This window comes from Dama dama, chromosome 9 (assembly GCF_033118175.1).
Source record: "Dama dama isolate Ldn47 chromosome 9, ASM3311817v1, whole genome shotgun sequence".
In the NCBI taxonomy this organism is placed as follows: domain Eukaryota; kingdom Metazoa; phylum Chordata; class Mammalia; order Artiodactyla; family Cervidae; genus Dama; species Dama dama.
Genome location: NC_083689.1, coordinates 12,099,633 through 12,165,079, shown reverse-complemented (window position 1 = coordinate 12,165,079; position 65,447 = coordinate 12,099,633). Strand labels below are relative to the sequence as shown.

At 47.7% G+C, this 65,447-nt stretch overlaps 1 protein-coding gene across 1 annotated transcript; it reads left to right on the top strand.

Moving 5' to 3' along the window:
• The first annotated feature begins 27,243 nt into the window (after positions 1 to 27,243).
• Positions 27,244 to 63,390, top strand: LOC133061205 (ultra-long-chain fatty acid omega-hydroxylase). The gene is made up of 13 exons (XM_061149193.1): positions 27,244 to 27,285; positions 40,368 to 40,590; positions 43,805 to 43,949; positions 49,762 to 49,815; positions 49,918 to 50,045; positions 50,640 to 50,761; positions 55,188 to 55,455; positions 57,807 to 57,873; positions 57,983 to 58,112; positions 59,650 to 59,783; positions 60,691 to 60,755; positions 62,120 to 62,202; positions 62,780 to 63,390. Exons 2-13 carry the CDS (start codon positions 40,369 to 40,371, stop codon positions 62,955 to 62,957), a joined length of 1,596 nt encoding a protein of 531 aa, XP_061005176.1. The 5' UTR covers positions 27,244 to 27,285; position 40,368; the 3' UTR covers positions 62,958 to 63,390.
• The last annotated feature ends 2,057 nt before the right edge of the window (positions 63,391 to 65,447 follow it).

The window sequence follows — 65,447 nt, the reverse complement described above, 5'->3', positions numbered from 1 at the left end:
ATAAATACATGTATAATTTTGCCAGATACTTACTAATTTCCCCCCTCCAGGGCTCATATCACTTTGCATTCTCCCTAGTAATGTGAGTGTGTAAAATACTCACAAGCTTTTTCATTTGACCTGATGGACTCCTATGCATGTGTGTGTGCTAAGTCACCTGTCATGTCTGACTCTTTGTGACCCTATGGACCACAGCCTGCCGGGTTCCTCTGTTAATGGGATTCTCCAGGCAAGAATACTGGAGTGGGCTGCCATTTCCTTCTCCAGGGTATCTTCTCAGCCCAAGGATTGAACCCATGTCTCTTGTCTCCTGCACTGGCAGGGGGGTTCTTTACCGCTAGTGCCACCTGGGGAGCCCTGATGGACTCCTATACATACTTCAAAACCCACCCCCAACATCCAGGAAGACTTCCCTTCTCCTCAGGCTTTTCCTTCTTTTCTTTCCCAGCTCCAGAGTCCTTCCTCTGGTTCAGTCCTGACATCGAGAGGCTGAGAGTGTCTCAAGCTCCATATTCTCCAGACTGGGAGCTCCTTGAGTGTTGGCTCCAGCACTGAATATTCTTGGGGCATTCAGCACAGCACTGGGAACAGAAAGGTGACAATAACAGAAGGTTTTCTGCCTGAGCAAAGGACAGTCCCTTAGCTCTGGGCCTCCCCGGCTGAGTCCTCCTGGGCCAGAGGAAAAGAACCAGGTCAAGCTAGCCAGTATTCTGGATTCTCCTGTTTGCCCTCTTGCTAAGTCACCTGTGCTCTAAGGCTGATGAGTTCACTGTGAGTCTGTCACCTGCTTGGCTTCCAGGCAGAGGAGTGGAACATGATTGAGGGCGGAGAGACCCCAGGTCCAATTCAGGCCTCCCTGCTCCCTGGGTGGAGCCCCCTTCTTTCTTTGTGCCTTAACTTTTCCATCTCTAAATGTGAATAATAATCTTATGCTTATAGCAAAGGTATGAGTGATATGAAATCACATCGACTTACTTACGATTTATATCTAATTTATTTATTACTGAGGTAAAATCCATGTTCCATACAGTTAATCATTTCAAAGTGAACAATCCAGTAGCATTTAGTACATTCACAATGTTGGGCAACTATTATCTCTATCTAGTTCCAAAACATTTTCATCACCCTAGATGGAAACCACATACTGATTAAGTAATCACTCCCCATTTCCTCCTTCTGCTCTCCCTCCCCAGCCTCTGGCAACCACCAATCTGCTTCCTGTCTCTAAGAATTACCTATTCTGTGCATTTCATAAAAATGGAATTGTCAGACGAGTGTATGCTCCTCGGTTCTCTGTCTCGTCACAACAAAGATTTGGAGTGACAGACATTAAAGCCCCCTTCGCGGGTCACAGCTCTCGGACAGACCGTGTTATAGCTCTCAGGTCTCAAACAGACCGTGTTATAGCTCTTAAATAAATCAGTGTTACAGCTCTATTTTATTTAGATAATAGCAGGAAAATCCATCTTCGAGGCGTGAGGGCACATCGACCCAAAGACGCGAAGAGAAGAGCACCCCATCGCACTGGAGAGGGAGAGAGAAGAGGGCTTTGGCTCCTCTTTTTATATGTTTCTCCATCCCTGGGCCTGTCTTATGTAAATTGGGCCAGCCAGGAGTGCTGTTTGTTTTACCTGAGGTTCTCACTCCTGTCCTCGGACCTTCCTTTGTTCTATTTTCTCGGGCTTTTCCCTTCCAGGTCTTTTAGCCACCGCCATTCTGGACTCCTTTTTCCCTATTCTAACTACTTAACATTCCCCCCTCAAGAGATGGGAGGCCCAATTCTTTGGGAATAGGGGCGTCGAGGTCTTTCTGCCTACTTCCTGCCGAATTGGGACGGCGAGGGGTATTGGGCCTCCCCCTCTTGCTAGTCTCAGGCCTCAAAGTCCTCGTAGCGGTGTCCACCTAAGGGTGAGTGATATTTTCCATGGTCAGCTGTAGTTTTATATCTTTGTTGAACTGGCGCTGCATGTTGCAGCTTGACCTGGGCAGAGACAAGACAGGTTACACAATTGACAGTGCATGGAACAATCATTAGCAGCGTCAGTATGGCATAACAAGGACTAGTAGGGGCATTAGCCAATTTTACATTTACATCGCCAGGATGGCTCAAGTCCCTCCTTGTTCAGAGATCAGAAGATCTCTCTCCTGTCTGTTTTGGAGCACAATCTCTGCCAAGCTGTGTTGGCTCTTTAGAGCTGTCTTGAGAAATCTTATCCCCAGAGGCCAGATTTTGGGGTTGTTTATTAGAAGGGCACTCATTTGTAGTTCTGAATAGGTATCTGAGATCTCCCAGGGGCTCACAGGTGTACTGAGTGTCCTTTTCTGTTTTCTCCCATGGTGACTCGTGAGTAGTGAATCCAGGAGTCATGTCCTGGCACTTTCACCGCTGTGGAAGTAGAAAGTATTACAGGGTAGGGGCCCTTCCATGTGGGCTGGAGTTGAGCCTTTGGGAACCCATCTTTCCAGACTTTAATTAGGACTTGAGTCCCTGAAGCATATAGTGGTGACTCCTTAGAGTCTTTTGGGTCCTGGTTCATACCCCACAAGCGTATATCTTGTTGGAATTGCCCAATGGCCATGGTATAAGACTGGAGGGTCTGAACCTCTGGATCTAGGAAGAGATCATTGCCATAAAAAAAAAAGGTCTCCCGTATAGTATCTCATAAGGACTAAAAGCAGCCTGTTCCTTAGGGCCAATATGGGTGCGGAGGAGAGCAATTGGTAAAGCCTCCTTCCAACCCAGGGAGGTCTCTTGGGTTATCTTTTTTATCGCTGATTTTAAGAATTGGTTGGCTCTTTCTACTTTTCCTGAAGACTGAGGCCTCCAGGCACAATGGAGATAATAAGTAACACCCAATGCTTTAGAGACTCCTTGGGTGATCTTAGAAGTAAATGATGTCCCATTGTTGCTTTGTAATGACCTGGGCAGACCAAATCTTGGAATGATTTCATGGAATAATTTTTTTTACTACCTCCTCAGCCTTCTCAGTCTGGGTGGGAAAGCCTTCAATCCATCATGTGAGTGTATCTATCATGACTAATAGGTATTTATACCCTTGAGAAACTGGCAGCTGGGTGAAGTACATCTGCCAGCCCTCTCCTGGATAGGCCCCACGTCACTGGACGGGCTGGGCCAGCTGGGGTCTTTGAGCTCCTTGGGGGTTGTTTAATTGGCAAGTGGGACAAGAGGAGACCACTTGTCTTATAGTTGTTTGGAAGCCTGTTCCTCTGAAAGACCTTTCTAGTAATTTTTGGAGGGCCTTTTCTCCTAAATGAGTGGTGGCATGTAAGGAGTTAACCAACTTCCATTGGAGGGTCCCAGGCAGAAAAAGGAGCCCCTCCTTTTGGAACCACCCCATACGATCTTCTTGAAAGCCCTCACTCTTAGCTTTAAGAGTCTCACCTTCAGTATATGAAGGAGTTTCTGGCAAGTTAGTCTGTGGAACTAGGGTGGCAACCCCTATTAAATCATGGTTCTGTAACGCTGCTCTCTTAGCTGCCTGATCGGCTGCTTGGTTCCCTCGTGACACTTCCATGCTCCCTTTCTGGTGTCCTTTACGGTGGGAGACTGAAGCCTCAGTGGGCAGATGGACTGCCTCCATGAGCCTAAGGATTTGATCACCATATTTGATTGGGGACCCTTGGGTGATCAAATGGCCCCTTTCTTTCCAAATAGCTGCATGTGCATGTAGCACCAGAAAGGCATACTTGGAGTCAGTGTAAATGGCTCTTCTTTTTCCTTTTCCCAGCTCTAAAGCTCGAGTCAGGGCTATGAGTTCAGTTAATTGGGCTGAAGTACCTGGTGGCAGAGGCTTAGCCTCTATGGCCTCAAAATTGGAGACTACTGCATATCCAGCTCTTCTTTTTCCATCCAAGACAAAACTGCTTCTGTCAGTGTACCAGATTTCCTCAGGATTGGTCAGAGGATCTTCCGACAATCCCTCTCGGGGTTTTGTCCAGTGGTCCAAGGTTTCTAGACAGGAGTGAAAGGGGAGAGAGCCCTCGGGGGTAGGCAGGAGGGTGGCTGGGTTAAGAACCTCACAAGGGGATATAGTGAGGCCTGGATTTTCCATCAGTATTACTTGATATCTGAGGATTCCTTGATCAGACATCCACAAATGGCCTCTCCCATTTAGGAGTTGTTTTACTTGGTGGCTGGTAAAAATAGTTAGTTTGCCCCCAAAGGAGAGTTTTAAAGCATCTTCTATCATGATTGCAATAGCCACAAGATTTCAAAGGCAGAGGGGCCAGCCTTGGGTGGTTGGATCAAGTCTCTTGGATAAGTAGGCTACAGGCTGGGGCTCAGATCCCAAACTTTGAGTTAACACTCCCAAGGCTATTCCCTTCTTTCATGGACATAAAGTTGGAGTGCTTTTTTTGGATCTGGCAACCTCAAGGCAGGTGCCTGAGTTAAGGCCTGTTTTAGTGTAGCCTCTGCCTCCTTTTGAGGAGTTCCCCACATCAGTGGGATTGAATCATCTTGTCCCTTTAAGCTTTTATGTAAGGGCTGGGCAATTAGACCGTAGATGGGTATCCAGATTCTACAATACCCAGTTGGCCCCAGGAAAACTCGCAATTGTTTTTGAGTCGTGGGGGAGGGCAACTGGAGGATTCCTTGTACCTGATCAGAGGACAGCCTCCTGGACCCATGTGTAATCTGAACTCCCAGGTAAGTGACCTTTGTCTCGACCATCTGTGCCTTAGCATGGGAGACTTTATATCCCCTTTCTGCCAAAAAGTTTAGAACCTGAATTGCATGTTGTTGGGCATTTTTCCCATCTGGAGAGCAGATTAGTAGGTCATCTACATATTGTAATATTTTCCCATTAGGTCCCAGGTCCAGATCTAGGAGATCCCGGCTAAGGGCCTGTCCAAACAAGTGGGGGCTATCTCTGAACCCCTGAGGTAATACTGTCCAAGTCATCTGTTGGTGTTTTTCTCCTGGGGCCTCCCACTCAAAGGCAAAAAGATATTGAGATTCTTTAGCCAGTGGCATGCAAAAAAATGCATATTTGAGATCCAAGACTGTAAACCACATGGCACTGGGTGGGATTTCTCCCAAGATTACATAGGGATTGGGTACTGTGGGATGGAGGGGGACTACAGCTTCATTTATGATCCAGAGATCTTGAACCATTCGCCAGATTCCATCCTTTTTCTTTACTAAAAGGATTGGGGTGTTACATGGCGAACTGGTGGGGACCAATAGCCCACAAGCAAGGAATTTATTTATTAAAGGCTGTAGTCCCTCCTGAGCCTCTCTGTTGAGAGGATATTGTTCCCAGTTAGGAAACCGAGTGGGATCTCGGAGGACAATGATGACCGGTTCAGCTTGGTGGGCTCGTCTAGGAATCCTCTGGTCCCACACCTGGGGGTTAATTTTGTCCTCCCATAGTCTTTGTTTTTTCTCTGTTGGAGAAGGTGTAATGGATTCCTCAGTAGTAACCAGAAGCTGTAGGGCCCTAGGGGCTGAAAAGCTTCCCATCACAAGGGTGGTCCCCAGTTTAGTGAGTATGTCTCTTCCCAATAAGGAAGTAGGACACTCAGGGACCACAGGAACTGATGGGAAAATATCTGTCCATCCCAGCATCAAAGAAGTGCTTGGGTGAATCTTTTAGTAGTTGTTTTTCCTGTAGCACCCAAAATGGTGCAGATTTAGGAGGAGAAGGCCCCGGAGTAGGAAGTCAGGACAGAGTAGGTAACCCCTGTGTCAACCAAGAAATTCTCGGACCTACTTGCCACATCCAGTTGCACCCTTGGCTCCAGCCCCGTGATGGTATCTGTGACAGGCGGGCTGGCTGGAGTGGGCCGCTTCAGTCCTGTTGAACCATCATGATGGAAGGCTTGGCGCTTGACCTTGAGGCTCTTGGGTCCCCAGGGCAGAGTGCCGCCCAATGTCCCAGTTGATGGCATTTGTGGCAAGCCATTTTAGGAGACTTGCTATGGTTAGGACACTCTTTGGCCCAATGCCCCGCCTGTCTACAGATTAGGCATTTGCCTTGTGCCTTGTCATTCAAGGACTCGGGGTGTGCCATAGGGCTACCCTGGAGGGGGCCAGCATCTGGGCATGCCTTGTCGCTTTCCTTCTCTCCCTCTCCTGGGCCTTGGCCTCCTTCTCCTGTTGTGTTATAAAAGGTATTGGGGGCTGTCTGGATCATCTCATCTAAAGAGGCAGCAGAGTCCTGCTGCTGTAGCTGTTGTAACTTAATTCTGATATCTGATGCACATTGGGACAGGAATTTGTCCTTTAAAATCACCTGTCCTTCATAAGAGTCTAAGTCCAAGTTGGTAAACTTTTGGAGGGCCTCTTTTAACCTTTCCAGAAAGGCACTGGGGTTCTCATTAGACTCCTGAGTTATTGCTGAGACCCGGGCATAGCTGACTACTTTTTGCTGGGCTGCTTTCAGTCCTGCCTTTACACAGATTAGAAAATGATCCCTTTCCCAGATGTGCTCAGGGTCATTATAATTCCAGTTAGGATTTAGGGAATTAGGGAACTGCAGTTTCCCCTACTGGGTATCTATCACTTGATATGTGAAGCCCTGTTGTATACCTCCGGGCTTCCTTTAAGACCCTAGTATGTTCAGGGTCAGATAAAGTTTGACTAAATATGACCATGATGTCCTTTCACGTTAAGTCGAAGGCCAAGGTAATACGTTGGAACGTATCTATATATTAGCCTGGGTCATCTGTATAGCTTCCCAGGTCTTGTTTGATCTGTCTTAGTTCTAAGAGGGAGAATTTATGGACTCGGTTTGGTCCAAATTCTCCTCCAGTTTCAACTAAGAAACATACTCAAGCTGGCTTTTGTGGAGGGGGTGCTCCCGGATATGGGGGCACGCTTGGATACAAGGAAGAAGCACCAGGCAACTCGGGAACTGTGGGAGGTGAGCCTTCACGGGGGGGTTCCTTCTCTTGGTTGCCTGTGCCTAACACCATTTGCCTAGTGGGCTCCCTTTTAGGGCGTACAACAATCCCATACTTAAGACAGAGTTCCTTCATATCTCTCAGTCTGAAGAAAATTTGGACATAGGGGATCTCTGTCCATTTCCCTGTCTTTTGCAGAATAATTCTAATTGCAGGATGGTATTGTAATTTAAAGTCCCATCCTCAGGCCAGTGTTCCTCGTTCCCCAGTGGATACCGTGGCCACGCAGTGGCACAAAAGAATTTTAAACGACTCCTCCTCAGAGTTAGAGGATTGAACAGCTTCCAGTTATCAAGGATGCATCTCAAGGGCGTCTGCTGGGAAGTGGATTGGTTATTTCCCATCTGAAGAACAGTCATGACAGGGAGGAAAAGGAAAAGAAAAAAACTAATAGGCTTTTCGAAACTTATCCTACCCAGTACTGTTGCAACCTGAGAGCCAGGCGTCCCCGGGTCAGGATGCAGATCTCCAGGCAGGCTGAGGTATGACAGCCTCCTAGAGATCGAATCCCCAGGCAGGTCGAGGCATGATGGCCTCCTGAGAATTGAGTCTCTGGGCAGGTCGATGCGTGATTACCTCCTGGGACCCGTGGGACTGGCGGATCCCCGAGCAGGTTGAGGCGTGACAACCTTTCGAGGACCAGAGCCCTAGGCAGGTCAAGGCGTGATGACCTCCTGGGACTCCCGGGCTGGAGTTTGGGCATCCCCAAGGTCTCCAGTGTGACCAGTGCTGGGTAGAATTAAGGGGTTGTAATCTTAACTCATTGCTGGTTTGCCCACCATGGATGGGAATAGATACCATGATGTAAGCTCATCCTACCTAGTACTGTCGCAACCTGAGAGCCAGGCATCCCCGGGTCAGGATGTAGATCCCCAGGCAGGCTGAGGTGTGACAGCCTCCCGAGAATTGGGCCCCTGGGCAGGTCGAGGCTTGATGACCTCCTGGGACCCTTGGGACTAGCGGATCCCCGAGCAGGTTGAGGCGTGACAACATTTTGAGGACCAGATCCCTAGGCAGGTCAAGGGGTGATGACCTCCTGGGACCCCCGGACTTGAGTTTGGGCGTCCCCAAGATCTCCAGTGTGACCAGTGCTAGGTAGGACTAAGGGGTTGGATATTATACAGTACTTCCCTCCCAAGGCCAACTATTTTTTGGTTATCCCTCTAGAAGATTGTAGAGGCAACATTGTGGGCCCAGATGGGGCTGAGGAAAGGAGCCTGAAACAGGAGGGAAAGGAGGGCAGAGCACAACCTTTGAAAGAATGACATAGCACAAGGGCATAACATAAACCGATTAAAATCAATTGGGTCCAAGATGACAAGTCAAATTCGAGCAAACTTTAATCCCCAATCTGTAAGCCAAAAGACGCACCCAGAGGTGGCAGAACAGCTCCAAGGCACGGTCAAAAGACAGAGGAGTGGGTGGTTCCCCAATGGCCGGGATGACCCTCCCGCTCATTAGCATATGAATTCACCCTGCTCGCAAAACCTAGCCAGGCCTCATTCCAAGGCCGGTACCCTGTAGAATGGGTTCTTCTCTCTGAATCCTAGCAAATCCACCCCCCACTTATCGCTTTGTCTCTCACTGAATTTTTGCAATAAGACCTCAGAGCCTGAGCTAGACATCCTGGATTTTGATCGGGCTCGAGTCCCAGGAGAAAGAGCTGAAGGAAAGGAGGAAAAAGCAGTGGGAAGAACATGCCAAGGAATCCCCTTCATAGCCTGCCAGAAAACCTGCTAAATTCCTAACCTGTGCTCAGTTTTCATTGGTCTGATTTTTGGCACAGAGAAGAGTAAGGACAGAAGAACTCCCACCGGCTTGGGTAACCGCTGCTGGGGCCCAGCAGAGAGTGCCTTTGGGACATACTGAAGAGTAGCCTCTCCAGAGTCCCTCAGTTGCGCCCACTGCCGCACGCTTGTTCGTGAGGGGTTCAAGGAAACGAGAAACAAGAGGTTGTAAAGGAGTTAAGATTTTGTTAGGCATGTCACTCCAGCCATAGGAACGAGGACCCCTTACCTGAACCGGAGGTCTTCTGGAATCTGAGGCTGAGCCGCGTGGGCTTTCTGCTGAGTCTGGTTTTCGCTGCCCCGGTTTCCAGCACGACGGGCCTTCCCCTGCGCTGGGTTTTCTTCACGTTCTGCTTCTACCATGGGAGCTTCGCTGAGTTGGGCTCCTGCTGCGCTTGGCCTCTTCCGTGCGGAGGTAGTTTCAGCCAGGTTAAACCCGAGTCACAGCACCATAGATGTCAGGCGAGTGTATGCTCCTCGGTTCTTTGTCTCGTCACAGCAAAGATTTGGAGTGATGGACATTAAAGCCCCCTTGGCGGGTCACAGCTCTCAGAGGACAGACCGTGTTTTAGATCTCAGGTCTCAAACAGACCGTGTTATAGCTCTTAAATAAATCAGTGTTACAGCTCTATTTTATTTAGATGATAGCAGGAAAATCCATCTTCGAGGCGTGAGGGCACATCGACCCAAAGACGCGAAGAGAAGAGCACCCCATCGCACTGGAGAGGGAGAGAGAAGAGGGCTTTGGCTCCTCTTTTTATTTGTTTCTCTGTCCCTGGGCCTGTCTTATGTAAATTGGGCCAGCCAGGAGTGCTGTTTGTTTTACCTGAGGTTCTCACTCCTGTCCTCGGACCTTCCTTTGTTCTATTTTCTCGGGCTTTTCCCTTCCAGGTCTTTTAGCCACCGCCATTCTGGACTCCTTTTCCCTACTCTAACTACCTAACAGAATCATACCTTATGGAACATTTTGTGTCTGTCTGGCTTCTTTCACTCAACATAATGCCTTTGAGGTTCATCTACATTGTAGCTTATGTCAGAGCTTCGTTCCTTTTTATGGATGAATAATTGTCTTTTCTGTAGATATTTGACATTTTGTTTCTCCAGTCATCATTTGACGGGCATCTGGGTTGCTTCCACTTTTGGCTGCTTTGAATAGTGCAGCTGTGAACATGGGTATGTGCTTGCACTTGAGTACAGTTTTCAGTTCTTCTGTGTTTCCATCTAGGAGTGGAATTGCTGGGATGTTTGATCTTTTGAGAGATCATGAAACTCCACCGTTTATTTTTACACACTTGGTATCGCTGATGCCTCCCAAGGCCAGTGAGGAGAGAATTCTAAGTCCCCATTTGGCAGCCAAAAAACTGAGGCTGGGAGAGGTACCACACCACCCTGAGTTTAGTAACCATAGAATAGCTCCCATCTGCTTAGTGACCATTGGGTGCCAGACACTTGCTAAGGAGGGTCTTAGGGTTGGACTCCCATAGCCTCACCATCCCCGGACTCTGACAGATCTGGGTTTAACTCCCAACTTGGGCAAGTTATACTCTGAATCTCCATCTCCTTCTTTCATCTGCATGCATGCTCAGTTGCTTTAGTAGTGTTTGACTCTGTGCAACTCTGCAGGCTGTAGCCAGCCAGGGTCCTCTGTCTGTGGAATTCTCCAGGCAAGAATACTGGAGTGGGTTGCTGTGCCCTCCTTGAGGGGATCTTTCCCGGCCCAGGGATTGAACCAGCATCTCTCATGTCCACCTGCATTTGCAGGCGGGTTCTTTACCACTGGCGCCACTTGGGAAGCCCCTCTATCATCTGAGTCCCTATCTTAACGCGGAGAATGAATGTGGAGAATGTAGGCAGATGATGGGGCTTGTGTTAAATAAACCTTTGAGGGAATTCCCTGGCGGTCCAGTGGTTAGGACTCTACACTTTCACTGCTGAAGGCCTGGGTTCGATCACTGCTCAGGGAACAGATCCCACAAGCCATGCAGCATGGCCAAAAAATAAAGCAGGCCTTTGATTTAAAGATGAATCAAACAAAAAAGTGATCCACTCAGGCTCAAAGAGGTGAGTAACTTGCCAAAAGTCACATAGCAATTGGTGGTTAGATCCAGCCTGCAGGCATTTTTGAGGTTTCCTGAACCCCTTTGGGGAAGCTAGTGAGGTGAGATCCTTAAGGCAGGTTCTCTTGTGTAGGGGGCTGGGGTGGGGGGCGGTTGCTGCTCTGTTGCTTTGTTCTTTGGGGAGCTGAAATTTGATAACAGAGAATCTTGCTGAATCAGCCTGGGGTGGCCTGTGGTCATGAATGACAGTCAGTTCCTGGTGGAGGTTACCTTTGCCCCAAACTGTTGACTCCTCTTTCCTGTTCTACACTTTGTATCAGCACATCCAAAGGCAGGATGACTTCCGGTGCCCCAAACAGGCCTGGCCCAGGCGCCTCCTTGCCGCTAGGCATTGGAACCCGCTGGCCTCTCTGCCTTGAGGCACCCATCACCTTTCATTTCTGCCCTGCATACTCTAGAATCTTCGCAATCAACTTCTTCCCCCACCTCTGGTCTCCTCTCCCCGTGGGTTCCCCACTGCAGCCCACTGACATCTTGCTCCTTGAGGATCCTCCCCTTATTCAGCCCCAGGGCCTTTGCACTTGTTCCCTTTGCTCAGAATGCTCTTCTTCCTGTCTTCCTATCATTCCGGGATCATTCAAACATCACTTCCCCTTAGAGGCCTCGCTCTGACCACCTTATCTGAATTAGGTTCCTTGTCCTTCCTGTGAGCACATCCTACTCACCAAGGTCCTTACCAGACATTATCGTATTCATTTGTTTATTCAAAAAATTTTCTTCATTTATTTTTTGGCCGCATGGCACACCACGTGGGATCTTCAGCTCCTGACCAGGAATGGGACTCATGTCCCCTGAAGTAGAAGCACGAAGTCTTAGCCACTGGACCACCAGGGAAGTCCCCTATTTGTTCATTTCCTGTTGCCTCCCAGACTTGAATGTAAACTCCAGCAGGGCAGGAACCGGTGTGTTCAGTGCTGTATCTCCAGGCTGAGACCAGTGCCTTGCACACAGTATACAGGTGTTCAAAAATGTCTGTCAACTGAGTGACCACAAGGTTCTTTATCATAAATACAAATTCTTTTTCCTCCTAAATTGGATGACGAACGTGAAGACCTTTTTCATGCTTGGCATTCAAGTCCCGGAACTCTCAACTGGCTCTCAGGAATTAAAATACGGATTGTGTTCTCACCACCAGATGTGTCACCTTGGGCAAGTCACTGGCCCTCTGTGGGCCTCCAATTTGTCAAATAAAGTCCTTAACTCTTAACTACCCCTCCCCCTCCACTTGTTTTTCCAAAAGCTGGCGGAAGCTGTGGCTCCCAGTTTTCCCTGCTAATCTGAACTCATAATTTGGTACACGATTTTAAGGGATATACTGATGCCCTGCCCAGAGTCCAATTCTGAGTTTTCCCTCTCCAGATAATCAGTATCAAAACTGATTTGTTTGTGGACTCATTGGTCAGCAGCTATTCAAATGACAGCAATAGTCTGTGTCTAGCCTCATGCTGGGAGATTCTGGGGTCCCGAAAGACCTAGTCACAAGCTAGGTGAGCGAGCTCGCAGGGGGAGCTTAGTACAGCCTGGAGATGAAGCTTAGAAAGCCTCCTGGAGGAGGGGCTGCTGCAGCTGGGCTTTGACGGATGAATAGGAGTTAGTTTGCCAGAAATGGGTATTCCAGCAGAGGCAAGCTAGCTTCTGGGGATTTGAGGGAGGGAGGAGAAATAATAATAACACATATTTATGCAGCATATAAGGGGGAGTCCACTTTTGGGACTGGAGTCTCAGGTCCACCCTAACAGGAAAGGAGATGATTGCCCTCCTTTTACAGCTGAGAATGAGGCACAGAGCTAAGAAGGGCACACCAGGTCACAGACCTGGTAATTGTCAGAGCCGGGATTACTGCTGGCGTCTCTTAAAGAGGTATTCTTATTGGTTGAGGGACAAGATGGTTGTTTCTGATAGGCTGAAGTGGGAAGGTGGAGTCTCGTTGTGTGAGATGCAGGAGAGTGTCTGATTGGCTGAATGGAAGGAGGGTAGAGTCTGATTTGCTGAGGGCTAGGAGTGAGGGAGGGGGTGGGGAGGAGGGGGTGGAGTCTAATTGGATAAGAAACAGGAGATTGGAATTTGTTCAGCTGAAGGACAGGAGAGCATTTAATTGGCTAAGGTGTAGAAGGATAGAGTCTGATTAGCTTAGGGGAGGTCAAAATGAAGTATTAGCAGTATCATTTACCCTCTATTTCATAAGTCCTTTATCCCTAGGCCCTGGTGTGGGGAGGTGGAGAGTAATTCCTCCTGAACTGTGGGGAAATGGAGACAGGTGTGTGTGGAGGAAGGGAGGGGGCTGGGTCACTCTAGGCAAAGGCCAGGGAAGATACCTTGTTCCCTGCTGCTCATCTTGCCTTCTCCAGAGTGACTGGATTACTAGGATCCTGTCCAGGCAGGAGAGGAGTGAAGCTACCCTCCACCCACAGAAGGTGAAGTCCTTGATCCTCTGAGCTTCCCACACTCCCTGGCAGCACCCCTAGTTTTAGGGAAACATGCTGTCCACCTCTCTAGTTTCTGAGGACCAAGGCTTGTCCTCCCTCCACCCACCTCAAAGCAACTGTTGTTGTTCAGTCACTAAGCTGTGTGTGACTCTTTGTGGCCTTGTGGACTGCAGCCAGGGTCCTCTGTCCTCCACTATCTCCTGGGGTTTGCTCAAGTTCATGTCCATTGAGTTAGTGGTGTTATCCAACCATCTCATCCTCTGCCACCTCCTTCTCCTTTTGCCTGCAGTCTTTCCCAGCATCGGGGTCTTTTCCAATGAGTTGGCTGCCCAAATCAGGTGGCCAAAGTATTGGAGCTTCAGCTTCAGCATCAGTCCTTTCAATGAATATTCAGGGTTGATTTCCATTAGGATGGACTAGTTTGATCTCCTTGCAGTCTAAGAGATGCTTAAGAGTCTTCTCCAGAATCACAATTTGAAGGCATCAATTCTTCGGCACCCGTTCATCCTTCTTTATGGAGAAGGCAATGGCAACCCACTCTAGTACTCTTGCCTAGAATATCCCATGGATGGAGGAGCCTGGTAGGCTGCAGTCCATGGGGTCGCTATGAGTTGGACACAACTGAGCGACTTCACTTTTGCTTTTCACTTTCATGCATTGGAGAAGGAAATGGCAACGCACTCCAGTGTTCTTGCCTGGAGAATCCCAAGGATGGGGGAGCCTGGTGGGTTGCCATCTATGGGGTTACACAGAGTCAGACACGACTGAAGCGACTTAGCAGCAGCAGCAGCATCCTTCTTTATGGTCTAACTTTCATATCCAGACGTGACTACTGGAAAAACCATAGCTTTGACTAGATGGACCTTTGCCGGCAAGTATCTCCACCTGGGTCTATATTGCTATAGTCCTTGTCTTCCCTGAAGTTCTCTCCCTTTCATTCATCCCTCTCTTTCTGAAACATACACCTTATCAAGACTGAATTAAAAAAAACAGATAATTTGAACAGACTGATCACCAGAAATGAAATTGAACCTGAAATTGAAAAAAAAAAAAAAAAAAGAACAAACTCCCAGCAAACAACAGTCTAGGACTAGACAATCCCACAGGGGAATTCTACCAAACATATAAAGAAGAACTAATACCTATCCTTCTCAAACTACTGCAAAAAATTGACGAGGAGGGTACACTCCCAAACTCATTCTCAGAGGCCACCATTTCCCTGATACCAAAAACCAGACAAAGACAACAAAAAAAGACACAAAACGGAAAATTACAGGCCAGTGTCTCTTTTGTTATTGTTTTTATCAATATTTTAAAATTGAAGTATAGTTGATTTACAATGTTGTGTTAATTTCTACTGTACAGTGAAATGATTTAGTTATGCATACATATACATTCTTTTAAAAAAGTGTTCTTTTCTAGTATGTTTTATAATAAGATATTGAATATAGTTCCTGTGCTATACAGTAGGGCCTTGTTGTTTATGTAATCTATATATAAAAGCTGATGCAACTTTAAATTGGATTTTTTTTTTACTTTCTATTTCTGATATTTCATTATTAGTGTATAGAAACATAGCAGATTTCTGTTTATTAATCATGTACCCTGCAACCTTGATGAATTGATTAGTTCTAAAAGTTTTGGAGTGAAGACTCTAGGGCTCTCTCTATAGAGTATCATGCCATCTGCAAATAGTGACAGTTTTACCTCTTCCCTTTCAACTTGGATACCTTTTATTTCTTTTTCTTGTTTCTGATTGCCATGGCTAGGACTTCCAGTACTATGTTAAACAGAAGCAAAAGTGGACATCCTTGTCTTATTCCTGAATATAGTGTGTAGGCTTTCAGTTTTCACCATTGAACATTATGTGGGCTGTTAGACCTTATTATGTTGATGTATGTCTGCTCTAAACCCACTTCAATGAGAGCTTTCATCATGAATGGATGCTGAATTCTGTCAAATGCTTTTTCTTCAGCTGTTGAGATGATTGTACAATTTTTATCTTTCCTTTTTTTTAATATGGTATATCACATTGACTGATTTCCATATGCTGAACCATTCTTGTGACCCTGGAATAAATCCAGCTTGATCATGCTGTATGATCCTTTGTATAAATTGTTGGACTCAGTTTGCTAATATTTTGTTGAGGATTTTTGAATCTTATATTCAGCAAAGACATTGGCCTGTAATTATTAGAGAAAGGCAAATAAAAACTACAGTGAGGTACCACCTCATACAGGTCACACAGGTCAGAATGGCCATCATTAAAACGTCTACAAACAACAAGTGCTAGAGAGGGTATGGAGAAAAGGGAATACTCCTACACCATTGGTGGGAATGTTAGCTGGTGTAGGCACTGTGGAAAACAGCATGGAGTTTCCTCAGAAAGCTAAAAATAGAATTATCATATGATCCAGCAATCATATAGGCATGAGTAGATGGCATACATGCCCATATACTCCTGGGCATGTATCTGGACAAAAAGGTGCATACATCCCGATGTTCATAGCAGCACTATTCACAATAGTGTAAAAGCTTCACGATAGTGAAGACATGGAAACAACGTGAACAAAATAATGCCACTTGCAGCAACATGGATGCAACTAGACATTATCATACTAAGTGAAATACAAATATCATAGGATATCACTTATATGTGAAATCTAAAATATGACACAAATGAACCCATGTATGAAACATAAACAGAATCACAGACACAGAGAACAGACTAGTGGTTGCCAAGAGGGTTGGATTAATATTGTTAAAATGTCCACAGTACTGAAAGCAATCTATAGATTAAGTACATGTATGCATGCTCAGTCACTGTCCAACTCTTTGTGACCCCATGGAGTCTACCAGGTTCCTGTGTTTGTGGGATTTTTCAGGCGAGAATACTGGAGTGGGTTGCCATTTCGTCTTCCAGGGGATATTCCCAATCCAGGGATTGAACCCATGTCTCCTGTGCCTCCAGCACTGCAGGCAGATTCTTTACCATTGAGTCATTGGGGAAGCCCAAAACCCCTATAAAAATACCCATGACATTTTTCACAGAACTAGAACAAATAATCCTAAAATTTATATGGAACTAGAAAAGACCTGGAATTGCCAAAGCAATCCTGAGAAAAAAGGGAAAAGAACAAAGCTGGAGGTATAACCCTCCCAGACTTCAGAGTATACCACAAAGCTACAGTAATCAAAACAGCATGGTAGAACAGACACATAGATCAATGGAACAGAATAAAAAGCCCAGAAATAAACCAACATGCCAATGGCCAATTAGTCTATAACAAAGGAGGCAAGAATATACAATGGAGAAGACCATCTCTTCAACAAGTGGTGCTGGGAAAACTGGACAGCTATATGTAAGAGAATGAGGTTAGAACATTCCCTCACACCATATACAGAAATAAACTCAAAATTGTTTAAAGACCTAAATGCAAGACCTGAAACTGTAAAAACCTTCTTTTTCATTCTCCATTGAAAATTCCAGTCTAAATGGGCCCAGGCCAAAAACTCTGGAGTTACCCATGACTTTTCTTTCTCTCACACTGCATTCAATCTGTCAGCAAATCGTTTTAGTGGCCCATCAGGATGTGCACAATCTGTGCTGTCACCTCCAAACCCTCTTCTCCTCCAACTCTCTTCCACACTCAACTTGCTCCAGACTCATGGGTCTCTTGGATGTCCCTTAAGACACAGTCCACCCTCAGGACCTTTGCACAGACTGTGCCCTCTGCCTGGTAAGCTCTTTCTCCAAATATCTGCCTTCTTCCCTTCCGAATGAACGTTCATGCATGTCAGTCATGTCTGACTCTTTTCAACCCCATGGACTGTAGCCCGCCAGTCTCCTCTGCCCATGGGATTTTCCCAGCAAGAATACTGGAGTGGGTTGCCATTTCCTTCTCCAGGGAATCTTTCTGACCCGGGGGTTGAACCCATGTGTTTGGCATTTCCTGCACTGGTGGGCAGATTCTTTACCACCTGGGATTCCCCCTTTCCTTCTGGTCTCTGCTTAAATGTCACTTCCTCAGAGAAGCCTGGTGGCTCAGATGGTAAAGAATCTGCCTGCAATGCGAGATATCTTGGTTTGATCCCTGGGTTGGGAAGATCCCCCCCAGAGAAGGAAATGGCAACCTACTCCAGTATTCTTGACTGGAAAATCTATGGACAGAGGAGCCTGGTGGGTTACAGTTCATGGGATCGCAAAGAGTCGGCCACAACCAAGCAACTAACAATTTCACTTTCAGAGAGGGCTTTCTCCTTTCCTTATCTCACTAGATTGTTTCTCCATAGGAAACATATATCACATAAAAAGCCCCCTTAAATTATGGGCTGCAGGCTTCCCTGGTAGCTCAGTAGTGAAGAATCCCACCTGCCAATGCAGGAGATATGAGTTTGACCTCTGTTCTAGAAGATCCCGCATGCCATGGCGTACCTAAGCCCTTGCACCACAACTATTGAGCCTGTGCTCTGGAGCCTGGGAACTGCAACTGAAGCCTGTGTGCCCTACAGCCTGTGCTCTGTAACAAGAGAAGCCACTGCAAAGATAAGCTCATGCTCTAGAGAGTAACCCCCCGCTCCCTGCACCTAGAGGAAAAGTCTGCACAGAAACGAAGACCCAGCATAGACAAAATAAATAAATAAATAAAATTATATAAAAATTATATATATTATATATATAATAAATATATATTAATATATGTATTAAAAGCTGCTAATCACCTCCTTTTTTTTTTTTTTTTTTTTAAATAATACCCAGAGATCAGGAATGTGCTCTGTTTTAGTCACTGTAGAACAACACCTGGTACTCTCTGGGGACTTTTAAAAGTATTTCTTTACTTTTAAAAATTTATTATATTATTCTTATTTTATTTATTTTTATGTTTTGGTTGTGCTTCACAGGATATGGGATCTTAGTTCCCTGACCATCGATCAAACCTGCTCCCCTTGCATTGGAAGTGCAGAGTCTTAACCACTGGACTGCTAGGGAAATCCCGAACTTGTTTGTTGAATAAACGTATGCTCTCTGCCAGCTGGGACTGGGAAAGAGGCATGGAATGAATAAGAATGTCTCCTTGCTTGGGGTTCAGTCCTGTCCAGAGGGAGATAGTCACTAAACAGACCATTTCAAGAATAATTTTGCTGTGACTGAAGATGCAGAGGAGCTATGGCTGCCTTGAGTATGACTTTGAACTGAAGACAGAAGCTGGGGAAGTCCTCAGAGCTGAGACCTAAAGGATAAATAGTAGTTGGCTGAGCAGGTGAGAAGGAGCAGAATTCTAGGCGTAAGGAACAGCATGTGTACCGGCTTTGAACGGAAGATGGCCTTGGTGAGTTTGGTGAAAAACAGTCTCAAGTGACTGGTGTGTGGACTATGAGCAAGAAAGTGGTGAGTGATGAGTTGCAAAGGGTGGTTTGCTCCCTTATTCACCCAGAACGCCTGAACTGCTCTCATCTTGGCTTCAGATCTCCCCAGGTCTCTGTCCCCTATGTTGTGTCCTGGGAGGCTGACTGCTAAGGACCACTCAATCAGCTCTTTTGCCTTGTGACTTGCAGATGGATTCAACCAATGGGGAGCCACAGCAGGCATGTGGCGGGGTGGGGGGGAGGAGAGCGAGGTCAGTGTATTTGTACCTCATCCCCTTTCCCGTGTAGTTTGTGCAGGCAGGCGGTGGCTCTTGGCCAAAGGTTCATGACTCCTGCCAAGCAGTCCTTTCCACATAGCCTGATCTGGTCCAAGTTGTAGTCACCACTTACTCCTTGGCTCCAGTCTCAGGGGTGGTAATGGTTCCTGGCTGTCACCAGGAACCATTCTGGGGTGCTGTATTATCCATTTGAAAATAGTGCTTTTATTAAACCCTTTTCAAATTACCCCATTTGAGTGCTCTGTTTCGGAACTCTCTCTTTTTTTTAAGACTGAGGTTAAATTCACACAATATAAAGTTAACCTCAATCAAATCCCTTATGATTATATAGTGGCAGTGACGAATAGATTCAAGGGATTAGGTCTGGTAGTCACAGTGCCTGAAGAACTATGGACAGAGGTTTGTAACACTGTACAGGAGACAGTGACCAAAGCCATGCCCCAAAAAAGAGAAATGGAAGAAGGCAAAGTGGTTGTCAGAGGAGGCCTAACAAACAGCTGAGAAAGGAAGAGAACTGAAGGCAAAGGAGAAAGGGAAGATATAGTCAACTGAACAGAGAGTTCCAGAGAACAGCAAGCAGAGATAAGAAGGCCTCCTTAAGTGAACAATGCAAATAAATAGAAGAAAAGAAGAGAGTTGGAAGGCCTAGAGATCTCTTCAAGAAAATTGGAGTTAGCAAGGGAACATATGATGCAAGGATGGGCACGATAAAGGACTGAAATGGTAAGGACCTAACAGAAGCAGATAAGATTAGAAGAGGTGGCAAGAACACCCAGAAGAATTGTACAAAAAAGATCTTAATGACCCGGAAAACCAGGATGGTGTGGTGACTCACCTAGAACTGGACATCATGGAGTGTGAAGTCAAGTGGGCCACAAGAAGCACTGCTACAAAGAAAGCTAGTGGAAATGATGGAATTCCGGTTGAGCTATTTAACATCCTGAATGATGATGCTGTTAAAGTGCTGCAGTCAATATGCCAGCAAATTTGGAAAACCCAGCAGTGGCCACAGGACTGGAAAAGGTCAGTCTTCATTCCAATCCCAAAGAAGGGCAATGCCAAAGAATGTTCATACCATCCACAATTATACTCATTTCACATGCCTGTAAGGTTATGCTCAAAATCCTTCAAGTTAAGCTTCAGCAGTACGTAAACCAAGAACTTCCAGAGGTACAAACTGGGTTTAGAAAAGGCAGAGGAAACACAAATCAAATTGCTAACATTCATTAGATCACAGAGAAAGCAAGGGAATTCCAGAAAAACCATCTACTTCTGCTTTATTGACTACACTAAAGCCTCTGACTCTTAAAGAGATGGCAATATCAGACCATCTTACCTGTGTCCTGAGAAACCTGTATGCAGGTCAAGAAGTAACTTACAACTGGACATGAAACAGCAGCATGGTTCAAGATTGGGAAAGGAGTATTTCAAGGCTGTATATTGTCACCCTGCTTATTTAACTTATATGCAGAGTACATCGTGGGAAATGCCAGGCTCAATGAATCACAAGCTGGAATCAAGATTTCCAGGAGAAATATCAACAACCTCAGATATGTGGATGATACCACTCTAATGGCAGAAAGTGAAGAGGAACTAAAGAGCCTCTTAATGAGGGTGAAAGAGGACCGTGAAAAAGCTGGCTTAAAACTCAACATTCAAAAACCTAAGATCATGGCATCTGGTCCCATCACTTCATGGCAAATAGAAGGGGAAAAAGTGGAAACAGTGACAGATTTTATTTTCTTGGGCTCCAAAACCACTTCAAATGGTGACTGCAGCCATGAAATTAAAAGACACTGCTCCTTGGAAGGAAAGCTATGACAAAGCTAGACAGTATATTAAAAAGCAGAGATATCACTTTGCCAACAAAGGTCTGTCTAGTCAAAGCTATGGTTTTTCCAGTAGTCATGTACAGATGTGAGAGTTGGACCATAAAGAAAGCTGAGTGTCAAAGAATAGATGCTTTAAACTGTGTTGCTGGAGAAGACTCTTGAGAGTCTCTTGGATAGCAAGGAGATCAAAACCAGTCAGTCCTAAAGGAAATCAACCCTTCATTGGAAGGACTGATGCTGAAGCTGCAGCTCCAATACTTTGGCCACCTGATGCGAAGAACTGACTCACTGGAAAAGACCCTGATGTTGGGAAAGATTGAGGGCAGGAGGAGAAGGGGGAGGAGGAGGATGAGGTGGTGAGACATCATCACTGACTCAATGAACATGAGTTTGAGCAAATTCCAGGAGATAATGCAGGAGAGGAAAGCCTGGCATGCTGTAGCCTATGGGTTCACAAGGAGTCCGACATGACTTAGCTAGTAAACAATAACAATAAAAATTAATCATTTAAAAATGTACAATTCAGTGGCCATAGCATGTTCACAAATATTGTGAATCTAGTTCCAAAATTTCTCATCACCCCAAAAGGAGGTCTTATATCCATCCCCTCCTTGGTATTGGCTCTTTCTTGCTGCTCCACCAAGCCCCCAGTAACCACTAATCAACTTTCTGTCTATATGGATTTACCTATTCTTGGACATTTCATATAAGTGGAATCATACAGCGTATGGCCTTTCCTGTCTGACTCCTTTCATTTGGCATAATTGTCTCAAGGTTCATCACACTGTCAATGAATCAATGTTTTAAAATTTTATTTATTTTTAATTGGAGAATAATCATAATATGGTGTTGGTTTCTGCCATATAACAGCATAAGTCTACATATGTCTCCTCCCTCTGGAGCCTCCTTCCTTCTTCCCACCCCATCCCACCCATCTAGGTTGTCACAGAGCCCTTGTTTGTTCCCTGAGTCATAGAGCAAGTTCCCACTGGCTATCTATTTTACATATATTAGTGTACATGTTCCATGCTACTCTCTCCATTTGTCCCACTCTCTCCTTCCTAGCTGAGTGATGCTCCATTGTACAAATACTCCATAATTGTTTATCCATTCACCCATTGATGGACACGTGGATTGTTGCCACCTCTTGGCTACTGTAAATAATGCTGCTATAAACATATATATTCATATGTCTGTTTGAGTCCCTGTTTTCAGTTCTTTTGCGCATATACTTAGGAGTGGAACTTAGTTCATATGGTAATTTTATTCCTGTAAAAAGGAATGACCAAACTTTTTCCGTGGTGGCTGCATCATCTTACCGCAGTCCATGAGGAGAGCTCTCTTCTTTTCATCTCTGCCCCTTAAAGTCTGCTGTGGGCTTCTGGAGCCCCTAGGAAAAGCCCTTCCCCATACCAAGCCACGCTCCACCTTTACTCACTTCCCGGTGTCTTTCTGGTACCATCTCCCTAGTCCGATCATCGCCTCCACTTCCTCCCCTCCTACTCTGACCTCAGCCTGTTGAGCCCGGCTGAGGACTCTGGTGACTTGGTAACCACACGGTCCTGACTCTTGTTAGTGCCTGGGCTTCTTGACCTCTGGCACAGATGCTGCTGCTTCTTACCTGGCTTCCTCCACCTTCCCGATGTGACCTATCTCCACCTCCAGCTCCATGCCTCTGCCTGTCCTCTTTCTAAACACAGCTGTGATCAACACTTCTTCCCATCCTCTTCTCAGTCCAACTGCTGGAATAACATCACTGACACATTGCGTTGGCATCTGTTGTCGTCCCAATACAGGTGAGTCACAGACACACTGCTCATGGTAGTTCTAGCTGCCTCCTGGGTGTCTGTATGCACGACCAACAGGTCTTTTTTAGACTCAAGGTAAGTCAGGGTGTCTCAACCTTGGCACTGCTGACATTTGGGGCCACATCGTTCTCTGCTGTGGGGGACATCCTTAGCATCATAGGATGCTGAACAGTGTCCCTGGTGTCCACCCACTAGATTTATCCCTGCAGCGCTTCTCACTCTGCAGTCTGACAACCCAAAGTGTCTTCAGACATTGCCAAGTGTTCTCTGGGGGAACAGTATGTCCCAGTTGAGAACTGCTAGGATAGCCCAAATCAAACCTTGAAACTTGTGCTGACATTTGTCCAGCCCATGCTCTGTACCAAGTATGGGGCTGAGGACCCCACAAACACTGTCTAATCTCCTGGTCATTGCCTCTATTTTATCTGTCCAGGGATGGAGGACCACAGGGATCATGTGACTTGCCTGAGGTCACACAGCCGGGAAGCCTCCTCTCAGTGATTCCGCATCCCCAGGCCTCTCAGCTTGCTCCTCCTTCCTTGTCTCCACTCTCAGGACAGAAAAGCTGGGCTGACACCCTCTCCTCCTCACTTCCCTAGAAACTCACACCCAGCGAGGCCCCAAGGAGGACATCCACCAGTGATGGCCTTGAGAGGTGGGATGGGGTGGGAATTGGGAGGGAGGCTCAGGAGTGAGGGCACATACATATACCTATGACTGATTCATGTTGGCTTATGGTAGAAACCAACACAATACTGTAAAGTGATTATCCTCCAATTAAAAGTAAAATTAAATAGAAAAAGAAAAAGCTCCAGTGTGCTTTAAAACAAACCAAGTGGGAATTTCCTGATGGTCCAGTGGTTAGGACTCCACACTGTCACTGCCAAGGGCTGAGGTTCAATCCCTGGTCAGGGAGCTAAAATCACACAAGCCACACAGCCTAGCCAAAAAAAAAAAAAAAAAAAATTAAGATTAAAAACAATAGCAACAATGACCAGGGCTTCCTTGGTGGCCCCCTGACAAAGAATCTGCCTGCCAATGCAGTAGACAAGTGTTTGATTCCTGATCCGGGAACACCCCACATGGCACGGAGCAACTAAGCCTGTGCCACACAATTGCTGGACCACGCTCTAGAACTCGGGAGCCATAACTGCTGAAGCCGGAGTGCCTAGAGCCTGGGCTCCACAACGGGAGAAGACACCACACTGAGAAGCCCGTGTCAAATAGTGAGAGAGTAGCACCCCTGGACTGCAACTAGAGAAAAACCTGTGCAGCAATGAAGACCAGCACAGCCAAAATAAGTAAATAAACATTAACAAAACGAGACAAAACAACCAATGGGCTTCTTCCCTGGTCCAGTACCATCTACGGCTCCCCACTGCTCACCAGGTCAACCCTCAGGCACTCGGACTGGATGCCTCCAGCCTCCCTGTCTCACATCCCAAGGCCAGGGAAAGCCACGTCCCCAGCCACCTCCTCTGGTGTCTCTGTCCTGGAGCCCCACCCCCTCTCCTGCTGAAATCCAACCTCTCCCTGAAGTCCTAGCTCAGATGTCACATCCCTCACGTTGCCTCCTCTGGCCTCCCTTCTGCCTCCTCCTAGCAGCAAAGCTTCAATTATTTGTATGTCCTCTCCTTCACCTCGAAACACTACCCCCTCCCACTCTCGCCACCTACTGAGAACTTCATGAAATTGACAGAGAAAGAAATCAGCCATGATTACCACCCGCTGGGGCAAGTGGGGGCATCTTACATTTGTTCTAGAATTCTCTCCTTCAACTTTTGAGCCCTCCGCCTCTTTCTGGAATTTGGGAAAGACCAGTGCCCTCATTTTTCCAAAACTCAAATTCAGGGATTTTCAGCCTCCTCCTCTGTCCTTATCTTAATCCAGACAGATGGTTTTGGATTCTGAAATTTCAGCCATTCACAATCACCTGTCACGTTTTTGCCCTGACTAGGTCTTACCTTTCTGTTACTTAATAGTTTTCTCTCAGTGCTCTTCCTTTTAAGCCTTATTTATTTTAAGCAAAATTCATATTGCTGTTATTACACCCATGAGACTGGGGATTTAATGTTCAGGCCAAGTGTATTTTTTCTTCTACATATGAAAACAAATCTCTCATTTAATATAAATATATAAAACAGAAAATGAATAGAAAATGTTCCTCTGTGTGACATATAAAATTACCAGGCTTGAGTTCAGGTTCTTTTTCAGCATAAGCCACCTGTTCTTCTTGCTTGGCCCTGCAACAAACCTTTCTCTGCCCAAAATAAAACAAAATAAATAAAATTAAGACTAGTACACTGAATAGCTAAGGATACTTGTATCATGCTTTGGAAACCAGTCAGAGTATTTTCTGTAAGGTTCAGACTTGTAAAAATGCATTCATTCATTCACTGAAAATGTATTCTTTTCCTAGCTTGATTTAGGTATAATTGACAAAACTTGTGTATATTCAGGATGTTCAATGTGATTTAACATTTATTCTCATTATTCAGATTGTAGCTGGAAAACTGATACCTAACCTCATATAGTAGAGCCCTTTTGCCTCATGGCAAAACCCTGTGTTACATCCCTTTACTGGTGGAAATGTCTGTGTCTACTTTCCCCACGTGAATCTCAGTTCCATGAGGACAGATATTTGGTCTGTTTTTATTCTCTGCTGTATTCCCAGCTCTAAAACAATGTTTAGGGCACAGTGGGAGCTTCACCATTGTATGGACTAATTCTGAGCCAATGGCTGCTCCCCTCAGCACTGGCTAGTCTTGGGAGGGCACTCTTAGGAAGACCCCAATCTCAAGGAGAGACAGAGCCAGGCTAAAGCAGGACTTGCCCATGGACCGGGTAGGGAAGTCTTGGCTTTCTCTGAACCAGGATGTGGAATTAGCAATCAGGATTTGCTGGTGAGGGAGAAGGCTGGAAGCTTCCCCGTGGTTAATAATAGCAGACAGCGCTTACGTAGTACTTACTGTAGCTAAAAAACAAAAGTGCTCCTTACACCTTGAAACAGGGTTTCTCAACCTGGGCCTTGTTGACTTTCTCTGCTGTGAGAGGCTCTCCTGTGTGGGCATCATAGGGTGTTTAGCAGCATCCCTAGCCTCGCACAAGATGCCAATAGTACCCCAGCCCCCAGATGTGATGATCAAACGTATCTCCAGACATTTCCAGAGGTGTCTAGGGAGCAGGGGTGGGGGGTATGGTGGCAGAATCGCCTTGGGTGAGAACAGCTTCCCTAAGGCATTCTGACAACTCCTGAGGTGGACACATAGTAAGTGAAGAAGCCATTTGAACTCTCTGCCTTCAGAGTCCACACCCTAACCACTGTGCTACACAGCTTTGCATTTGACCTTGACCCCTGGCTCTGTCTTCTGAGAGTCCAGCACTGCTCTGGGCCTGCTCCATCTCTTGGCCCTTCTACCAGGCTAACCAGACCTCCTGCCTCATCAGCCCCCTGAGCTCACCTGCCCCTCACTAAATCTGTAACTGCATCCAGAACTTATTATTATTATTTTTTTTGATAAATCAAAAGGCTTCAGAATGGTGGTCCTCCGGGGGAAGAAATCTGAAAGTCTTTGCCCTTTCTTCAATTTCTTTATGGTTTACTATAGTTTTAACTCTGGAGCTCATTAAGAGGGGACCATTATTTTCTCATAGCTTCAGGCTTCTCTGTTTGACCTGGCCCTTGCCTGAATCTGGACAGTCTTGAGGGGAGATGTCTCCCCTCAAGCCTGCAGCCTGTGCCTCAGGTTTCCTAGATGGCCCTGAAATAAAGGCTTGGGCCTTTGTTCTCCAGGGTTTTTTTCTCCCTCCTTTGACAGACAGTTTTGGGCATCCGGTATGTGCAAGGTCATTTGCTTTGCCCTGGGAAGACCATGGGGAGCTGGAGGCCAGCTGTGAGTCCTCCTACCTGCCTGCCCTCTTGCTGAGGTCAGGCAATGGTATCTGCCTCATGTCTGGAGACTGGCTGACTCTGCCGGGCACATCTGGAGCAGGCGGGCTGGCCAAGGACAGCATCCTAGCTGGAGGGGTCAGGGTGGCTGGCAGGAGATGGCTGAAGTGGGAGGAGCAGAAAAAGAGTCTGTGGTGCTTGTTGAATTTGGAAATCCTCCTGGTTGCAGAGCCCCAGGTGGGTGGATTGGACCTGAGATCCAGAGGGAGCATGAGAGCTGGCTCCCAAGGGCTGTTGGAGTTTGAGAATTTCTGGGGATCCCAGAGGAGGCTCCTGGGGGCCTGCGGGTGCTGGTTAGGGACCCCTGTTCCAGCTTGGGAGCAGGCCTGGGATTGGGGGCCATTAGGGGTGCTGGTGTGGGAGATGGGTCCTAGAGAGTGGTCCAGAGGGGGATAAAGGCGCCAAAGGCAGTCAGGGTGGCAGGAAGCCTGATGGTTTGGGGCCTCTGGGTATCTTAAGTCTGTCTCTTCACCTGTCTCTGTCTCTATCTCAGCATCTTGTTCTCCATCTTTCCACCTGTCACTGTCTCTCGCTGGGGCCTCTGGGGTCTTTCCCTTTCTGCTCCTGTCCACGCCTCCACGTCTCCACGTCTCTCATTTTCTCCGGTCTCCGGGGGCCGCGCCTCGGTCCCCGCCCAGAGGCTGTTGAGATCGGGGGCGTGCCCGGGGCGGGCCTCCCGTCGCGGCCGGCCGGCGGGGCGGGTTAAAGGGCTGGGTTGCCTGACTGCGCGGTCAGAGCCCGAGGTTGCGGTTCAGGCAGATCCGGATCGAGGGCGGGAGGCCGAGATCCGCAGGGTGAGTGCGTGTGGGGAGGGGCGGGCTGTAACCTAAGAGCGGCGGCAGCCCAGCGCGGTAACCCGAGGGGCACCAGCTCCCGGGCTGGTACCGCGGGTGCGAGGGGCTGCGCGCGGCGGCTGGCGGGGCACCGCGGGCCCCAGGGATCCCCAGGACCCAAGAGGGGACTGCCTGTAAGGGATTCGTGTGTGTGTGTATCCCCGACCGTATCCCCGACCGTCTCTGCATCTGTGCGAGGTTTCTCCTGTTGTGAGCCTAGGAGTCCTGGATACATGCTTCTCTCTGGGAGTCCATGCAGACCCAGGTCTTAAGAAGGCACTCCTCATCGGGTCATGGTAGACGGGTCCAAGTCCAGCCCTATGATGCCTCCTTAAGACTGATTGGGGTCACTGGGATTTCACTTCACCTAGTCTTAAAGGGAAGGCTGCATGCCGCTGATGAACTTTAGGCTTGTGGTCCCGCCTGGGTCACACACCTCGCAGGCATAGAGCCTCCAAGAGCCCCTCTATGAAAAGAGGATGCCTGCCTGGGTCCCCACAGTTGGCTGTGAGGATTGTGTGAGGTCCTGCCATTGTTCCCAGCTGATGTCTGTTGTATGATGAAGAGATAATGTTCCGTTGTGTCCCAGGGGTCTGAACCGGCCCACTTGGACCAGGGGATGGTTAGCCAGCTGGCAGCACTGCAAGGCAACTGAAGCCCATCAGCTGATAAGTCTCGGGCTGGAGGTAGGAGGGAAACAGTTGGGGAGCTGGGATTTGAACAAACCAGCCCTGGCTGACCCCAAAATCCTGGGTACTTTCCGATGGTTGCAGCCTCTCAGTATAGCCCAGCTTGGGTTTCCGAGCAGTAACGTTAGATCCAGAAGAGTGTCCAGCCGTGACCTGAGTTTGTATCTGAGGAGGTGCTTGGATGACTCTGGGGACATTCAGAGAATGGGACCCCATTTCTCCTCCCTGTTAAGACTCGGGCATGGTTCTCTAAATCCTCGAATGGCAGGATAACAATAATGAATGTGATGGCAGTACCAACAGCCATGAGAGATACCTTTGATCAAGGACTTTTTGTCCTTGATCAAGCACTGAGCTGAGCAGATTAAAAATTGCGGAAATGTCATCTCAGCTCTAGGAGGTGGGTAATACGGTTCCTGTCTTTTGGATGAGGAAACCGAGGCTCCACGAGGTGTATGGACACTCCTGAGGTCACACAGCTAAGAGGCAGAGCGTCATGGAGTCCTTTTCAAGGTGCATATCCAAGTGTGGTTACTCTGGATGGGCAGAGACAATTGCAGCCCTGGAATGCTCTAGATTACTGGTGTCTTTTAAGCTCCTTTTTCTGTCAAGATTTCCTTTGGGCCAAAGTAACTGCAGGCAAACACCTACAATATGCCCAAAGCTGTGTTGAGATGCCCCGACTTCACACCCTGAACTTCCAACTTGGCTCTGCCCTTGTAATTGCCCCCCTGAATCTCTTTCTCTGAACCCCAGAAATTTGGGGGTAGGCCACCTTCCAGCTCATACCATCTGGGGCTTGGCACTTTAGAAAAATGAGTTGTGCCTGGGACAGCCCTTTGGCGTCAAGGGGGGTCACAGGGGCAGACTGTTTTGACTAAAGGCTGCGAGACGGGATAGAGAGCAGGGCTGGAATGTGAGGTATTGGGGCCAGTCAGTGTTGGGTGCTTGTCAGGCCACTTTGTGGGTGGGGTCAGAGGTAGGATGTGTAGTACCTGTAGGTCAAGGAGAGGCAGACATATGGTTTCTGGTGGGTCGGGGTCCACATTACTGCATTCCTTCTCAGGAGTCCACAGGCCTTGTATGACGAGTCCCCATTTGCAGGCTGGGCTAACCTGACAAACCAGCGCTCCATGGGCGTGGGCTGGCTTTGGAGCCAGTCACTGGCATCTTCATCTTCAGATAATGACTGCACAAGTAGGGTGGGTGGGGTCACCTCTGTCAGGGCAGGTCTGCTGAAGGGCCTTTCTTGGCTTCTGGAATGAGATTGGGGGCTGGTGCAGAGAGGGACAGGTGTACCAGCTTCCCACATGGTCTTGAGAGTGTCAGCTTTGAATTTCTCTCACTTCCATAAAATGCTAATAGAAAAAGGAATAATGGCTGAAATTTTGCATGCTGTGTGTCAAGCCTTATCTCACTGAAGTGTTCCAAACATCCTTAAGGGGTAGATCCTGTTATTATTAACCCATTTTACAGATTGGAAAATGGAAGCTGAGGATGGGGACTGGGCTCACTCCAGGCTGCTTACTTGGGGAGGGGCAGAGCTGTGATTTGAATCCAAAATGCATTTTGAAGGATAATGCAACCCCCTAACACCTCTTCATTTTATTTTTAATTTTTTTTAGTTGAAGTACAATATATATGCTGGAAAGGGCACATTCTAGAACTGGTGTGTCCTCACAGTGAACCCACACGTGTCACCAGCGCCCATATTAAGAAAACGAGTAGCTGCCTGCATTCCCAAATATGCTTCTCTGTTCTTTTTTGTATTCATTTTGATTATGGTTTATCATAGGATATTGAATATAGTTCACTGTGCTATCAATTAATTGTTCTTAAAAAATAGAGTTATATTTTTATTTATTTTTTTAAAATTTAACTTTATTTCTTTTTAAATGGAAGATAATTGCTTTACAATGTTGTGTTGGTTTCTGTGATACATCATCATGAATCAGCCAAAGGGATACTTATGTCCCCTCCCTCCTGAACCTCCCTCCCACCTCCCACCCCATCCCTACGCTCTAGGTTGTCACAGAGCACCAGGTTGAACACCCTGTTATATAGTAACTTCCCATTAGCTCTCTGTTTTACATTTGGTAGCATATATATTTCAATGCTCCCCTCCCAGTTCTAGACTTTACCTTTTAGAGCAGTGTTAGGTTTAAAGAAAAACTACCCAGAAAGTACAGAGCTCCCACACCTGCCCCCCCACCCTCCCCTGCCACCACCCAACTCCTTGTTATTAACATCTCCCATCAGCCTGGTGCATTTGTTACAGTTGATGAACCAATATAGAACATTATTACTAACCAAAGTCCAAAGTTTAAAGTAGAGTTCATTCTTTGGGTTGTACAACTCACTAATTTTCACAGTTAAATCATTTTTGAGTGGTCAGTGTGTGCTCAGTTCAGTTCAGTTCAGCCGCTCAGTCATCTCTGACTCTTTGCGACCCCATGGACTGTAGCACGCCAGGCTTCCCCGTCCATCACCAGCTCCTGGAGTCCACCCAAACTCATGTCCATTGATTCGGTCATGCCACCCAACCATCTCATCCTCTGTCATCCCCTTCTCCTTCTGACTTCAACCTTTCCCAGCATCAGGGTCTTTTCAAATGAGTCAGCTCTTCACATCAGGTGCCAAAGTATTGGAGTTTCAACTTCAGCATCAGTCCTTCCAATGAATATTCATGACTGATTTCCTTTAAGATGGACTGGTTGGATCTCCTTGTAGTCCAAGGGACTCTCAAGAGTCTGCTCCAACACCACAGTTCAAAAGTGTCCATTCTTTGGTGCTCAGCTTTCTTTATATTCCAACTCTCACATGCATACATGACTACTGGAAAAATCATAGCTTTGACTAGATGGACCTTTTTTGGCAAAGTAATGTCTCTGCTTTTTAATATGCTGTCTAGTTTGGTCATAACTTTTCTTCCAAGGAGCAACTGTCTTAATTTCATGGCTGCAGTCACCATCTACAGTGATTTTGAAGCCCCAAAAGATAAAGTCTGTCACTGTTTCCATTGTTTCCCCATCTATTTGCCATGAAGTGATGGGACCAGATGCCATGATCTTAGCTTTCTGAAAGTTGAGTTTTAAGCTAACTTTTTTACTCTCCTCTTTCACTTTCATCAAGAGGCTCTTTAGTTCTTCTTTGCTTTTGGCCATAAGGGTGGTGTCATCTGCATATCTGAGGTTATTGATATTTCTCCCGGCAATCTTGATTCCAGCTTGTACTTCTTCCAGCCCAGCGTTTCTCATGATGTACTCTGCATATAAGTTAAATAAGCAGGGTGGCAATATACAGCCTTGACATACTCCTTTCCCTATTTGGAACCAGTCTGTTGTTCCATGTCCAGTTCTAACTGTTGCTTCCTGACCTGCATACAGATTTCTCAGGAGGCAGGTCAGGTGGTCTGGTATTCCCATCTCTTTCAGAATTTTCCAGTTTGTTGGAAAGTCAAAGGCTTTGGCATAAAGCCTCTCAATAAGGCAGAAGTAGATGTTTACTTCTACTACTGCTACTTCAATATGTGCTCAGGGTGTAGAAAATCAAAAAGTCCCCCAAAGTTGGAGAGGGAAAGGTAAGTCTCTCTTCCAGTCCTACTCCCAGTTCTTCCAGTTTCCTTCCACAGGGGGCCACCATGACAAATTTCTCATGGGCCCTCAAACTTTTTATTGCACTTAAAAAATTGAGGCAAAATGCATCTAATGTAAAACAACTAAAAATATTTTTGTTTTTAGTTATTTATTTATTTGACTGTGCTGGGTCTTAGTTGCTGGATGCAGGATGTTCGATCTTCTTTGCAACATGCAGGACCTTGTAGCTGCAGCATATGAAATCTAGTTCCCCAGCTGGGGATCGAACCTGGGCCCCTCAGCTTTGGGAGCTGGGAGTCTTAGCCACTGGACCACCAAGGGAAGTCCCTAAAATAGCTATTTTAAAGGGAACAATTCAGTGGCATTTAGTATCAAAACATTCACAATGTTGTACAATCATTGCAGGTATCTATTTCCAAAACATTTTTGTCAGCCTGAAAGGAGACCCCATGCCCATTAGCAGTCACTTCCCCTTCCCCACCCCCAGGCCCTGGCAACCATGAATCTGCTTTCTGTCTCTATGGATTTACCTACTCTGGATATCTCATATGAATCAGATTATACAGTACATGCGCTTTTGTGTCTTGCTTCTTTCACTCAACATGATGTTTCTGAGGTTCATCCACGATGTAGCATGTGTCAGGGCTTCATTCCTTTTTGTGGCTGAGTGATATTCCATTGTGTAGATACACTATATGATATTTATCTGCCATCAATTGATGGACCTTTGGGTTGCTCCCATCTTTTGATGATTGTGAACAGTGCTGCTATGAATATTTGTACACAAGTATCTAAGTCACTATTATACCCCTCAGGCTTCCCTGATAGCTCAGTTGGTAAAGGATCTGCCTGCAATGCCAGAGACCCTGGTTCAATTCCTGGGTTGGGAAGCTCTACTGGAGAAGGGAAAGGCTACCCACTCCAGTATTCTGGCCTGGAGAATTACATGTATTCTATAGTCCATGGGGTCACAAAGAGTCAGACACAACTGAGTGACTTTCACTTTACTAGGAGTGGAATTGCTGGGTTATCAGGTGATTCTGTATTTAACTTTTTGTGAGATCACCAAACTGTTTCCCACAGCAGCTGCAGCACCTCAAAACCTTCTTTTGGGGGAGGGGCATTGGACAGACGTCCTCTTGTTTGAGGAACCCAGCTGAGAGAAGTAGAGGACTTCCTCAATGCACCCATTTATTTAGCCCTTCCCATTAGCATCAGATGGACCTCTTTCTTTTATTCCCATTATGTGGATGGGAAGGTCAAGGCTCCCAGGGTGGAGAACCAATTGGGGACCCCCAGCATGTTTGTTTTTTTCTGCTAGGAGTAGAGCTGATGTCTGCCCTGGGAAAGACTGCAGCCTGTACCTGGCCTGGGGGGTCATGAGGTGGGGACAGGGTTTCTCTGGGCCTCCCCATCCAGCAACCCACTTGGAGCAGGGACCCCTTTTCCATGGATCATGCTTTATCTTGTTCCAATTTCTTCACATTCCAATTCAGGAAGACATTTCATGGGTTGGGATGTCAGCTGGGATTTTCCTGGGTGGAGGAGGGGGCTTTTGCTGCAACTCCACTGAAGAACCCCTCAGTTTCCTCTGGGGGTTACTAGAAAGATGAAAGACAAGCCTGACTGTGAAAGCCACCGCATACAGCAGGTACTCAACAATTCTGTCAAGAACAAAGGATGGGAGGTGGAGGATTGCAGTAAAATGAACTGTTAGGGGGGCAGGGCTGGGCCTGGAGGATGAGGGGAAGCCAGCATGGGCAGAGCTGGGGGAAAGACATGCCAGGTGGAGGGAACAGCACGTGCAAAGGCTCAGAGGTAGGAATGGACTTGGCCTGTGGCTGCAGTGGCCAGAGTTGAGTGAGTCGGGGGGAGGTGGGGGGAGACACAATTGGAAGGGGGTCAGTAGTGGCAGGCTATACAGGGCACTGGGGTCCATGGAAAGGAGCCTGAATTGTTTTCAGAGTAAAATAGGGGCAGCATAAGAGGAAGGGGGGAATTATGTCTGATTTGACTTTAGAAAGAGCCTTCTGGCTCCTGTGTGGAGAATAGACTGCTGGCAGCCAAAGATGGAGCTCAGGGGACGAATGCGAGGAGGCTACCACAGTGGTGACAGAGGTTGGAAAGATGGGGATGGAGAAAAATGAATGGAAGCGAAGGATGTTTAGGATGGAGCTGATGAGATTGGATGGAGGAAGAAGGAGGGAGGTAGGAGGTGAGGTGCATCTGAGGGTCTGGGGGTACCTTTGGGGGACTATCCAGGAGTTGGCTGGAACTATTGGGGGGAGCACTGAGGCACGGCAGGTACCTCAGAGATGGGTCTTCGTGGCCAGGGGAGGCGTTGAGAGTCTCAGGAGGTGTGCGCAGAAGGCGAGGAGAGGACCACCCAGGCTCAAGCTCTAAGGAACACCAGCATTTACAAACCGAGTGAGAAAAACAGGGGCCAGGTCCAAAACAGACTGAGAAGAGACATCTTTGTGGCTGAGGTGGAGGGTGGGCAGGGTTCCCCTCCCAATGGGCTTTGGATGCCAGGGTTGGGGAGTGGGGAGCCATGGAGGGAGTTTGACCAAGGGCATGACAAGCCTTTAGAAAGGTTGTGTGTGTGGTGGCTGGGATGGGAGGCAGACTGCAACCAGGGTTAGATGTGACCCAATATATATATATAAAACATTTTATTGAAATATAGTTACTTTAAGGCTTCCTAGGTGGCACAGCGGTAAAGAATCTGCATGCCAAGCAGAAGATGCAAGAGATGAGGGTTTGATCCCTGGTTGGGGAAGATTACGCTGGAGAAGGAACTGGAAACCCACCCCAATATTCTTGCCTGGAAAATCCTATGGACAGAGGAGTCTGGTGGGCTACAGTCCATGGTGTTGCAGAGAGTTGGACATGACTTAGTGACTAAACCACCACCATAGTTACTTTACAATGTTGGGTTAGCTTCTGCTGTACAGCAAAGTAAATCAGCTATATTGATACATACATGTAGATCCACTCTTTTTAGAATTCTCTTCCCACATAGGTCATTACAGAGCATTGAGTAGATTTTCCTGTGATATACAGTAGGTCCTTCTAAGTTACCTATTTTATATGTAGTAGTGTGTTTATGTCAATTCCAATCTTTCAATTTATCCCATCCCCGTTCCCTCTTTGGTGTTCATCATTGTTCTTGTTCAAACACGATATCCTATCTGACTCTTTGTGACCTCATAGACTGTGGCATGCCAGGCTTCCCTGTCCTTCACTATCTCCTGGAGTTTGCTCAAACTCATGTCCATCGAGTCGGTCATTCCATCCAACCATCTCATCCTCTGTCGCTCCCTTCTCCTCCTGCCCTCAATCTTTCTCAGCATCAGAGTTTTTTTTTTTTTTCCAATGAGTTGGCTCTTCACACCAGGTTGCCAAAGTATTGAAGTATAGTACTGGAGCTTCAGCTAATGTCCATAGCTGAATATATTGAATCCAACCCACCCCCAGCAGTCTTGGACCTGCCAGGATGGTGACCTTGACCCCAGCATTCCACTCCAGACTACACACTGGCGTGGTCAAACCTGATGGACTCAGAGATCACCTCTTACAGCCACCCCCATTTCCAGATGGGGGAACTCGGGGTGCCAGTTAAAGCCAGGCAGTGGAAGAGTCAGGATTAGAACCCAGCTGCTTACAGTGTATGTGTGTGTGTGTGCGCGCATGCACATACTTAGTAAAAAAAGCCCCCTTTGCCTCCCTAGGTTCCTCTTTACAACCTGGCCTTTGTGAAGGCCTCTCAGATATTCCTCCCCTGAAAGGCCTTCCTGGACCACTGCTGGACGTGACTGAAGCAACTTAGCTTGCATGTACTTACCCACTAGCTGGCTTCCTGGTATAACTGGGAAAAATCATTACCCAGTGAAATCAGTAAAGAAATAACTATCCATGGCTACTTACTGTGGAGCATGTCACCTCGAGTCATCCATGGGAGAGGTGGCCCACATTCAGTTCAGTTCAGTTCAGTTGCTCAGTCGTGTCCGACTCTTTGCGACCCCATGAATCCCAGCATGCCAGGCCTCCCTGTCCATCACCAACTCCCGGAGTTTACTCAAACTCATGCCCTTTGAGTCGGTGATGTCATCCAGCCATCTCATCCTCTGTCGTCCCCTTCTCCTCCTGCCCCCAATCCCTCCCAGCATCAAGGTCTTTTCCAATGAGTCAACTCTTCGCATGAGGTGGCCAAAGTACTGGAGTTTCAGCTTCAGCATCAGTACTTCCAATGAACATTCAGGGCTGATCGCCTTTAGAATGGACTGGTTGGGTCTCCTTGCAGTCCAAGGGACTCTCAAGAGTCTTCTCCAACACCGCAGTTCAAAAGCATCAATTTTTCAGCGCTCAGCTTTCCTCACAGTCCAACTTTCACATCCATACATGACCACTGGAAAAACCATAGCCTTGACCAGATGGACCTTTGTTCGCAAAGTAATGTCTCTGCTTTTTAATATGCTATCTAGGTTGGTCATAACTTTCCTTCCAAGGAATAAGCATCTTTTAATTTCATGGTTGCAGTCACCATCTGCAGTGATTTTGGAGCCCAAAAAATAAGTCTGACACTGTTTCCATTGTTTCCCCATCTATTTGCCATGAAGTGATGGGACCAGACGCCATGATCTTAGTTTTCTGAATGTTGAGCTTTAAGCCAACTTTTTCACTCTCCTCTTTCACTTTCCTCAAGAGGATTTTTAGTTCCTGTTCACTTTCTGCCATAAGGGTGGTATCATCTGCATATCTGAGGTTACTGATATTTCTCCTGGCAATCTTGATTCCAGCTTGTGCTTCCTCCAGCCCAGCGTTTCTCATGATGTACTCTGCATATAAGTTAAATAAGCAGGGTGACAATATACAGCCTTGACGTACTCCTTTTCCTATTTGGAACCAGTCTGTTGTTCCATGTCTAGTTCTAACTATTGCTTCCTGACCTGCATACAGGTTTCTCAAGAGGCAGGTCAGGTGGTCTGGTATTCCCATCTCTTTCAGAATTTTCCACAGTTTATTGTGATCCACACAGTCGAAGGCTTTGGTGTAGTCAATAAAGCAGAAATAGATGTTTTTCTGGAACTCTCTTGCTTTTTTGATGATCCAACAGATGTTGGCAATTTGATCTCTGGTTCCTCTACCTTTTCTAAAACCAGCTTGAACATCTGGAAGTTCATGGTTCATGTATTGCTGAAGCCTGGCTTGGAGAATTTTGAGTACTACTTTACTAGGACGTGAGATGAGTGCAGTTGTGCGGTAGTTTGAGAATGTGGCCCTAATTTAGAGCTTGTGCCTGGGACTTGTGACTTGGAGCTCTCCGTGTTTCGTTAGGGAGGGTTGCTTATCCCCCACCCCTCCCTCTTTCCCTTCTTCACCTCCTCGGCCTTCCAGAGGACATATTGCCTACATCAGTCTGTCTGTATTTTTAAAACAAAAATTTTTTGATGCTGACCATTTTTAGTCTTTATTGAATTTGTTACAAAATTGCATGTGTATGTGGGGGGGCTCAATTGTGTCTGACTCTTTGCAACCCTTTGGACTGTAGCCCACCAGGCTCCTCTGTCCATGGGATTTTCCAGGCAAAAATATTGGAGCAGGTTGCCATGTCCTCCTCCAGGGGATCTTCCCAAGACAGGGATCAAACCCGCATCTCCTGTGTCTCCTGCATTACAGGTGGATTCTTTACCTACTGAGCCATTGGGGAAGCCCCTGTTACAACGTTGCTTCTGCTTCATCTTTTGGTTTTTTGACTATGAGGCATGTGAGATCTTAGGCCCCTGACCAGGGGTTGAACCCACACCCCCTGTGTTGGAAGACAAAGTCTTAACCACTGGACTGCCAGGGAAGTCCTTGTCTGTATTTTTGAAAGGAATTTTAATTGTGGTTAAAAAAAACCAAAACATTTACCATCTTAATCATTTTAAGTGTATAGTTCAGTGGTATTAAGTACATTCACAGCATGGTGCAATCATCACCACCAACCATCTCCTGAACTTTTACATCTTCCCTAGTTAAAACCCTGGATCTGTTACACACTAACTTCCTGTTCCCTCCCCCAGGCTCTGGCAACTATCATCCTACTTTCTGTGTCTATGAATTTGACCCGTCCAGGGACCTCATTTGAGGATATCATACATTATTTCCCCCCTGTGTCTGGCTTATTTACTTTAGCATAATGTCATCAAGGTTCATTGATGTTATAGCACGTGTGACAATCTCCTTCTAAAGGCTGCATAATATTCTACTCTGAGGTTTCCAGGTGGTGCTAGAGGTAAAGAACCTGCCTGCCAATGCAGGAGACATAAGTGATGAAGGTTCGATCCCTGGGTTGGGAAGCTCCTCTGGAGAAGGGCATGGCAACCCACTCCAGTATTCTTGCCTGGAGAATTCCATGGACAGAGGTGGGCTACAGTCCATGGAGTCACAAAGAGTGGGACATGACTAAAGAGACAGCACACACATATGCAATATTCTGATGTATGAATGGACCACATTAAAAAAAAAAAGCAGTTTATTGTGTGTTTGGGTGTAGCCAATTAACAATGTTGTGACAGTTTCAGGTGGACAGGGAAGGGATTCAGTCAAACACATGATGTATCCATTCTCTCCCAACTCCCCTCCCATCCAGAGTACCACATAACATTATGAGCAGAGTTCCATGTACTACACAGTAGGTCCCTGTTGGTTGTCCATTTTAAATACAGCACAGTGTACATGTGAATGGACCACATTTTATTTATCCATTCTTTCATCGACAGATGCTTGGGTTGCTTCCAATTTTTGGCTATTGGCAATTTTGGCTCCTCCATGAACATGAGTGTACACATATCTATTTGAGTCTCTACTTTCACTTCTTTTGAGGATCTACCCAGAAGTGGGATTGCTAGAACATATGGTAATTTTATGTTTAATTTTTTTGAATAACAACCATAATGTTCTCCATTTTCCATTCCCTCTGGCAATGCATAGGTTTCCAATTCCTTCACATGCTTGCAAACACCTGGAAGTTGGACTTTGGCTGGTGGAAGAGCCAGTGAGTCAGAGCCCCTAGTGGGGGGCACCCCTGGCAGAGGTGGGGGAGGTTGAGGACACAAGCGAGAACTTGCTCTGCAGGGTTCCTTTAGCTGTGTTGTCCAAGGAGGTAGGGGCACAGAGGGAACCCTTGGCTCATAGGATGGAGTGGAAGAGATTGATGAGAGCAGGACTTGAGCATTTTCAGCAATCTCCTTGATGTTGTCTGAGATCCATGGGCCCTCAAACGTGATTGAAGTTGGCCTTGGTTGGGGGGGGGGGGGTTCAGGGGACCCACCTGCTCCCTGTCTCCCTTGAATTAGAGGCACTGAGCTTGAATTGTCTTGACAATGGAAAGAATGACAGGACCTGCCTCCAAGGATTGCGTTAAGGTTCCAAGAAATGAGGCACCACCCAGACCGCACATAGTAAGTGCTCCATGCCTGCTCACTGTGTTCCTAATATTATTGCTACCCACCCAGTCTGTTTTGGTTTCTTCAGGGCAAGGATTTGAGTGCAAGTAGTTTATTTGAGAAGTGATCACAGAAAAGACCAGTAAGCGGGGAGGAAGTGAACCCTAATGAACTGCAAACAGGGACTCAAACAAATACATACACATGCCTGGTCATAGTAGCACACATCACGGGTAGCCAAAAAGGTGGAAACAGAGACTTCCCTGGTGGTCCAGTGGTTAGGACTCTGCTTCCATCGTAGGGGACAAGGGTTTGATCCCTGGTGGGGAACTAAGATGTTACATGTGTGGCCAAGCCAAAATGAAACAAAATAAAACAAAAGCCATCCTAAATGTCCAACAGATGAATGGATAAACAAAATGTGCTACATTCTTACAAAGAACTATTACTAGCAGTACAAGAAATGAAGCACTGATACATGTTACAAGGTGATGAACTTTGAAAGCATTGTGCTGAGTGAAGGCAGGTACAAAAGAGGTAAAAGGTTGCAGTGTTTGATTCCATTTATATGAAATGTCCAGAACAGACAAATCCGTAGAGACAAAAAAAGAAAAGAAAAAGAAAAAGATTAGTGATTGCCAGGGGTGGGCAGAGAGGAGAGTGGACTGCTGATGGGGTCGGGGTCTCCTTTTGGGGTGATGGAAATGTTTCGAAACTAGGTTAGAAGTGGTGGTTGCATAGCGCTGTGAATGCCAGTGATTTCCTCACTTTAAAATGGTTCATTTTATATCATGTGGATTTCACCTCAATTAAAAGATGAAGAGGGAAGTAAGACAGGGGAAAGGAGGCAGCTTATAGAGAAAGTTTCTCTCGTGGGCGGCTGGAGTCCTGCTGAAGAACCTTAGTAACACGTGTAGAACCACATATCGGTCATTGAACCAGAAAGAAAGAGCTGGAACTCATCAGTCACTGGTTGAGACTCATCAGCAAATCTCATCAGTCATTGGTTGAGAGCTCCGTCAGAAGGGAGGAGGGAAGGGAGTTTGTTTTAATTTTCTAACACTCTGGCCAGCTGTGCACTGGCGGAGACGTTAGGAAGGGTGCTCTGCAAAGTCAAGGCTGAGGGCATATGGAGGGGCCAGCTGGGTGGAGCGCCTCTTCCTTGGGCGGGGGAGAGGGGGAAGCGTCCTTGGCGCCTGGGACCTACATGTATTAATGTGCCAGGCATGTCATGCTTGGCTTCACAGGTCATTGTGTGTACGGCACACCCATGGCCGGAGGGTGGTTCCCACCTTCACTGACCCCCATCCCATGTGTCTCCCCCCCAGGATGCTGCCCATCACAGAGCAACTGCTGCACCTCCTGGGGTTGGAGAAGACGGCGTTCCGTTTGTATGCTGTGTCCGGGCTCCTGCTCACCCTGCTCTTCTTCCTTTTCCGTCTGCTGCTGAAGTTCCTGAGGCTCTGCTGGGGTTTCTATATCACCTGCCGCCGACTACGCTGCTTCCCCCAGCCACCCCGGCGCAACTGGCTGCTGGGCCATCTGGGCATGGTGGGTATGGCTGGGCTGGTGGGCCGGGCGGGGCAGGGCAGGGACTGGTATTCAGTAAGGATGATGGCCCTCTGGCTTCCCTTATCCCCTCAAGAGTCTGGTTGGAGCCATGAACAGACCCATTTTACAGGATCTGAGTGAGACCGAGGTTCAGAGAGGGCAAGCAGTTTACCCAAGGTCACACAGCTTTGACGATGCAGCGCTGACTCTAAAGTTCTCTCTATAATTCCCGGCTATTGCTATAGCAACAGGCACCAGTGCTTATGAAATCCGGGTGGGAGAGTGGGAGGTATCCTTGTAGATTTCATTGCTTCACCTGTCCGCCAGTGTGGTTTCACAAGCTCTCCCATTCTCTTTAATGCTGTGGTCCCAGGTGAGGATTTCAGCCCTTTTCTTTAATTTCTTTTCTTATTTCACATATATATTCTGAGTATTAGTTCTGGCACTTTATAAATATTAACTCATTCAGTCCTCTTGACAATCCTAGAAGGTAGGCCCAGCAACTATCTCCCTTTTTTTTTTTTTCCTTCTGGAGAATACTGAGACACAGAGAGGTTAAGTAGCTGGCCCTAGGCCACACAGCTCATAGCTGGCAGAGTCTGGGTTCACACACCTGCTGTCTGGTCCCAGCACTCCTGATCTTAGCTCTCTACCCTTGCCCCTCGGGCTTCTGGATGAGGAAGGCTGGACTTTTCTAAATGGGCTTCAGAGGTTGTAAGAGAGAAATTCAGACTCCCGAGGGTGCCGAGACTGTGGGGGCCCCAGAGCCCAGCCCCTATTTCCCTGCTGGACTCACCTGGTTCCCCTTCCAGCCCTAAATGAAGCAGAGACAGTTGTGGAGATCTTCCCAGTTAATGTCTTATGCTGAACTTGGAGGGCTTTGGGGAGGCAGTTTGGGGCAGTGGTCATCAGCGTGGACTTGCCGGTCTGGACCATGAGCTGCCTGTGTGACCTTGAGAATCTTCTTCACCTGCCCATACTTCATCTGCATTGTGGGAATAGGATCGTTCCTGATAGCCTCGTGAGAGTGTTCCAATGGTTCTTGAAGTCGTGTCTGTGGCATGCCTGGTGCTGGGCCTGTTACACAGGGCTGGGTGTCTGTGCTTCCCTCCTGGGTCCTGCAGAGACTGGAAGGGGTGAGTGATTCTAGATGTCTTTTAGATACTGCTTGGAGTGAGTGTCTCAGAAAAAGGAAGGCGGAAACACATGTCCATTCAATAGGGCAAAATGCATTCATTTTTCTTAGTTTTGGAAATTATCTTCCTGGAGCCAGACTCACCAAGTCTTGCCTGTTTGTGCCTGAATCATCTCCTTCTCTTCTGTTCTCCGAGCCCTGCTCAGGCCTCCTTTCTCATGGTCCAGCCTCCTTCCTGGGCTCCTGCCTTCATTCTCATCCCTCTGGTTCATCCCTCATCCAGGCTCCAGAAAGATTCTGGAATCCCACCATGTTCCTTCCCTGCTCACACACCCTCCAAGGCTGTCCTGAGAAACTCCTAACTCCTCAGCTGGAGGTCAAGTCCCTTTAGACCCTAACCCTCACCCTCCTCACCTGTTCCACTGTCTCCGTCTAGTTTCATAGAATGACTTCCTGCTCCATGAACAAGCTCTGACTTTCCACCTCCGTGGCCTTTGCCAAAACTGCCCTCTGCCCAGAATATCTTCTCCTGTCAGGTAAACTTCTACTCATTTGCCATGCCCCATATCCAGCCTTACTCCAGGAAGCCCTCTGGCATGATGGTGGTCCTGAAAGTGGTGGCCAGGCCCTGCTGCCATGGGTGGTAGGCCAGGGCCAGCTCTGAAGTTCAACCTTGACCCCATGGGCCCATCCTGGGGTGGAGAGATCTAGATGATGCCATAGTCTCCCTTGGCTGTGGACAGGCTCAGGGCTGAACTTGATCCAGACGGAGGGGCAGAAACCAGAGAAGAGTCATTCATTCATTCATTCTGCAATTGCTGGACCCTGCCATTCACCAGGCACTGGGTTAGGTCTTTTGTATTTGAGCTCTCCCAGTTCTCATAGCTTATGAAATAGGCATCGACCTGCCCTATAATTTGGATTTGATCTCTGGGGCTCAAAGAGGTCAAGTGATTTGCCCAAGATCACACAGCTGCTGAGGATGGGTTTGAGCTCAGATCCACCTGATGCTGAACCTGAAGAGCTCTGCCTCATAGAGCATGTTGTTTAAGAGCAGGTGTTTTGGGGGGCCTGGGTTCAAATCCTGGCTTCACCACTGTGGCAGGTGACGCCACTGTCTGTTCACATCCTCTCGGCCCATTTTTGGCTGCAAGGGGCTGACTGGCCTGTGTTCCAGGGCTTTCTCTAGCAGCTGTAGCCCACTCTGCCTGGGTGGATTGTTAGCTTGTGAATTAATGCCCCAGGATAGCCCTTGGTCAGTGACTATGGGACTAAAGGAGCTGGTATAAAAACACCCCTGCCCCCTCACCCTCAAATGGGTTGACCCTGAGATGGATGTCCCCCCAGAGATCCCCAGTGGGAATCAGCCCCTGTTGCCCATGGGGATAATTCCCTGGACGACTCTTTACTGGCTGCCTTTTCTGTCTTATCTCACTTCCCCTCTCCTCACCTATGTTTTGGGGGATTAGTGCTCCCAAGTAAACTGCTTGCCCTAGAACTCTTGTTTTGGTTTCTGCTTCTAGGGAAGCCCAAACAAAGACAGTCCCTTACTCATCTGTAACTTAACACAAGTCATTTGACCCTACTGAGTAAAGTAAAATGGGGAAAATAGTAGCAACTACGTCATAGGGTTTTTGTGTGGGTTGAACATATGAATATACGAAAAGTGCCCATGGCAGTGCCCAACACTGCAAGCACGTGTATGTGTTAAAGAGAACAATACCAGTAATATTTTATTACAAACAGAAATACTCGATAAATGACAATCATTATCATTATTGTGTTTACTGTTATTGGTTTTATTTCTTGAGCACCAGCCGTGTGTCAAGCCCTGTGCTAGGACTCTTTCATTTTGCTGTTTCATAAATCATCTCAATTGTCCTCAGAAGGGGAGATGATTTCCACCCCACCCCCAGTTTTCAGATGAGGGAATGGAGGCTCATCGATGTGCAGCTGACTGCCTACAATCACACAGCCCTTCCTGGCTTCTTTTGAGGGCAGAGGAAGTGGTAGGAGGGAAGGGCCAGGGGAAACAGGGCTGGGTACCATCTCACTACCTTTCTCTACCACCACCTGCAGTATCTCCCAAATGAGAGAGGCCTCCAAGATGAGAAGAAGGTGTTGGACGACATGCACCACGTGGTCCTGGTGTGGCTAGGACCTGTCCTGCCACTAGTGGTTCTGGTGCACCCTGACTACATCAAGCCCCTGGTGGGTGCCTCAGGTAGGTGGGCTGGGCCTCTGATTGATGAGTAAACCCTCAACTCCCAGAGCCTACCTGGGTTTCTAGGCAGGTGGGCTATCTAGAGGAAAGGCCATTTGAGTAAGGCTTTGAAGTATGAATAGCAGTTTACCAGAGCCGACTCAGCAATACAGATAATGAGAACAGCAAGAGAAAAGAGGTGACAATGTCTAAAAGTCCCAGGAACTTTGACAGGATGTTCACTTCTCAAAGTCAGAGCAAAGATGTTCAGATAGGCAGTTGTTTGCCCAAGCTTTTGTTAAATGGTTGTTGCTTAATTTTAAGCCACGACACTCCCATCACTTGGGTTCTGACACTCCCACTGAGGCTATCCAAATCTTCAGCCTGTTCTGTTAACCTTGGCTGACTGGTGGAGAGGGAAAAGTAGAAAGATTGCCTCTCCCTTCTGCATTCCACGTCTATCCCAGGGTGTATGATTCCCAAGTGTTCCTGGGGAGCTCTTGCTCAGCCTTCATCATGCAGTGACCGCCTCCTCCTGGAAACCTCTCTTGATTCCCCACACAGACCATAGCTCTTTCCTCTGAACTCTCCCATTCTCACTCCTACCCATTTAGGGCTGAATTATCAGTGTCCAGCCTTGTATCTTCCTCATAAGTGAGTCTCTAGGCCCTCAGGGTGGCCTCACATGTACCCGGGCATCTCCAGAGGCATCAGGGGATGTTTGAGAGAGGAGGGATGGGGAATAAAGAGCTCCAGGAATTTTAGGACCTCTGGCTTCAGCTTCGGCCTCTGCAAACACACTTCTGGAGACCGCCTTCAAGGTGGCCCCCTGGAGCCATGAAGGCGAAAGGGGCTGTCATTCTTCTCTTCTCAGCTCTGCCCTTCTGCTGCCTCAGTGTTTACCACTGTTGCATGCGAAGGGAATGTGCTCAGTCGCTCAGTCGTGTCAGACTCTTTGCAACTCAATGGACTGTAGCCCACCAGGGTCCTCTGTCCATGGGGTTTCCCAGGTAAGAATACTGGAGTGGGTTGCCATTTCCTCTTCCAGGGGATCAAACCCACATCTCCTGCATTGGCAGGTGGGTTATTTACCCCTGTGCCACCTGAGAAGCCTCTTATAGGGGAATAACCATCCTCATAGAACAAAGAGGGAAACCCAGATCCTGGGCGGCGGTGACACTTCCAAGGGATGGACACCAGGTTGTGGAAAAGAGGTCTGGACCAGGACTTGGGTGGGTTGGGTTTGAATCCAGGCTGGAGCACATTCGTGCTGTGTGACCCAGCGATTTATTTAGCTTCTCAGGGCTTCAGCTTCTGATCTATTAAATGGGGCAGCTGTGAAGACTCACTGAGATAGTGTTGGATAGGTGCTAAATGAGGCTTTCTTCTCTTCTGACTTTAAAAATTTTTTATTTTAATTGGAGGATAATTGCTGTACAATATTGTGTTGGTTTCTGCCATAGATCAACATGAATTTGCCTTTTAAATCTTTTTTTCCCCCTTTCTTTCCCACTCCCCCTCCCTATCACCTCAGAGCATCTGTTTTCTGAATGTCATCCTGCATGGTCGTGAGACCCCCACCCTGCAAGTAGACCAGGAAGCAGAACCCCCATCATAAGCTTAGCACTTTATGGGACTTTCCCAGAGGTCCAGTGGTTAAGATTTCACCTTTTGATGCAGGGGGTGTGGTTTCAATCCCTAGTCAGGGAACTAAGGTTCCACATGCAGTGGAGAGCAGCCAAAAATAAACAAAGGAAAAATTCAGCTTAGCATTTTACTGGATGATCAGGTCTCTTCCCTTCCTCTCCCTTCTCGCCTCTCAGGACTGGCAGGAAATCCATTGCCTCCCATACAGGAGGAGCCAGATGGGAGACTGCAGCTCAGGCAGGGCAGGGCTGTGAGTCAGAAGAAGCAGCCTGGAGTCAGGTCTCCTCGCCCCAGGGTGTCCGGGCCCCCCTGTGCCTGCCTATCTCATATTAGACAGGCCTGGCCCCAAGTCTCAGATTCCAATGTCTAGGGACCACTTCTGGGGAGGTGGTGGTGGAGCGGGACCACATCTGGGGGATTGGAGAGGGGCTTACTCTTCTGGGCTTAAACCCGCACAGTTGATGGACTCTGGGGAAGGCATGGCTCCTCCTTGAAACTCTGTTTCTTTATCTTCCAAGAGATGTTTGTGACAGAGAGAGAAGGTAGGTAAAAATGCTTCCTAGAATGACAAAGCAGGATATATAGCCATATAATTGTAGGTTTGTTTTTATATACTCATTTTAAAAATTGAGCTGAAATCACATACTGGATAATTACTTATTTTAAAGTGGAAGGTATTTAGTGTGTTCATAGTTGTGCAACCATCTTCCCTCCCTAGTTTCAAAACCTTTTCATCACCCCATAAAACACTCCATAGCCATGAAGTTGTCATCTCTCATTCCTTTCTCTTTTTGACCACTGGTAAATACTTTCTGTCCCCATGGACTTTCTTTTCCGGATATATCATAAGGAAGGAGTTATACAACATGTGGTCTTTTGCAACTGACTTCTTTTATGCCGAATAATGTTTTTGAGGTGCAGCCACACTGTAGCAATGACCAGGACTTCATCCCTTTTTTAAGGCTGAGTAATATTTCATTTATGGGTATATGGATATACCACATTTGTTTATCCATTCATCTGCTGATAAACATTTGGGTTGTTTCTGCCTTTTGACTGTTATGAATAAGAGTGCTGTGAACATGTGTGTACGAGTTTTGGACATATATTTTCATTTCTCTTGGGCAGATACCTAGTTGTAGAAGTGTGAGGTCATGTGGGGTTGCCCAAGTGGCTTAATGGAGAATTCATCTGCCAGTGCAGGAGACACAGGAGACATGAGTTTAATCCCTGGGTCAGGGAGATCCCCTGAAGAAGGAAGTGGCAACCCACTCCAGTCTTCTTGTCTGGAAATCCCACGGACAGAGGAGCCTGAGGGGTTACAGACCATGGGGTCACAAAGAGTCAGGCACAACTGAGCACACAGGTATGCCTATGGGAATTCTATGTTTAACTTTTCAGGGAGCCACCAAACTGTTTTCCATGGTTTCTATGTGTTCATTTTCCCCTATTAGGGTCCTCCTATGAGCTGGGGACTGAGATTTTTCATCTCACAAATTCTTGATACCACTGAACAATAGTTATAGTCACAGTAGTAACCCAGGTGGCTCAATGGTAAAGGATCCACCTGCCGATGCAGGAGACACAGGAGACGTGGGTTCAAACCCTGGATCAGGAAGATACCCTGAGGGAGAAAATGGCAACCCACTCTAGTATTCTTGCCTGGGAAATCTCATGGACAGAGGAGCCTGGTGGTCTATGTCCATGGAGTTACAAACAGTCGGACAAAACTGAGCAACTGAGCATACACACACAGTAAAAATAGCCATGCATGCTAAATTGCTTCAGTCATATCCAACTCTTTAAGACCCCATAGACTGTAGCCCATCAGGCTCCTCTGTCCATGGGGTTTCCCAGGCAAGAATACTGGAGTGGGTTGCCGTTTCCTTCTCCATGAAAAGTAGCCAACAGTTGGTTAATTCATTTATATGCAGAAATATTTAATGAGCACCTACTGATTGCCAGGAGCGCTAATTCACTGAGTTTTTGTAGGATTGCCATAAGGCAGGCAGGACTGATCTATTTTCTTGCCCAGGTTTACACAGCCAGTCAGTGGTAGGCCTGGGATTTGAACCTGGCCATCCCAGAGGCTGAAGTCTCAGCCATAGTAACATGCAGCTTCCTACTGGGCACCTTGTGGGAGCTTTTCTTATATGACCTCCTCCAGGGTAGACATTACCATCTCCTTGAAAAAAGTGAGGGAAAAGTGATGGGAGAGGCAGACTGGACTCAGCCCCTCTGGCATCAACTGGTCAGGGTTGGGTTTGGGGAAGGATCTGAGGATGGCAGAGCAAAGGTTCAGGGGGTAGAAGATCTGAAGAAGGTTTCCTGGAGGAGGCATCAGTGAAAGTGGGCTTTGAAGGATGTGTAGGAGTTTGCCTGATGAGAGGTCCCAGGTAGAGGGTCCCAAGTGCAGAAGTGTGAAAGTGTCAGGGAAACTCAGGTGACTTGGGGGTGTCTGGAGTGAAGATGATATGTGGGGAGAAGGAGGAAATGAGACAGGAGCTGGACTCAGAGCACCAGTGTACAAAGTGAAGGAACTTGTGTTTTATCCTGGGGGTGTTACGAAGCCATGGGAGGTGTTTGAGCAGGACAGCCATTATACAGGTTCATGTGTCAGAAAGAGCCCTAAAGGGCCTAGCCTGGAGTCCAGAGCCCAGAGAGGAGAGACTAGACGCCCACCTCCCCCTCCAAAGCTGCCTCTTCCCAGAAGTCTGCCTTGACTTCTAGCAGCCCTTTTTTGTGCCTCCCTCTGCTCTTGGCATACATTCTACCTGCTTGCTAATTACATGGCATGCCTCTGCTTCCCTTTTCTACCACACCCAGAGCTCCACCAGGCAGGGCGTGGAGCTGAGCCATCTCTGGGTCCTCAGCATCGCTCATCATGGGTTGGGCACAAAAGGGTGGTGGAAGAGGTGTGTTGAATGGGAGAATGAGTGGACAGGTGGTTGTGCATACAATTGACCAATTCCTAGGGAGTGTGTGTGTAGGTGGCTGAGTAATATCTCAGGTAAAAGTGACATCACTTGAGTTTCAGGTACTTCCTTCCTGCACCCTGCCCATTCTGTCCCAATTCTATTCAGCACATAGAAAGGGAATTCACTCACTCCATCCACCCATCCATCCACCCATCCTTCCACCCATCCATCCAGTGATCCATCCACCCATCCATCCACCCATCCATCCAATGATCCATCCATTCATCCATCCAACCATTGATAGTTTTCATTCATTCATTCTTTGATTGGCTAATTCATTCATACAATAAAAGTTTATTTAGCACCAATATACTAGTGATCAACAAGGTCCCTCCCCTCAAGGAACTTGTAACTGATAGATACAAACCAGAGTGACTGATGGGAGAGGGAATGGCATCCAAGTGGAGACAAGAAGAATGAGGAAAGAGTTTCTGAGGCAGAGAGGGTGCCTGGTGGAAAGACTCAGAACCAAGACAGAACACAGGTTTTCAAGAAGCTGACAAAAGTTCTGTGATGTTAGCAAGTGGAGTGTGTGTGGGGCAAGGGATGGTTGAGGTGGAGGGCAGAGGTATTCTGAGACTGGTGTGGACTGGGACAGGTCATTCAGAGCTTTGAAAATGGGCTGAGCAGCTGTGTTTGAGACTGATGGGTGTGTGGGCAGGAAGGGACATGGTCAGATCTAGAGTCAGATAAGATCCCCCTGGATCTAGGGTGCAGGACAGACTGGACAGGGAGAGGCTGGAGGCTGGGAGCACAGGAGGTATAATTCAGATGGGCTGAGTTGGCAGAAAAGAAGGGGTGAATTAGGGGAAGAATCAGGTGAAGAAAGCCATTCTGGAGAGAGTGCACAGTCTGGGCAAAGGTTTGGAAGTGAGGGTCAGCATGTGAGGTTATTTGGCATTTGCTGAAGAATGAGAGGGAGAGGAATATGGTAGCCAGATAGGGCTGGGCCTTCAGTGCTAGCCTGAGTTTGAAATGTTTTACAAGGGCAATAGGGAGCCATGGGAGGTGTTTGAGCAGGGGGGGGGGGCAGTGCTCATGTTCAGATCAGGGTGTTATAAGAATCTCCCTGGGGCTGGTGTGGAGGGTTGGCCTGGAGGGGTGAGGTGGGAGGTGAGAGCCCAGAGTGGAGGCCCAAGCAGGTCATAAGCAGAGGTCAAGGGTCAGAACCTTGTTTTGAGGCGTCGTCACCTCTTTTCTCCCCATAGCTGCTGTTGCCCCCAAGGATGACCTTTTCTATGGCTTCCTGAGACCTTGGCTGGGTGAGCTCGGGACTGGGTAGGCTGGAGCTGGGGCTTCAGGGAAGAGGGGGCGGGGCCTGAGGTTTCCCGGGGAGGTCCTTAGCCTCAATCTCCTGGGCATAGGGGATGGGTTGCTGATCAGCCGAGGTGAGAAGTGGAGCCGGCACCGACGCCTGCTGACACCTGCCTTCCACTTCGACATCCTGAAGCCTTACATGAAGATCTTCAACCAGTGCACGGATACCATGCATGTGAGTCCCGAGGTTTCTTGGGAAGAGGATATCTGGAAGTGGGGCTGGTCCGGACTCCAGCTCGTGGACAAGTCATGAGACGTCAGGAAGCCTTACTTCCTTTTTTTTTTTTTTAAAAAAAAAAAACAAACAAAAAACAAAAAACCTATTTCCTTATTTTTGGCTGTGTTGGGTCTTCATTGCTGCTTCATTGGGCTTTTCTCTGGGTGTGGAGAGCAGGGGCTACTCTCTAGTTGCAGTGCGTGGGCTCCTCATTGGGGGGGCTTCTCTTGTTTCTGAGGACAGGCTCTGTGGGCTTCGGTGATCGTGGCACGTGGGCTCAGTCGTTGCGTGTCCCGGCCTCTAGAGCACAGGCTCAGTAGCTGTGGTGCACAGGCTTAGCTTCTCTGAGGCATGTGGGATCTTCCTGGACCGGAGATTGAACCCACATCTTCTGCAACGGCAGGTGGATTCTTTACCACTGAGCCACCAGGGAAGCCCTCACTTCCTTTACTTATGAAGTGGGCTTGTGGTGAGCTTGCAACTGGGTTATTATCAGCCGGGCTGAAAGGCTGTGGTCTCCATGACCATTTGTCATGTGTCTTTGTCTTCCAGGCTAAATGGCGGCGCCTGGCAGAGGGCTCGGAGGTCTCCCTTGACATGTTTGAGCATGTCAGCCTCATGACCCTGGACAGTCTTCAGAAATGTGTCTTCAGCTACAATAGTAACTGCCAGGAGTGAGTATGGCCTCCCTAGGGAAGAGAGAGCCAGCTGCTTCAGGGGCAAGGTGACGAGAGGAGAAAGAAAACTCTTAGCTTTTGGGCATTCCTAGGCTGTTGGTGCTCTGCCAATGACAGGCTGTGTGGTTCTGGGAAACTGACATCACCTCTCTGAGCCTGCTTCCTTATCCCCAAAATGCACATCTCCATCTGGTCCTCATAGTCATCGTAGGGGAATTAAATGAGATAATATGAGTCAATGGCTTGACACACAGTAGATGCTCAGTGAGGGCTAAGTTTCATTCATTCTTCCATGAAAAGTATGCAGTCTTTGGAAAGAGTCCCTCCCCACACTTTCTGAGCCTCAGTTTTCTGTTTGTAAAATAAGAATGACAGTCCCTGACCTGAGAGATGCTTAAAGGTTAAAATGATGTAGCACTGCCCTGGCACCCAGTAGATGATGAGTGGATATTTGTTGAGTGAATAAGTAAAATGACTATTGCCCTGGTTCATTCATTCATTCACCAAATATTTGTTGTGCCCCCTACTACGTGCCTGGCACTATGCTAGCTATGGGGGATATGGTGATGAGCACTAACTCTCAGTTCCTTGGAGCTTCTAGTCCAAGTAGGGATATAAGGAATAAGGGACATAATGACTGTCAAGTTTATAACACATAGTAGGTCCTCAACAACAAGCTGCTGACTCTGTTACTCTGGGCCTTGTAGTGGTATTGTTTCAGTTAGGTAAGGTGGAGATGGCCTTCATAATTAATTCATTACTTGATCCAAAAAATATATATTGAGTGCCTGCTATGTCCCAGCTCTAGAGCAGAACACAGTGGTCAACAACACAGACAAGGAACTTACATGTTAGTGGGAAGAGGGGCAGTAACCATGAACAAATAAACAAGAAAACGGCAGTTGGTGATAAATGCATGAAAACAACAAGCACGCTTAAGAACTGAGGACAGCTCTTGGCAGCTCTGCCCTTTGCAATTTAGTTTTTCTTTTTTTCAAAATAGCAACTCTACCGAGATGTAGTTGATAGACCATACAATTTACCCGTTTAAATTATACAACCAATGGCTTTTAGTCTACTGACAGAATTGTGCACCCATCACCATAATTGATTTTAGAATATTCTCACTGAGAAGAAACCCTGTATCATTGTATTATTCTTTCATCCCCCACTTCCCACCTGCCCTCCAGACCATAGGCAATTACTAATCTTCCCTATGTCTCTGTAGATTTGTCTTTTATGGAAATTTCATGTAGATTTCCATAAAATTCATGTAGACACATAATTTCATGTCTGGTTTCTTTCAGTAAATATATTGTTTCCAGATTCACCCGTGTTGTAGTTGAATTATCAATAATTAATTTAAAAAATTGTTGAATAACATTCCATTTACCATATAATGTGGCTCAGCGGTAAAGAATCCATCTTCAGTGCAGGAAATACAGAAGATGTGGGTTCGATTCCTGGGTCAGGAAGATCCTCTGGAGAAGGAAATGGCAACCCACTCTAATATTCTTGCCTGGAAAATCCCAAGGACAGAGAAGCCTGGCGGGGTGTAGTCCATGGGGTTGCAAAGAGTCAGATACGACTGAGCAGTTAAATGGCAGTACCATATAACACCAAGTTTTGCTTATCAAAGCATCTGTTGAAAGACATTAGGGTTATTTCCATTTGGGGGCTATTATGAACAATGCTGCTATAAATATTTGTGTACAAGTTTCTGTGTGAATATTTTAAATTCTCTTGGGTACATACCTAATCACAGAATTACTGGTCTTTATGATAATTCTTTGTTTAATCTTTTTTGGAACTGCCTAACTTTCCCCCAAAATTGGTTGCGGCATTTTACATTCCTACCAGCAGTATGTGCAGGCTCCAGTCTCTCTACACCCTCAGCAACACTTGTTATTATCTATCTTTTTAATTATTGCCATCCGAGTTGGGGTTAAGTGGTATTTCATTGTAGTTTTTATTTGCATTTTCCTAATGGATAATGTGTTGGAGAAGACTCTTGAGAGTCCCCTGGTCTGCAAGGAGATCCAACAAGTCCATCCTAAAGGCGATCAGTCCTGGGTGTTCATTGGAAGGACTGATGCTGAGGCTGAAACTCCAATACTTTGGCCACCTCATGCGAAGAGCTGACTCATTTGAAAGGACCCTGATGCTGGGAAAGATTGAGGGCAGGAGGAGAAGGGGACGACAGAGGATGAGATGGTTGGATGGCATCACTGACTCGATGGACATGGGTTTGGGTGGACTCTGGGAGTTGGTGATGGACAGGGAGGCCTGGTGGGCTGTGGTTCATGGTGTCACAAAGAGCTGGACACAACTGAGCAAATGAACTGAACTGAACTGAATGGATGATGGTTAATTTTCCTAATGGTTAGATAGCATCACCAACTCAATGGACGTGAATCTGAGTAAACTCCAGGAGACAGCGAAGCCTGGCGTGCTGCAGTCCACAGGGTCACAAAGAGTCAGACACAACTTATCGCCTGAAAACAACAGTAATGGCTAATACACTTAAGCATCTTTTCATGTGCTTATGGGCCAGCTGAATGTCTTCTTTGGAGAAATGTCTTTTCATACTCCTTGCCCATTTTAAAGTTAGGTTATTTGTCTTTTTTTATTACTGAGTTTTTATTTATCTATTTGGCTGTGCCAGGTCTAAGTCACAGCACACAGGATCTTTGGTCTTCATTGTGGCATGCAGAATCTTTTAGTCGTGACATGTGAACTCTTAGTCATGGCATGTGGGAGCCAGTTCCCCAACCAGAAATCAAACCTGAGCCTCCTGCAATGGGAGGGCAGAGTCTTAGCCATGGGACCACAGGGAAGTTCTTATTATTGACTTTTTAAGAGTGCTCTGCATATTTTAGATACAAGCTCCTCATCAGATACATGATTTGCAAACATTTTCTCCCACACTGTGGATTGTAGACATTTAATTTTAGTGATGCTTCATTTATATGGAAGTCCTCATCTCTCTTTGGGCCTGTTTTAAAATGTGCCTAGAATTTAGTTTTATTCAGGTTATGGTGAGGACTACAGATGAGGAAGCAATTGCCATTGAAAAGATGGTTTGCTACTTACCATTTCCAAGAGGGGGGTGGTGGTGTGCCACAAGACACAAGGCTACCTGGAGAAGCACCAGGAGGGAGCATGGCAGAAACATTGTCAGGGGGCCTTCTATGGGAAGGAATGGGAAAGGCAGGGTATGCAGGCTTAGGACTGGGTAGTTTTTTTTTTTCTTCTAAGTTTTTTAAAAAGTTTGTTTATCAATGAGACGAGTCTTTGATGTGGGCTCTTGGTTACCGCGTGTGGGCTTGCTTTAGTTGCCGTGAGCAGAAGCCACTCTCTTCTGAGTTGCTGCGGTGTGTGGGCTTCTCATTGAGGTGTGTTTTCTTGTTGCAGCTCACAGGCTCTAGACAGCAGGCTTCAGGAGTTGTGGCGCAGGCCCTTAGTTGCCCTGAGACATGTAGGATCTTAGTTCCTGGGCCAGGGATCCAACCTGTGTCCCCTGCATTGGCAGGCAAATTCTTAACCACTGAACCACCAGGGAAGTCCTAGGGTTGGATAGTTTGAATAATTTAACCTGGCTCTGGGGCAGAGAGGTGCCCCAAGCTATCCAGTGCCTGGCCCTGGGATAATTAAGGTAGGGGTATAGTGGTTCAGCCCAATAATGTTTGGAGTATGGACTCTGGATTGGTTGGTTTGCAAAAGAAGGGCATGCTCCTGGGTGAGTCATTTGCTGCCTCTGAGGAACAGCTAGTCCTGGGAGGGGTGGTATCTGTCCAGTCAGTGAGGTTCCAGGTGGAAGGACATCCAGAATACAAGGAAACGGACTTTCCTGGTGGTCCAGAGGTTAAGAGTCCACCTGCCAATGCAGAGGTTCAATCTCTGGCCTGGAAATTAAGAGCCCCACAGGCCTTGGAGCAACAAAGCTTCTGTGCTACAACTACTGAACTGGTGGGCCTAGAGCCTGTTCTCTGCAACAAGAGAAGCCACCACAGTGAGAAGCCTGTGCACTTCAATGAAGAGTAGCTCCCTGCTTGTCACAATTAGACAAAGTCGGCATGCAGCACTTAAGACCTAGTGCAAACAAACAAGGAAATAAGAAAATAAAATTAATTCAGGGCTGCTCTTTGTCACCTGGGAGCTTCCCAGGTGACTCAGTGGTAAAGAACCCATCTGCCAATGCAGGAGATATGGGTTCGATCCCTGAGTTGGGAAGATCTCCCAGAGAAGGAAATGGCAACCCACTCCAGTACTCTTGCCTGGAGAAGCACATGGACAGATGAGCCCATGGGGTCACAAAAAGCCGGACACGACTTAGCAACTGAACAACAACTCTGTCACCTGCCCATTGAGAGAGGGAGCTTGTCTGAGGGCCGATGCTCAGGTCCCTTTCTCTCCCTGGCAGGAAGATGAGTGACTACATCTCGGCCATCATTGAGCTGAGTGCCCTGGTGGTCCGGCGCCAGTACCGCCTGCATCACTACCTCGATTTCATCTACTACCGCACGGCTGACGGGCGGCGCTTCCGGCAGGCCTGCGACATCGTGCACAGCTTCACCACAGAGGTCATCCAGGAGCGGCGGCGGGCGCTACGCCAGCAGGGGGCTGAGGCCTGGTTTCAGGCCAGGCAGGGCAAGACGTTGGACTTCATTGACGTGCTGCTCCTGGCCAAGGTGAGACGGGGACCCTGGAGGGTGGGCTCTTGCTTGGGACAGTTTCCTCTTGAGTTGCCACAACTGTGGAAAATCCAAACTAAGGTGGATCTCAGGTGGCGTTAGTGGTAAAACATCTGCCTGCTGTGCAGGAGATGTAAGAGACACAGGATCGATTCCTGAGTCAGGAAGATCCCCTGGAGAAGGAAATGGCAGCTCATTCCAGTATTCTTGCCTGGGACGTCCCATGGACAGAGGAACCTGGCGGGCTACAGTCCATGGGGTCGCAAAGAGTTGGGCGTGACCGAGTGCACACTCATACAATGTGGATCTAGAATGTAAGCAGATATAGGACACGTGAGACTGTATTCATTTGCTAGATCTGCAATGGGGTTTTCCAGGTGGTGCAGAGGTAAAGAATCTGCCTGCCAGTGCAGGAGACACAAGAGCTGCAGGTTTGATCCCTGGGTTGGGAAGATCCCTTGGAGAAAGGAATAGCTACTCTCTCCAGTATTCTTGCCTGGAAAATTCCATGGACAGAGGAGTTGTGGGCTACAGTCCATAGGGTTGCAAAGAGTCAGACATGACTGAGCAACTGAGCACGGATTTGCCATAAAAAAAGCACCATTGATACTGGGTGGTTTATTTATTTACTTATAGTATTTAAAGTGTTATTTTATTTATTTTTTTGGCTGATCTTTGTTGCTGTGTGCAGGCTTTCTCTAGCTGTGGTGAGTAGGGGCTACTCTTCATTGCCACGCACAGGCTTCTCCTTGTGGTGGTTTCTCTTGCCTCAGAGCACAGGCTCTAAGTGGGAGGGCTTCAGTAGTTGCTGCCTGTGGGCTCAGTAGTTTTGGCACATGGGCTTAGCTGATCCAGAGCATGTGGGATCTTCCAAGAACAGGAATTGAATTGTCCCCTAACTGGCAGGTAGATGCATATCCAAAGGACCACCAGGGAAGTCCCAACACTGGGAGGTTAAATGGCAGAAGTCAGCCTTCTCAGTCTGGAGGTTAGAACTCTGAGATCACAGTCATGGCAGGGTTGGTTTCTTCTGAGGCCTGTCTGCTTGGCTTGTAGCTGGCTGTCTTCACCTGTGTCTTCACATGGTCTCTCCTCTGTATGTGTCTGTCCTCAGCTCTTCTTCTTATAAGGACACCAGTCACACTGGATTAAGGCCCACACTGATGACCTCATTGTAACTTAATTACCTGTGCAAAAGCCTTATCTCCAGATAAGGTTACATTTTGCAGTTAGGATTTTAACTCATGGGTTCTGGAGTGGGGGTGGGGAGGGACACAATTCGGCCCATGGCACTAACAAAGACCTTGGAGAAATGGGACACTTGCAGAGATAGGTGGTCACCTGTTTGTGATGCTTCTGTGGAGTTTCTGGGCAGCGCCTAGCTTTTGGATTCAGACGGTCCTGGATGCTAGTTCTAGCTCTACCACTTCATGGATATTTGACCTTAGTCTTCCCTCTGAGCCTCAGTTTCCTCATTTACAACATGACGATCATAAGATCTGGTCGTAAGATTTTGTCAGGCCTCCGGCAGGATGCTTGGTGATGAGAACTGCCGAAGAAACGCAAACTCCCTTCTTCCTCTCACTTTTGGCTCTCTTCCCCTCTTTCTTGGACAAGTTGCATATCTCTGTCTGCTTGGGCTTCCCTGATGGTCAGATGGTAAGGAATCCGCCTGCAAAGCAGAAGACCTGGGTTCGATCCCTGGGTCAGGAAGATACCCTGGAGAAGGGAATGGCAACCCACTCCAGTATTTTTGCTTGGAGAATTCCATGGACAGAGGAGCCTGGACTACAGTCCATGGGGTGGCAAAGAGTCAAGACATGACTGAGTGGCCAACACACACACACCTGCCTGGAATCCTTTCCCTTGCAGCTTGACTTAAGAGAAAGAGGTGGGTGTCTTTAAAAAAAAAATTCATTTATTTACTTATTTATTTATTTGGCTGCGCTGGGTCTTAGTTGCAGCATGTGAGATCTCTTTAAACATTTTATTTATTGATTTTTGGCTGTGCTGGGTCTTTGTTGCTGCTCAGGGTTTCTCGAGTTGCAGCAGCTGGGGGTTCCTCTTCATTTTGGTGTGTAGGCTTCTCATTGCGGTGGCATCTCTTGCTGCAGAGCATGGGCTCTAGGCATGTGGGCTCAGTAGCTGTGGTACATGGGCTGAGCTGCTCCCCGGCATGTGGGATCTTCTGGGACCAGGGATTGAGCCCGTGACACCTGCATTGGCAGGCATATTCTTAACCACTGGGCCACCAAGGAAGTCCTGAAGTGGGTGTCTTAACTTTGGAAGAACTCTTAGGTTGTGGCAGGTGAGACAAAATGAGCTGAGTAGTCTATTGCCCATTCCAGGATGAAGATGGAAAGGAACTCTCAGATGAGGACATCCGAGCTGAGGCAGACACCTTCATGTTTGAGGGTGAGGATGTGGGGTGAGGCTAGGGAAGGATGGGAAAGGGCCCCATTGTCTGAGGACAGCGTCTCTTACCTTCAGGCAGCCTCCATTTAGGCTCCTCATCTGCCTACAGGTCATGACACAACATCTAGTGGGCTATCCTGGGTACTGTTCAACTTGGCCAAGTATCCAGAGTACCAGGAGAAGTGCCGAGAAGAGATCCAGGAAGTCATGAAAGGCCGGGAGCTGGAGGAACTGGAGTGGTCAGTCTCGGGTCCTGGGGATGTTGGGGGCAGGTTGAGTTTAGAGCCTTGAGTATTAATCTCTCTACCACTTACTGTCTGTCTAACCTTAGACAAGTCACTTAAACTCCTTGAATTTAAGTTTCTTCCACTGTAAAATGGGGATGACAGTAATGCATAGGCTTTCTTCATAGTGCAGGAATTCTTAGTTGGGAGTGTCTTAGTCAGCAATGGTTGCAATAAGGTTGTGTAACAAACAGTTCCCAAGCTCAGTGGTTTGCAGCAAGCATTTATTTGTTGCCTGCACATATTTTTTTGTTCTCATCTACATATTTCTCTTATTACTGCTGAGCTTCACTGAGTTGAATAAGTTTGTTTCCAAGCTGAGGTTTGAATTCAGATCTGTCCTACAGGTCTCTTCATTCTCCTTGGACCAGCAGCCATACTGGACACGGTCCTCTCAAAGCAGACTCCAGAAGCACAAAGAATCACACAGTTAAAAACCTCTGCTTGCATTGTAACATTCTATTAGCTAAAGCTTATCACTGGGCAGATCCCAACATGAGTGGGGTGGGACATATACTCCATCCATCCGAGCTAAAGGTACTCAGAATCGCATGGTAAGGGGCATGGTGCATAATTCCACTGTAGTGGGGAAGTGTAAGAATCAGGAATAATAATCCAGCTTACTTCAGATGTGTGCTGTGTGGAGCTGATTCTGGGTGATACAAAGAAAACACAGCATTATGCAGCATCAAGCAACTAGAAAGTTCCTTTTGGTTCATTATCAGTCATTTGGATTATGACCTCAGGGAGACACTTTCAGCTGATGCCATCTTACGTTGATGCCCTCTTACGTTGATGCCATCCTACACCTTGCTAATCCTTGCTCATCTGCCTTGTTAAGGAAAGGAGAAGATGCTTCAGGCTCTGAGACTAGGCAGGAGGTGGTATCTAGCCAGAATTCAATACGTCTCTTCTGTTGTCCCAGTGGTGTTTATATTTATGGATTTCTTTATACCAGGGATGCCATTTGCCCTTTGTGGTAGCAGCATAAAATTCCTTTGAAAGATAGCCTGTTAGTGTAGAGAAAACAACCTAATCAGGAACAGTTATAATTAATCTAATGTTGGGCCCTGAAGTCCAAAGGAAAAAAATTAATATAGTAAAAGGAGATGATGTGTGGGTTTATAAATACTGAAGTTGATCCATTCAGGCTGGTAAATCGCAGCTACTCCAGGTCTCTCTGTTTGTCCTGGCACATCCCCGGGGTGCCCCCTGACCTCCACACAATTCATCAGTTAGAGAATTCATGCTGGGCTCAAAGACATCCAGCCAGCGCTGTTCTGATTGGTCAGGGGGCAGATATTTTATCTGTTGAGGATTAGAGGTATGTGTAGGACATAACTGCAAATGCCTGAAGTTGGGTGAAGTCTGAAATCCTGGACTGGTTTTCTGCAGTTGCTCCTAATAGGCTATGCACATGTGTGTGTGTGTCTAGGGGAGGTGATGACACCATGGCCAGGCCTCTAGTCACCCACTGTTCCGCATTCCCCAGGGACGACCTGACCCAACTGCCCTTCACCACTATGTGCATCAAGGAGAGCCTCCGCCAGTTCCCACCTGTGACCCTGATCTCCCGCCGCTGCACGGAGGACATCAAGCTCCCAGATGGACGCATCATCCCCAAAGGTGCCCCCTTTGTGCTCCCTGTTGCCTGCTTGCTCTGTTGCCTGCGGGGGTCTGGCCATGCCTGCCCCAGGTGCATTATCCTTGTAGGCAATTTATAGCCTGTTGCTTCTGGGGGTGGTGAGGAGATCCAGTTGTGTGTGTGTATTGGAGAGATAGAGGTGGGTGGATCCTAGCAGAAAGGAAGGAGTAGGTATGATGGGGTGGGCCCTGTGAGAGTGTAGGTAGAGAAGGATTGGCTTCATTCTGTTGCCAGATATCCCCTGGAGACTAGGTCCTGTCCTGGGTGAGGCTGGGCATCTAGTGAAGCCTCATCCCCAGGTCCAAGCCTTGAGTACCACCCAGTCTAGGGAAGATACAGCAGGGCACGGATGTTCCCAGTCACTTGGGGTGAGGGATGGGCTACAGGGAGGGATGGGGACTGGAGCAGCCCCAGATAAGGAGTGATGACTGTATCTGGCATGGAATGCAGGGAGAGCTGCCTGGAAGAGGGAACATGAGAGGTGAGTCTTGGGAAATGAAAGAGAGAACATGTTTATGGAGCACAGCCTCAGGGTACAGATAGTGGAAGAACTTGAATGCACAGTTGAGGTGCTTGAACTTGATCCTCGGGGTAATAGGGAGCCATGGGAGGTATTTGAGCTATGGAGGAGCAATGTCAGATGTGTGAGTGAGAAAGATCTTATGTGGCCAGGATGACAGCTAGGATGAAGGCTATGGGGACCTCTAATGGAGAAGCAAGGCAGTGGATGGTGAAGAAGTTTTTAAGGAAGGATGGGCAGGAAAGGGTGGCAGATGGCTTGTGGGAATTGCATGGCTCTGGAGAGAGCTGGGGGAGGGGTAGGTCTCCAGAGGAGGTCCTGGTTTCCCTCATTTCCAATGACCCCACTCATCCTTCCCCTCCCCACAGGAATCATCTGCCTGGTTAGCATCTATGGGACCCACTATAACCCTGTAGTGTGGCCTGACTCCAAGGTGAGCTCCTGCCCCAACCCTCCCTTCTCTCATCTTCTTCCTCCTAAGACCTTGGTCAGCAAAGCCTCCCCTCTTCTCCTCCCCAAGGAGCCAGATGGTAGGGCTGAGTGCAGGGCTTGAGTACTTCCCCCCGCCCCATCTATTCACCATTCACTGTTAATTTATTATATCTACATTTTTTTTTTTTTTTTTACTTTTTGACTGCACTGTGTGGCATGTGGGCTTTTAGTTTCCTGATCAGGGATTGAACCCACGCTCCCTGCAGTGGAAGCGCGGAGTCCTAACCACTGGACCGTCAGGGTTCAGTTCAGTTCAGTCACTCAGTTGTGTCTGACTCTTTGCGACCCCATGGGCTGCAGCACACCAGGCTTCCCTGTCCATCACCAGCTCCTGGAGCTTATTCAAACTCATGTCTATCAAATTGGTGATGCCATCCAACCATCTCATCCTCTGTCATCCCCTTCTCCTCCTGCCTTCAATCTTTCTCAGCATTGGGGTCTTTTCTAATGAGTCAGCTCTTTGCATCAGGTGGCCAAAGTATTGGGGCTTTAGCATCGGTCCTTCCAATGAATATTCAGGATTGATTTCCTTTAGGATTGACTGGTTGGATCTCCTTGCAGTCCAAGGGACTCTCAAGAGTCTCCTCCAACACCACAGTTCAAAAGCATCAATTCTTCAGTGCTCAGCTTTCTTTATTGTCCAACTCTCACATCCATACATGACTACTGGAAAAACCATAGCTTTGACTAGACAGGCCTTTGTTGGCAAAGTAATGTCTCTGCTTTTTGATGTGCAGTCTAGGTTGGTCATAGCTTTTCTTCCAAGGAGCAAGCATCTTTTAATCTCAAGGCTACAGTCACCATCTGCAGTGATTTTGGAGTCCAAGACTGCCAGGGAAACCCCAACAAATCTTTATTGAGCATCTACTGTGTATGGGGCACTGAGGGCCCTCTGGGGCACTCTGTCTTTGCTCTCGCAGAGCAGACAGTGAAGTGAGGAGGAAGAAAATAAGCAAATAAATAAGATCATTTTGAACTGTGATACATACACAAGGGAAACAAAAACTGACCTGGGTTGGGGGAGAGCAGTTTAGCTCACACAGTGAGGAAAGTCCATACCAAAGAAGAGATAGGTGAGCTAAAACTGAAAATGTTCACACTTTAAAGTGTGAGGAGCAGGGAAAACTGTGTCCCATGTGGAGGAAACTGCCAGTGCAATGGTCCTGTGGTGGAAATGGAAAGGAGGCGTGTGTGGCTGAACCTCTTGGTCCAGTTGGTCTGGCCCCCAGAGGCTGAGGGAGGGAACCACGCTGGGACGGCCAGAACCAGGCCCCCTTAACTCCCCCCCAATCTACTTTTGCCTAGGTGTACAATCCCTATCGCTTTGATCCAGACAACCCACAGCAGCGCTCCCCATTGGCTTATGTGCCCTTTTCTGCAGGACCCAGGTAACTTTTATTTCCCCCAATCCAAGTGAAGTGTAGGAGGAACATCAAGGCCAGTGGAAGGTCAGGGATGTGCCTGTTAGGGGCAGAAACCATTGGGGGTGTCCTGTCCACCAACCTGGTACCCTTTTTGTGCCCTCAATACATCAGGAAGCCCCCAAATCAGACCCTACTATATCATCCAGGGTATCAGATATCTACTCTATGCCAAGCCCTGAGTTCTGGGCTCATGTGCTCTTAATGGCTCTATGATGCCTTCGTCAGTGAGTTGAAGCTCCCAGTGTGTGTTAGTCGTTTAGTCATGTCCAACTCTCTGTGACCCCATGCACTGTAGCGCGCCAGGCTCCTCTGTCCATGGGATTCTCCAGGCAAGAATACTGGAGCGGGTTGCTATGCCCTCCTCCAAGGGAACTTCCTAACCCAGGGATCGAACCCAGATCTCCAGCATTGCAGGCAGATTATTTACTGTCTGAGCTACCCGGGAAACACTGAGGCTCCGAGGGGGAGGTCATTTCACCCCATCCCGGGGACCCCGCTCACACAGCGGCTGAGCCTGAGCCCCCTGTCCTCCTTCCACCAGGAACTGCATCGGACAGAGCTTCGCCATGGCTGAGATGCGCGTGGCCGTGGCGCTAACGCTGCTGCGCTTCCGCCTGAGTGTGGACCGAACGCGCAAGGTGCGGCGGAAGCCCGAGCTCATTCTGCGCACGGAGAACGGCATCTGGCTCAAGGTGGAGCCGCTGCCTCCGCGGGCCTGAAGGTCGGCGCACCGGTGCTGATCCGGGGGCCCAAGCCCCGCCCAGAGAGGCCTAGGTCCCGCCCCCGAGGGCCCAGGCCCCACCCCCAAGAGCCTGAGGGCATAGACCACGCCCCCCGGAAGTCAGGCTCAGCTACTGGAGGACCGGACTCCTCTCGTTAAGCAGCCTGATGGTGCAGGTCACACCCACTCAAGGCAAGGTTCTGCCTCTGAAGGGTCTGATCCCGCCCCTTGAGGTCGAGATCCCGCCCCCTTGAGTGCCAGTTTCCGCCCTCTTGTTTGAGGGACCTGGATTGGCCACGTTTCCTTGGGCTCAGGCCCCGCCCCAGCATCTCCCGAATCCCGATGTTCAGGCCCCGCCTACTGAACCTTCCGAGGACCAGGGATAGATACCTTAGGCCTCTAGGCTACAAGCTCAGTCTACCTCAGACCTCGGCTGGCTTTTAAATTGAAGACTTGAAAACTGGAGCCTGAGATCAGAACCCTGAACTCAAACATCACCTTCTTGAGGCCCCCAGCTCACATGGATGAACTCCAGAGGCTGCATCCCAGGGCCCAGGAAGTTTGTTGTTGACTTGTAAACCCAGACTCTCCCTCTCAAGCCCAGGATGTTTGTTGCTGACTTGTAAGCCCAGACTGTCCCTCTCAAGCCCCTTCCTTCTTCCCTTGCTCAAAACCCCTTTGGCGAGTGTCCTGAATTTTGTAGAATATAAGCAAAGGATGCAGACAGCTCCCATCACCCACTCTCTAGCCAGATCAGATCCTTACACCTGGATTCCAGCAAGGAATTGAGGGGTCCTGGACAGCTGGGAAGTTGTGGGCTAGGAGGCTGGGAAGCCATTTGTCTTCGGACATAAACTTGGGCTTTTTGGGACAGTTTGTGCATTCGTTTATTTCAACATGTGCATGTGTGTAAGTTTCTTCAGTGGTGTCCGACTCTTTGCGACCCTATGGACTGTAGCCCGCCAGGCTCCTCTGTTCATGGGATTCTCCAGACAAGAATAACCGGAGTGGATTGCCATGCCCTCCTCCAGGGGATCTTCCTAATCCAGGGATCAAAACCCTTTTGTCCCCTGCATTGGCAGATGCGTTCTTTACCATTAGTGCCACCTGGGAAGCCTGTTATTTCAACATACTGCTTAGTAAGTGTCCAATGGCACTGGGCTGGTAGCACACCACCAGGCAAATCCCTGCTCTCAGGAGGATGGAGGACATGTGTTGGACAAATAATTCCATGGGTAACTGTATTTACAACCTGTGACAAGTGCTGCAAAAGAGAGGCTTTGGTGCTGGCCAAGCATAGCAGGGGATGGAGGGTGGCTCAAGGAGAGCTACTCTGATGCTGAAGCTGGAGTAGAAGTTGAATGTCGAGAAGGGAGTGAAGTGCATTCCAGGAAGCAAGAACAGCATCTGCAAATGTCCTGGGGTGGGAGAGTGTGGTGTGCTCATGGAACTCACAAAAGGAGTAGGGTGGCTGGATCTGGGGAGTGGGGCTGGAATGGAGGAAGGGTGGGCAGGGCCCAACAGTGCAGGGTCTTTGGGCCGTGTCACAGTACAGGTTTTATGCAGAAGATGTGTGTGTATTTGTGTGTGCGCGCTAAGTCGCTTCAGTTGTGTCTGACACTTTGGAACCCCATGGACTGGAGCTGACCAGACTCCCCTGTCCATGGGATTCTCCAGAATACTGGAGCAGGTTGCCATTTCCTACTCCAGGGGATCTTCCTGACGCAGGGATTGAACCCGAGTCTCTTGTGCCTCCTGCACTGGCAGGCAGATTTCTTTACTACTGCACCACCTCCTGTAGAGGTGGGACGATGACAGTGACTACAATAATCATGTTAATTCATCGCATATTTTTTTGAGCATCTGCTTGAGCCAGGGAGTGTTTGAGTCCTTGCATCACTGGCATTTTGGTGGTGGTGGTAGTGGGGGAAACAGATGACAGTTGATAAACAAGCAAATAAATAAGTAAATTCACGCAACCTTGGAGGTCACTGTATGGATTTTGAGTTTCACTGTGACAGAAATTGGGAGCCGTGGAGGGTTCTGAGCAAAAGAGGGACAAGGTTTGTCTTACAGGGACTTCCATGTTGGTCTAGTAGCTAAGACTGCTCCATGCTCCTAATGCAGGGACACAGGTTTGATCCCTGGTCAGGGAACTAGATAGCATGTGCCACAACGAAGAGTTCACAGGTTGCAACTAGAGATTCTGCATGCCAGAAAACAGAAGTTTGAAGATTCCACATGCTGCAACTAAGACCTGGAGCAGCCAAATAAATAAACAAATATTAAAAAACATGTTATCTGACAGTTGCGGGTTGCTATGTTGAATAGAGACTGTGGTGAGGATGGGATGAAGGAAATCGGATTGGTTCTGGGGGGGGGGTGGTGAGGTGGGGTGGTGCGATGATGGGGGCTCTGCCCAAGCTGGGGGCTGAAGAGGCAACTAGTGGTGGTTGGATTATGATGAGAAATGATTGTTTCATGATGG

What these genes read in the sequence shown, in the direction of transcription:
- LOC133061205 (XM_061149193.1), top strand. Translation starts at nt 40,369, where the DNA reads ATGCTGCCCATCACAGAGCAACTGCTGCACCTCCTGGGGTTGGAGAAG. An exon ending in TACAATAGTAACTGCCAGGA is followed by an intron (nt 50,762 to 55,187) that starts GTGAGTATGGCC and finishes TCTCCCTGGCAG; the next exon opens with GAAGATGAGTGACTACATCT. An exon ending in CCCTTTTCTGCAGGACCCAG is followed by an intron (nt 62,203 to 62,779) that starts GTAACTTTTATT and finishes TCCTTCCACCAG; the next exon opens with GAACTGCATCGGACAGAGCT.